We start from the raw sequence: 72,089 nt of genomic DNA on the forward strand, positions 1-72,089 counted from the left end.
ATTTCAAGGTTTTGGTGTTCTTCGTTTCTATTGTCTACGTTATGTTTGCCTTTCGTTTTTATAGTGCTTTAGTGTTTGATTATTGAATTGAATCAACAGTTTTTGAACAAGACAAATGGTTTTTTTTATGAATTACATTTGTATGTTTGGGTGTTTGTTTGTGTTTTTACGACTAGTATGTATTAGGTACAAAATTAGTATTTGGATGTGATGTAAGTATAAAAAATTGACTTAGATAGTAAGAAATAACAGAAATTTTAGAAAAAGAATTCGCTGTTATGATCTTTGTAAAAAGTACTTTATTATGTTGTTGTCATTTTGATTTGTCGTCTTCTTCTCGAGACAACCCGTGCCATATGGCACAGACATTTCTATGAGACACCATACATATTACAACATATTTGCTTAACTTTTAAACTAATATAGTCAACTCGCACGCCATGGTTACAAAACATCTTGTAATTCCATCTAAACCTTAAACAACTATAACCATTAGCCGACAAGAACGGTCTCAAATTCATGTTCAATGGCTTGCTAGTTTTATGTGAAAATGTTACTCATATTAGAGTTGGACCAACACAGAGTATGGCCATGAAAGTCTTGTATAAGTGATTCTTTGATACTGAAAGAAGACATCACTGACTCGGTGCAGCTAACTCATTAGTGGACTCCTCAATTCTTATTGGTCAAGTTAAAAACATAATCGGTTTTGCATTTTGACCTTGTCATGAATTCAAACACTTTTCAAGCAACAATAACAAAAACCATGAAGAAATTTACTATGTAATATAATTTGAACTTCACTTTCAAATTTGTTCAAACACTTTTCTAAGAAAATATTAGATCAGAGATAAAAGGAGAAAACAATTTAACTAACTAACAAACATAGATCAAAGGATAAATGGGAATGGTTTACCTTTCAGAAGGCAGCGGAACAAATAGAGAATGTTGATAGTTGCAGCCAACCTGAAATGTAAAAGAAGAATTACCACGAATTCCTTCAATCGGGGAAGAAGAAGAGTGGTGTCCATGTTTGAAATATATAACCATTGATGTTTACGACTCTTCAAAGTCAAGGTACACATGTATACTAACAGGAACTTCAACTTTACGTAACATATTTGCTCAACTTTAAAGAACACATACATATACTCTTCTCTAGGCACCATTATAGCGTCTGCCAATGGTAAAGTTAGTTCCAAATATGAACCTCTCTCAGTAGTTACGAAGTAATTAGACATAAATTTTTTGGCACTTAAGAGTATACACTTTTACTTCTATTTATATTAGATTGTTGTAGTCTTAATGAAATAGATAACTGAACAGTGAGCTAAACAGTTCCAAGACAACCATCACTTGTTCAAATGTTCAAATGTTCAAATGAGAATCGAAATCCAACCCCTAAAGTGATTTAGATTTCAGAAGACATTTTTGTGGAGTTTAGATTTGGTAAAATCAACCTTAAATCCGGCCGACAAGATAAGAATGAATTCATAGTAGTTGACCTCAATCTAGGTATTAGATTTTTTAAGAATGAAGCAATTAGGTTTCAGAAGGTAGCAGATAAACCATGCACGATTGATGTGAATACAACATTAAATATGGATGGGAAAATAAAATTATAATAACAAGTTAGCATACAATTGTAAGGAATAAAGCCCTTACCTGTGCCATTTTAACTTACATTCGATAGTTCAAAACCCAGACAATCAATCAAACATGTTCGATTTGTATTGAAGCAGGACCACAAGATGTTTGTGTGAAGCCATGAAAGAGATTTCGGGTTTGAGATTGATTAAGCTTCATTTTGAAGCCAAGAAAGAGATTGATTGAGAAGGAAGATGAGAGGATGAGATGATGAGAGAACGAAGGAATTCTTTGACAGGTAGACAAAAGGAGTTTTCGTAGTTGAAAAGGTTTTGGGCTATCATGAGATAGAGAAAATGACACGTCGGTTTGGAGACGAAAGGTTTTTGCCGTTTTGGATACAACTGAGTCGTTCATCTCACTTAATGGTCCAGATGATCTCACTCAACGGTTTAGATTAATTCTAGAGTGGGTCAGAGCTTCATTTATATTGTCCCAGTCAGCCTTATTTATTTTGTATTAGTCAGCTTTAACCCTGTTCTGTTTTGTTATATAGATGATTTTGGTGAGAATCCAAATTAATTGTTCACATTTAATATTGGTGGGTGATTTGGGAAAATAAAAAAATTATCCGGGTACAAAATTTTGGGAGGAAACAATATTTTTCTATTTCCTCCAAACAATACCCACTTTTATTGTATTCTTTTTTCTTCTTCCTCCATTTTCCCCTTCCACCACCATAACTCGGGCAACCATTAACTCCAACGACACCACCAACACTAACTCCGACGACCATTAACTCTTTTTCTCTCTCTTTTCTCTTTTCTCCTGTCTCTTTTTCCCTATTAGCATATATATAATAGGGAATTGAGATGAAGTTGATGTGCCAAACAAGCCCTTTCTCCTGAAATTTCATCGGGTAGTTCTTCAATGGATTTCTCTGGTTATTCTTCTTATTTTGTTCATCTATTATCTTTTCCAAGTCTCAACGTAGATATTCAATGATGAAGTTTTAGTGTAAAACAAAAAAAAAATTTGTAGACATGAACAGTTCGACGTTTTGCCTAACTGAAACTTTCTGCCGACACTGTAGTTCCATGGCTGAATTCATTTCCAGAAGAAGATTCATCCTCCCATTATTTACACCGAACTCTCCAATTTCTTAAATAATATGTAACTTTTGCTCAGACCCATCCCAGATTCTTGACAAGGACAAAGAATCAAACCATCAACAATCAGTTCAATCGAAAATCATCTTTCTCCCTTTATTTCAACCAGAAGTTTTAAAGAAGATGATTTTAAAATTGAGCTTGTTGATTCTGAGATTTGGAATGTTTCATCAAGTTTAGCTTAAGCGTGAAAAGATACAGACAAAACAACATCAAAAGCAAGGTCTTTCATTTATGAACCAGTTGTATAAATTTCAATTATTCTTCAACTAATAATGAAAATGATTAACCCTCCTCTTTCTTCCCCTATTTCTACTCTCAATTTTATATATGGTCGATTACTAATAAGGGGCGTTTGGTGAATTTTTTGTTTTTCCACCGTCTTCCCCGGAAACTGAAGGATTTATCCGTTCGGTCTGAAGGAGATGTCCTTCCGAAGGAGTGTCCTTCGACCAAGGTGGCAATGCGATCAATATGTCAGTTAGGATAACGATGACCACACGTGAAGATCATCCAGTCTGGTCCAATTAGGGGTCGTAATGCTTTGCTAGAAGCCAGCTACGATCGTCGGATCAAGAAGTTGATTCGCGGCTAACATAGACCGGATCCTACAACGGGTTACACATAAGAGTGGTAGCTTGATCGGAGAGAATTGACTAGACGGGAACTGGCTAAAGTTGGATGGGATCCAACTGGAAAGGCCGAAAGGGTCCGAATGGAGATTCGGGACAAGATAGAAAAAGGGCACATAAGGCCGGCCATGAGATGGCCGACCAGAGTAAGTGGGCCGGCCATATAAGGCCCATGGTGGGCAGCCCTGGCCGGCCACACTTAAGGGATCATCAAAATATCCCAAAAGGGTATTTTGGTAATTATGTTTTCTGTGACCCGAAAATAGAAAACCTAATCTGAATGAGATTCTAATTAGGGTTTGTCTATATATTGGGTCAGTTGAGAACAGAAAAGGTGTGGATTTTTCTCTAGTGAAAAATATACAGCTCTCTCTCTCTGAATATACAACTATTGGAGAGAGAGGAATATAGAGAAAAAGCTCTCGTTCTATCAATCTAGTCAAGAAGAAGAGTTCTTCTCAACCTTCTAGTAAGTCCTAGTAGTCTGAAAGGAAGGGAGATCAAGTCTATTCACTCGGTGTCTCAAGTAGAGGAGCTACAATTGGAGCTCTCGATCTTTGCATGCGATTGGAATGGTTCGACGGAAAAACGCGTTAAGGTATTTATCCCTCTTCTAGTTCATTGATTAGTTTATGCATATGATCCTGGACAATCTAGTGTTAAACATATGATGTTTGAGATTCCGCTTAGAACACTAGATAGTGTATAGGATACACAAAACCCTACAATGGCATCACGAGCCGGTTGCATGAAACTATCTCTGACTAGTCGAATTAGATTCGAGCTTGATTGATTAGATGATTATATGTTTAAATAGGGATTTAGACATGAAATTGATTAGTTTAAATTGGATTTAGACTTAATCGGATAGAAAATTGAAAGAGTTTCAATGGGAGAACTTTAAAATTTTCAGTTTTTGAAAAGAGTTTTCAGAAGAAAGTTTTAAAGTGGATGGTTTTTTTAAAAGAGTTTTCAAAATTGTTGGTTTTTGGATGAAGATTCATCAAAACAGCAGCAAAAAGTGGGAAGAATACGAAAATTGGATGGGAAGATGGTGTTGTCCAGGAGCCGGACTGACCAGGACGCGTCCCAGGACGCGTCTGGCCAGTCGCGGACGCTCAGGAAGCGTCCCAGTCCTTCCCGGACTGGGAATCCGAGAGCGTCTCGGATAGGACGCGTCCGAGTTTTTCTCGGACAGGAAGACGCGTCCGAGAGCGTCTCGGACTGGGATCCCGGGAGATCCGAGTCTGGCACTTGAGGGCGCGTCTTCATGACGCGACCACAGAGAAGTCCGGACGCATCTCGGATTGAGAATCCGGACGCGACCGGGACTGTCCCTTCCAGAACGCGTCTGAGACGTGTCTGGTGAAACCAGGAACCGTCTCGGACTGGGAGTCCGAGATGGATAGGCTTGGACAGAGCGTCTAGGACGCGTCTGTGGGGCTGGGAAGCGTCTGGCCTAGGGCCAGGACGCGTCCACCCGAGGGACTTGGCACGGTTTGGAACGTGCCAATCCGGGTCCGACCTTGGCTCGGACCTTGACCATGACTTGACTAGGTCTAGTCAAAGGGTTCCTTGACCAAGTTTGACTTAAGTCTTTGGAGTTAAACTCGGGTCTTTTGGGCCTTGACTTAAGTGGGAGGTTTCTATTTTCTTTTTCCAACTTTGACCATATTTTTTTCCGAAAGCGACCCGGGCCAACCAAAGCCTGAATCGGAGTTTTTCCAAAACGATTTCATAATCTTTTAGGATAAAACCGAAACGAGCCATTAGTTAGACTTAAGGCACGTTAGACATAGAGATGTCGGTAGTATCTCCCGAATAGCTATCTAGAACATAGCAAACCTAGATTCGACCTAATGAAGCGAATCTCATACATACTTGGGTGTTTTATGAGTGTCATATTATTATGTATGTATGTATGTGAATGCGGGTTCTAGTATGGCCATAGAATTGTTCTATCTTGTTTTTAAGCACGGATGGGTGTCCGATCGATGTATTTAATTTAATTTCAAGTTTTATACGATCTGCGAATCGTTGAGTTTTGTAATTAGAGTTAAGGGTCCAAAAGAGTCCATGAAAGAGCCAAAGGATGAGATCGTGGTTCGAGTGGGAGAATTCAATGGATGTTCGAGGATGGAGATCCAGGTGAACGGAGGCTAAACAAGCAAAGAACCTAAGAAGATTAGATTTTTTAGGTTAAGGGTCATACTAGGATCATGTCTGCTTGATTTATTTTCTCGCGCGCATTTACTTATTTACGTTTTACGTGGTGTATGATTATGCTAGAGTTCACAGTAATGCATGCAAACAAAAACGTAAGAGTCCCCAAAAAGAATTTTGAGTAATGCCTACCCAGATTAAGACACCTGTTGCGCCCTTGTTCATCGATGGTGGGTCATGCCAAAGCAGGGTGCCATCTTTTACCTCGGGGCAATACGGGTAGACCTATGAAGAGGTCTACATGTCTAAATGGTTATTCTCAACGAGTCAGCAAAAGGGTTTTGGATTTCGAGGCAAAAGGATGAATTGAACACATAAGTGTTATTCATCAACCAAGAGTCATATGAGATATGATCAGTAAGGAGTTACTCACCCAGGAGGGTGAAGTTAAGGGCAGTGCCAAAGTACGCTTAACTTCACAGGAATGGGTCTTGGAATCGTATTATTCAAAGGGGGGCGCTTTTCATTGAATAATATGGCAAAAACTGTTTTTGCAATGATAATAAGTTTTAGGATTTTGTTTTATTTTCTTTTAAAAGTAGAGGATATATGACTATTAGAAAATAGTTTTCCAACCTTCGTTCATTCCTTCAGAAGGAATTAAACGAAAATTATTTTCATGATTGGAAAGGAATCCGAGAAACGTTCTCGAATTCGAAAGAAAGAAAACGTCCGAGAATATCTCATTCCTAATGTTCATTGGTTTTTCAGACGACTGAGGATATGATTATCCAAAGTCTTTTGTGAACATCCATAAAATTCTTCTCTCACGTAGAGATTAATGATATGGATGCATACACAACCATTCGACAACTAAAGGAAGAGTTCCACTAGAAGTCGTGAATGGAGAGGACGGTGCCTCTAAGAAAGTCGTCTTGAAAAGAACATTGAGGAAGATTGAATCTAAGAAGCTAGTTCTTAAGATTCAGATACCGAAAGAATATAAGAAGAGTTCTTATGATTCAAAAGGTTAAAGGGTCGATGTAAAAGTTTGGCTAGGCCATTCAAGGAAACTACCCCGAGTACCTGGAAGAGAAAAGAAAAGGAATTATGAATTCCGATTCTTATATCTTTGTTAATTAAGTTAATCTAGCAAGTATTGTAGATTCCCTTCGTGGAAATAACATACTTGACTGAAAGAAGAAAGGATCCAAGAGGGAGCAGAAGCAAAGAGTTGCTAAGGATGCTGAAAGGGATCAAAGTCTTCTTTTAGACGCTAATCTAGGTAGAACTTCATAAGCGTTATTATGTTCTTCTAGAAACATCAGATGTTTTAAAATAGTGCTAAATTAACGAAAGGTTCTTAGAGAACCAAGAGCATTAACAATGATACGATAGGCAATGATTAAAGGATTCAGAGAGGTCAACTCATGTTTTGTCATTGGTCAAATTGACATAAAACACATGAAGAAGATCCAATGGTATGGATTTCTAAGTCTAATGGTTTTGAATCATACGACACATGTGAATTTTGTTCAACGTGGCCATTTGACAAAGTCACCTTTTAGAAAGGGAGAAATGGCTAGTAAACTAATAGTCTTTGTACATACAGATGTACGTAAAACTATTGGTACACTAACTAGAGTTAACTTGAATCCACTTGACGAAAATATAAGTCATTCGATTGGATCGAGATGATAAATATTTGAAGTCAGAAATTTGATAACCATCAAAAAGAAGTTGAGAAATATTTTCTCACCTTACTCCACAAACACATCATATGGATGATGAGTCTAGTGGGAGTAATCGAACATGTGAGACATGAGTCGATCAATGATGGGTTTAGGCCAAGCTTCCGAACACTTTCTATGATATATTCTCAAACACGATCGTTCTTCCTAGCTAACCATATTCCGTCAAAAAGCTGAAAAGACACCATAAGAGTATGGGTTTGGAAGGGTTCCAAAAGTGGTCTTTTCTGAAGGAATATAGATATGAAACGTAAATGGTTTCCGAGAACCAAGTTTGCATATCAAGAAAGAATATTTATGGGATAAATGAATATTGGGGATTCTTCCACAAGCAATCAGAGAACAAGGAGGTTGTTGCTCGTGATGGTGTCTTCCTTGAAATAAGAGTTATTTCAAGAAGACAAGTGGGAGAAATATTAGATATCGAAGAAATTCGATCTGAGCAACAAAACTGACAGTGATGTACAATGTCAGAAGTCGCGAATCCTAACTATTCTGAGCCGATAGAAAAGGGAACAGAGGAAGAGATGGTAGATCTCGGAGATCCTCCCGCGCAGAGCGAATGTGATTTGCAGGAGAACTTTCAAGGAGTTGAGAGTGTCTCAAAGTTGCTCACACCCCTTATAGACCTTGAAAGCTCATAAATCTGTCTCAGAGGATGGAGATCCGGCTGAAGAAGAAAATGAGTTTGCTACACAGAAGCAGTGACGGAATCACTCCGAAACATGGCTTGGAGCCATATGATCAGAATGGAATCCATGTCTGAAATCAAGTTTGGAACTTGGTCTATTTTTCTTAAAGGAAGGGTTCCTGTTAAGTCCAAATAGGTTTTTCAAAGTGAAAAACAGACAAGGATGGAAACATTGGTGTTTCCCAGAGCATGACTAAAGATCTAGGAGTTGAAATCTTTGATTCAGCAAAGAATACAAGAGTTGTTTTCTTTGGGAATGAAGAGAAATCTTGAATTTAAGAAGTTCAAGAAGGTTAGTGGGAGTGACCCAGTTTTCTTTGGTCCGGTATGTAGAAGACATACTAGAGATTGAGAACAACATTATGATGTTGAAAACGCTTTAGAACTGACTCAATAAAAGGACCACATAAAGGTGAAATGCTTTTGGGCACTAAAGATCTATGAAGATGGATCGAGAAGTTGATAAGACTTGTTCAAGAAAAAGTCTTGAAAAGTCCAATGTGAAACACTCAAACGGAGTATTTCTACCCAAGTCTCATGGCACACAGCTTAGCAAGATTTAGAATCTGAAGGATTCTGATGAGCAAGCACGCATGAGAAAGATGGTTATGCAAAAGGCATAAGATCGGTCATGTGGGACATGATTAGCATTCGCCTCGACGTCGCAAAGTACTTGGAGTATTTATGGTCGTCACCAATCAAATCCAGATGAGTTGATCTGGATCACACAATGTACTTGAGAAGAACTTGTGAGGTCTCGGTATGAAAATAAAAGGTTGAAAAGTCATATGTTGCAGACTTCCAGAATAAGATGACAATCTTGACTTGGAAGAACAGTAAGCTGGAAGGGTTCCAGGCAGAGACTGTTGCAAACTTTACAAATAAAAGAAAGTAGTTAAAACTTGGGAAGTTTTAATTCGGTATGGCAATACTGAAGATTATCATCGGATGATAACAAGCAAAATCCATATAGATTTGATCTATTAACTAAACTGTCACCCTCGACTAAGTATGGTGGTAATACTAAGGTCTTGGGCATTAAGCTTTCCTGAAAAGCTTAGACTGGTAAACTTGAGGGTGTAAGGAGTTACACGGGAAGGCTCAAGATTTACAAACTCTTATTATCAGAAATAAGTTAGTTATTTCTGTCGTTAAATCATGGTTTAGTGTTTAATGACATTCCAAAATAATGAGGAATTCCAGGTAGGTTTATCAGATACGTGATCTGGTAAATAGAACCCTACTAAGTGAACATGGAATAGATTCATTATTGAGTCCCTAGTCCAGGTCATTGCATGGACAACAATGACTCAAGAAGACTAGCATGGGAATTGACTGATAGCGCAGTTCCATGGGCTATAGGAATATGGTATTTAAGTCAATTACATGGGTGTATGATTGGGGAATCTACACTGGATAACCCAAAGATGAGAGTTTTTCAAGGAGTTGAAAAACGTCACAAACTCTCATAGGCAAAATTGGAGAGATTCCGTAAATATGAGTGCTCCACTCATCTTATGTAAGGAATGTCGAACTTTGGTACCGTCAAACGCCGCGCCGTAAAAGAAGGTTATAAAGACGGCATACTGGGGGAGACAGGATAGACATGAAGTTAAGTGGGAGTACAAGACTGGATGATGTCCTCCTATTAAGTTAGGAATAAGTATCTCCGGGCCACTTGAGGAGAACCAACTGGAAAATGTGTGGCCGCACTCAAATGGATTAAGAGTTAATCATTTGAATTGACAGTTGTTCTCCAGATCAAGAAAGTCTGAACGGTGTGACGTATCAGATGAGATACTAAGCGACATGGGAATCGAGCATTGCACTTGTTCTAAGTACAAGTGGGAGACTGAAGGATTTATCCGTTCGGTCTGAAGGAGATGTCCTTCCGAAGGAGTGTCCTTCGACCAAGGTGGCAATGCGATCAATTTGTCAGTTAGGATAACGATGACCATACGTGAAGATCATTCAGTCCGGTCCAATTAGGGGTCGTAATGCTTTGCTAGAAGCCAACTACGATCGTCGGATCAAGAAGTTGATTCGCGGCTAACATAGACCGGATCCTACAACGGGTTACACATAAGAGTGGTAGCTTGATCGGAGAGAATTGACTAGACAGGAACTGGCTAAAGTTGGATGGGATCCAACTGGAAAGGCCAAAAGGGTCCGAATGGAGATTCGGGACAAGATAGAAAAAGGGCTCATAAGGCCGGCCATGAGATGGCCGACCAGAGTAAGTGAGCCGGCCATATAAGGCCCATGGTGGGCAGCCCTGACCGGCCACACTTAAGGGATCATCAAAATACCCCAAAAGGGTATTTTGGTAGTTATCTTTTCTGTGACCCGAAAATAGAAAACCTAATCTGAATGGGATTCTAATTAGGGTTTGTCTATATATTGGGTCAGTTGAGAACAAAAAAGGTGTGGATTTTTCTCTAGTGAAAAATATACAGCTCTCTCTCTCTCTGAATATACAGCTATTGGATAGAGAGAAATATAGAGAAAAAGCTCCTGTTCTATCAATCTAGTCAAGAGGAAGAGTTCTTCTCAACCTTCTAGTAAGTCCTAGCAGTCTGAAAGGAAGGGAGATCAAGTCTATTCACTCGGTGTCTCAAGTAGAGGAGCTACAATTGGAGCTCTCGATCTTTGCATGCGATTGGAATGGTTCGAGGGAAAAACGCGTTAAGGTATTTATCCCTCTTCTAGTTCATTGATTAGTTTATGCATATGATCCTGGGCAATCTAGTGTTAAATATATGATGTTTGAGATTCCGCTTAGAACACTAGATAGTGTATAGGATACACAAAACCCTACAAAAACTTTTTTTGTTTCCCCAAAACATCGACCTTAGTACTTTGATCAACTTTTGTTGTCAATTAAGCCAAGTAACTTATGCATTCTATTTTATAAGAAACTAGGCATTAATGTGTTTTTCATGTTTATGTTTTTTGTTTATTCTTTCGCTTATAGACCTCGTCTTAAGATAACATCTAGTCGTTTTTGTGTAAACCGGAGTATGAGTTTATGAAAATCTAAATGTGCAGGGAAAAAACAAAAAAGGGATAATGTCCCAACCGCGTCAGAGAGAAAAAGAATAGCAGAGATAAGGTCGAAGAGCAATGTTGACCGAGTAATGAATCCTATGAGTAGAGAAATTATCCCAACTCGGACTGAACCAATGTCAGATGAAGACACTGATCACAATAATGATAGAGCAAAGTCCGAAAAAGGATATCCAGTAGAGAGGTCGTTGTTACATATATAATGAATCGGATATGGGATGGATCATTAAGTCGTTGACCTTTTAAATTTGGTTTTTTATTATTAAATCATAATTGTAATCAAGTGGTTAATTTTTTTTTCTTTTACTTGCAGATCACCAAGAGAGTATTAATGGTTAAAGCGCCAGTTAAATGGTTGGACAAGTGGGACTTGAGAGCAGAGTGTAGTGATGCACAAAAAATGGTTAGGAATTCAGACTTGATTCCTTTCATCGAATCCGTCCATCGTAAGATTGATGAAGTCCTTATCTCTGCATTTCTTGGAGATTTTACCCAAAGACGAACACTTTTCATCTCTCATTTGGAGAGATGATGATTACTCTTGAAGATGTGAAACACATCACAGGTTTGCCTATTGAAGGACTAGTTGTAACTGACACGTATAGTGGTAACTTGAAGCTCGAAGTAGTTCTTAACTTGTTGAACGACACGCTCGGACTCGCCCCAACACATGCAAAGTCAGCATTATCTGGGGGGGGGGGGGGGGAACTAAAATAAGTGAAACTTGAGCTTCTTCTTATGAAGTTTAGTAGGTCAAAAGATACTGATCCTAGAGTGAAGAAAGAGCGATGTGCTCGGGCTTACCTTCTATATGTCATTGGGTGTTGCATGTGCCTTAATAAAAGCGGCAACCGTATCGATGTACAGTACCTAAGCTGCATGCACGACATAAATAACGTTGGGAAGTATAGTTGAGGATGATCTTGCTTACCATTTTTGTTGCACAAGTTATCTCAGGCTACTAGACAAGCCTGCAAACAGATTTCAGGATGTGTCCACATTCTCATGGTAGGTTAGTATTTATAAATTTGCTTCTATTAGTATTAAAGTTACGGATCAATAACATTTTTTTATACGTGTATAGGTTTAGATATAGGAGCCCTTCGCACCATTAGTAGACAGATACAGGAACTTGGGTGGCAGAGTTGTCGCAGTACAATGATGTAAAAGAGAGACTTAAGAATCTGAGAGAATTCCTTGACGACACAAGGGTCACCCAGCTAACTAAAATTTTCACTTACTTATGACACACTAACTTATTGAAGATCATAATACGATCGTTCTTTTAAATATTTGTAGGTCGTGTGGGACCCGTATGTCACTTCAAGTAATTACTAACCGAGTGAGAGATTGGTATACTACATATGTATGATTATTTGCTTTGATATGGGTTCTATCTTATACTCACAACATGTATTGCCTCAACTAGGCTACCGTCAGATTATACCGAAGACACCTCACGTACACGATGTAGATCGGTCAACCTTGACCCTGAATCACTATATTCCTCACTATTGTTAGTCAGTTTTATGGGATTGGAATAATACGGGATGTCACACGTTAAGTATTGATCTTCGTATTCCGACAGGTTTCCCTTACGAGACTATTGAAGGTTATGATCAGTGGTTTGCATGCAATTCACATCATGTGGTTTCAAACCCAAGTCCAAGAACAACACGTGTATTTGTCGATCCTACAACAAACCTAATGAACTACAAATCATTATATCAAAGGATGGTAAAAGTTTGACATCTTCTATCACTAAGATCGATGATATTGAAGGAGAAGTTCAGGGAAAAAGGAACAAAATTCAGTCAATGGCGGAGGAGGAAGAAGGAAGTAATTTTCCTTCATCAAATCTAAATCCTAGTCGAGATATGAAACATCAATGTCTGACCAAATTTTATGATTCATATGACATTCCGGGAGACGACATCCTTGTTTCGAATCATAAAATTTTACCGCATCAATTATGTCTCACATCACCTCCGTACTCTTATACACCACCACCATACTCACCACCATATTCACCATCACCTCCATCTTCTTATTATACACCACCACCGTACTATTATTATTCACAACCTCTTATTTCCATTAACCATGAAGAAGTAATAAAAGAAGAAAAAGAAGAGTTTGAACAAGTTGACGAAGTTGATTACAAAGAAGTTGTAGTTAAAGAAGAAGAAGAACAAGAAGTTGAAAAAGATGATTCCAACTATAAAGAAGTACTAACAGAGGATGATTCCATTGATATTAAACATGAAGATCACAACGAAGTTGAAACTGAAGAAGATGAAGATGAATATTCCCCAACAATAGAAGAAGATAATTTTGATTTTATTTGGGATCCAGGAGCTTTGAGAGTTTCGACTCCCCATGATCAAACAAACCTTCATTCATTATCATGGGAGAAACCTATTTCGTATTCAAATTATAGTAGTACCCCATGGTCTTCCAATAAACGATCACAACTTGATAATGTTACCACTTTTAGGAGGTTTAAAGGCAAAATTTCACAAGATAACAGGTATTGGGGAGCTCAACTATATGCAGATAATCAACTAATTTGGCTTGAGACGTTAGCAGATAATGAAGAATTTCGCTATGATCCTTCATCGAGTGATCATAACACAAAGATTGGAGATCATCCCACTTGCGATGTTGACTTTGAATTAGCTTTTGTATTTCATATTTACCCTACTGAAATCTTCTCCGGTAGACAGTTTAAATTCAATCAAATTCATCATGAAAGCAATCTATCAACATCATCGTCGTCTGAAGATTACTGGATGAAGACGAAACGTTTCCTGCTCAAAGATCTGATTACTAACACTGATGCCAATGATAGTTATGTTTTGTTATCTTCTCCATCAACAATTTCTTCATCACAGTATATTAATAAGAAGTCAATTGTAAATTCAGTGGAGAGGAGGGAAAAATCAACTGAAACTATTACAAAGATGCCTACATACAAATTAATTGGCAGCAAATCATCATCATCTTCAATGGCTTCATCACATGAAAGTCTTTACTTGAGAAACAGGGGATTAATGAAAGGAGGTGGATGGAGCTTCACCTTACCACACGGGAGGTCAAACATGGGAATATTAATTGGTGTCTCTAACGTGTTCGAGAAAATGCTCCTTAGAAAAATCAATGGGATACTTGCTACATTAACAGAAAAGAGTAATGTGAAGAAAAATAAATGTATCTCACCACCAGTTCACTTTTTAGCTTCCGGTGAACACGAAATCGTGATATATTGGAAGATGATTTTGGAGGTCCGATTTTTCAAAGAGGATATTTTGGTATGTGCAATCTTCTTCATCCCACTAAAAGATGACGGTCGATGTCACAATTTGTTGGATGTTTCTTCACTACTGTGGATTTTACGAATCTTGTCGTGTCAAGGAGTCCGGATTATATTGGGTTCGTTAGTCCATCATTGTCTTCTACCGATTGTCTGCAAATTTCGTTCGAAGTGGGAATTACGGATCGCCATGGAGGAATTCAGAGTATACGGGTGGCTCACATTGTTTCCTTCATCGAAACGGTTCGGGACGAACCTTCTGGGGAACAGGGTGATGATGCAGGCGCATAACACGTGGGCCCACGTCCACGCGTGCCCACATCCCATTCGGCCATAATAATAGTCTTAATTAGTATAGGATTAGGAAGTTACTTTAAATTGATATTTCTTTATTTTGAAGTTTCTATGTTTTGAGTATTTTATTATTTAGGAATCCTAGTTTGAGTCTATCTAGGAAAGTTTGTTATCCTATAAAAGGAGGTCTAGTCTATTATGTTATTCAGATTAAAGAGAAAAACCATTGAAGTTAATTAAGTTTTAGTTTATTTATCGTTTTCTTTACAGTTCTTCGTTTATTTTATTGTTCTTATTTTAATTCCGCTGCGTCTACATCAGTTAGCTAACAACTTTTCAGCCTACCGTGTTGTCCCCCAGCTCTACTTGTGGAGGTGGTGGTCCACCACCCTTTGGTGCAACGGTTGGACACCACTCTTAAGTCCATGAGGTCGTGAGATCGAGTCTCGGTGGAAGCAGTTTGCCATCAAGATTTATCATATGTAATTTAGGCTATAAATAATGTAATAATTTGTCGGGCTCTAGGCCTCTTTCATTCTTGGTTTAAATTAGACAGCTATCGTGCTTATTACATCTTCATGATGCATCAATGCCGTGTAACGACTAACGTATATCGTAGTCGAATTCTAAAAAAAAATGCACAAAGCGTTTCTTGTACGGTGTTAACCAAGTAATTTGACAATATGCTACCAACCCCTCCTGAGACTTTACTCCACTTATTTACAAACCTATCACATCTATCTGTAAAAGTTTCCTCTGTATCCGACCATGCTATCATTTGTCATCATCGAAAAACTCATCCACAATCTTATTAAGCTCGTCAGTTTTATCATCGTCATTTTTATCATCACAAATTATTAAGCTCGTACAATTTCAATTACACACATCAAAGCTTGTTCTATGTCAGCAATAATAAAGGAAGGAAGATAATCAACTTTATACAACTGCCTGAGACATTCTAAACCCATATGTAATGTTCTGTAATTTCCTTACACATAAAAGCACATGCTATTGCGAACGATTTTCGTGTTGAAGTTGTGGAGACGACCTGAAATAGAGGGTGCTTATACTGATTTGTCTTGTACGTGCAGTCAATAATCAATATCTGAGGGAAACATTAAGCAAGATTTATGCACTTTGGATGCCTGAAAAAAAAAGATCTTTCACCTGATAGAGTTCTCCTCACATCTATACTTCACGAGATAGTGTTACTCAATTGACAACTTCATAAATTGTTGCCATGTAACCACCCTTCACCAGTAAGATCATGCGCTAGCGGGTGGTTGTGATGTCTGTTTAATACTTCAACACTCCACTTGTCGTGTCCCAAATATTTTACTCTGATAGAAAAAGGGCAATCACACTTTGAAGAACTTGTGCGTCTCTTTTTGGCGGGGTCTGTGTTGGACTTGAAATTCTTCTCCTTGTGACTTGCATATGTATCACCCGAAAACACCTTAACAAACTGAATGACCATTTGCCTTCATTGATTTTGTTTCTTCCGGATCTTTTAACTAGGACGAAGAGATTTTGCTGCCCCTACTCCATGCACCACCTAAAAATTGACTCTCTTGCCTCGCAAAAATGTAAAATTAAAGATTTGTTTATCAGTTAGTACAATGTATAAAAAAAGTATACGATGCGTAAGTAAGAAAAGCACACCCTCTCAGTCGTAAAGAGTTCACTTAAGTCAGGAAATTCAACTCTTAAATGTATGACCTCGTCTCCAAGCGATGATGTTTGTGAGTTAAATTGGGTGCTCTATAAGAACGTTGTAAAGAACATACAAGTAAGATTGGGAAATATAAAAAAATCCAGATTTGAAATGTGTTTTGAAAATTTCGTGGCAGAAACAAGAGATCTTCATATATTTTCGTGGTAAAATCCCATAAAAGTAATAAATTTTCGTGGATTTTCAACGAAATTCTGGTAATCGTCTCTTTCACTTCGAATTTTGCTCATGAAATCGTTTTCAATTCTTCCAAACTACCCAAATACAAAATAAAATAGTAAAAGTGAGGGTTTTGCCGCATCAATATCATTAATTTCAACTACATAAACGCCTGGAAGAACTTCTTTGGGTGGAGATTGAGGGGTTTTATCTGCCTCATCCATCTAGGGTTTGATAAATAAGATAGCGAAGTGGTGAAAATTGTAGTTTATTTGTAGTTGTCTTAAAGGAATAAGAATAAAACTAACAAGAAGAAGAAGAAGGTGATGATGAATATGAATGAAAGTTAATTTTTTATTTTTAACTATTGTATTCGTTAATGGTCATCAGATTAATTAGTGTTAATATTCAAGTCCTTATAGAGTTGTTCCCTTATTAAACCAAAGTCAACTAAGTCAAACATAGTTGACTTGCACCAGGCCTAAAATAGTTGTCCATATAAGTGAATTGGTTGTCCACTTATTGGCCATCAGTTCTGAAAGAAAATTTGCTATCAGCTACACTAGATTCACTTATCGCTTTAACTGCAACTTCCTTATATTCACTTGTCTCTTTAACTGCAACTTCCTTAGATCCCTTGCACACCAATAATCCATTAACTAAACATGGAAATATTTGTGTTTTTGTCTGAGTTTGACTCGTATTAGTTGTTTCAGTCAGCCACGAACGATTAGGATTCACTAAGGTTGTGTTTATTTTTTAAAACTTTCATATTTGAAATTTAAATTAGGTCCCATTTCTGATGTTCATTTTTCTTTTTTAGAATAGCTGAAAATTTGGCTAATGGTCTGGAGATTCGAATGGCTGAACAAAAGCCATTTTTCAAACTCCCCAACAAGTTTGAAAACTAAATGACACCATCTTAAATTTGAGGAATGGCGATTTATAATCGTGTGGAACAAAAGTGCTTCTCTATTCCTTCTCACTTCTCTACCGCCACCACTCCACCACCATCACCGCCCACCAGATCCACCACCGACCAACATCACCACTATCGCCTTCTCTCCCTCTCTCACTTGCGCAAATGTCTTTGTTCGAGCCCTTGCCGGACATTGCAAGAGATTCTTTGTTCCCGAGGTTTGCATTCAATTAACACAGAGTGAGAAAATTAACATTAATACTATCTGAAGTTTCAGAAGAGTAATCCAACTCCTCCAACACCAACTTGATCTTGGATTACCTTTGGGTATGATACACTTGATTACCAAATAACAAATTAGTTTCTCTTCAATATTTTCACAAATTTGGCTTCCATTGCCCTAACAATGTCACCTAACTAGGGATCAGTCATGATTTCCTTAAAAATCAGACAAATATCAAGCAAATGGTCTAGCACATGATTTGAAGTAACACAAGACACGACAAAAGAAGTTAATTGCATCATAAAAAGTCTTAAGGAACATCCAATCTTATTCATTCAGCACACAAAGACATGATCTATCCAAAAATAATTTGGTTTTAGCATTTCGATAAAGCATGACCGCCTTAAGCATCAAATAGGTGGAACTCCACCGGTGTTTAACGTCAAGTTAAAGCTTCTTACGACCCAATCCAATTGAAATGCGTAATGCTCCATATTGTTCATATCGGACATCCAAAACCATAATGTATTCAATATTGCTTTTTAAATGACAAAACATGTCCTTGAATTGTTGAACTCTTAACCCACCTTGCACCACAAGATTCAAAATATGACAACAACAACAACGAACATGAAAGACTGAAGAGAAAGATTCGGTAGCAAACATTTCAACTTAGAAATACTAAGAGTGTTGGCACTAACTTTAACAAATGAAAAACAACACTTTGTGAGAAATCTCCCACTCGAAACTTTATAAAGAAATCAACCGAGTAATGTGTTCACCATTATGAGTTTTATCCAACAAACAATATGTAGTAATCATTTTGTGAAGAGCCTAATTAGTATCTATAAAGTGGGATGTTAAGTCATTTTCTTTTTTTACATAACTCAAATTTTGATTAGATTTCCACACATTAGATGTTAAGGAGATCTTGTCGGGGCTAACAACAAATTCTAAAAAATTAATCAATCGATTTATGAGTATACCACAATAACTTTTTGTAAGCAGGATGAAGACTGTAAGTTGATGGTGCTTGTCGGTCCGATTCAGCCCGGATCAGACCCGTTTAGGAAGGTCGGGTCGCACAGATGAGGGGCCAAGCCAAAAGTTTTATCTTATGTTGGGCTTCGATCAGAGCCCAACGGGTCAGTTTAGCCCGGTTTGGATTGGACATAGCCCGACCTGTTTTTCTAAATTCTTATTATGGACTTATGTCCTATAAATTATATCTATATAACAAATGACATAGGTTTTGTGTCATGTCATAACTACCATGTATAAATCTTGGGCGTTTAAATATCTTGAGTAAATTTTGACCTTCTTTTTTAAAAGGTCTTATATAATATTTAAATATCAAATAACTACCCAGTTCCTATAAAGTCTCTAACTATTTTTCTCTCTCTTATCTTAAAATAATTCACATGATTCTTTCTCTTTTTCATCTTCTCTCTCTTGAAATAATCCAATATTATCTCCAAACTTAATTTAATTATAATTATCATTTTTAGTGTATTTTTATTATTCTCTCATAACATACTTATAGAAAAAACCGTGCCCTATGGGCACGGGCTATACCCTAGTTCCGTACAATATAAATAATATTCCTTATAATATCTTTTCTTTTATATTTGTTATCTTTTACTTTTAAGTAAGTTCCATATGGTATAAATAATATTCCATGAGATCTTTTCTTTTATATTTGTCATCTTTTAGGTAAGTTTCATATGGTATAAATCATAGGGTTTTATTTTCCCAATGGCCCCTTAGTTCATGACCATCCCCCTCTCGTAGCCCCTTAGTTTATCGAAAATACCCATATGACCCCCTTTTTGTCGTTAACGTCCATTGACCGTTAAAGTCGGATTTTTTTCTTCCCAAGTTGCCTTCTTTTAATTGTTTTTCTCTCTAAAAACTCTTTGTTGTTCATCTTCCCCAAATTATTTCTCCCTCTACAAAATTTATCTCTCTCATCAACCCAAATATCCACCATCAAAACTCTTTCTCGCTCTCTCATCAAAACACCTCAGTAGTTTTTGTTGTAGAGAGATAAAGAGAATCCCAAAATCATCATCAACATTCCTCATCAGATAAAGAATCCCATAATTATCAGCACCATCATCAGATTTCATCACCATCATCAGATTTCATCATCATCGTCATCATCAGAAATTCATCATCAACAAAAAAATTAGGGATTGAATCCCAAAATCATCATCAACATTCATCATCAGATAAAGAGAATCCTAAAATCATCAGCACCATCAGCAGATTTCATCATCATCATCATCAGAAATTCATTATAAAAAAAGTATTGATTGAATCCCAAAATCATCAACAAAATCAGATAAATTATCACAATCATCAACATCCACAAAATCATCAAAATCTTGACAAAGTTCAAGTAATCGAACCTAGATAAAAATCCAACAACAAAGCTAATGGAACACAGATCCGGAAAGATCCAAACAAAGTTCAAGTAATCAACATCAATAAGATAAGATTTAAGATCATCAATAACTCGAGTTTTCTTATTTGTACCAGAAGATTGGTCTTTCACTTTCCATGAAGGATTGAATAAAATCCTAAATCCATCTTCAAAGATAAAACTGTTGCTGAACTTGGATGTGGAAATGGTAACCATTGAAGGTTTATGGTATTGATATAAACACTAAGCAATTAAACCAGTTTTAACAATTATCAGGACGAGGTTCATGATGATGATGACGAGGACTAACAATTAAAGTAATTAAACCAGCAAGGAAATCAAGAAACACGTAAAGTACCAACTGTCCAAACAAAGATCTTACGACTAACAATTATACAAACAAGATCTACATATTTTTTTTCTTCTTTTGTTCACCTGGACCTAATAACCAACTTTGTTGAGTTTCATCAAATGGTCTTGATAAAGATGCTTTATCAAAATCTTGTACATTTCTACTTCAATCATCCTTTGTTGTTGAATCTGTTGCATTTATCTCTAATGGACCTCCCCAATCTCTTCCATACATTTTTGAAACCCCCTTTTCTTTACTCTCTCTACTTTTTTTTCAGCGATTTATTTTCTACAGAGAGAAAGTAATGAGTTTGATGTAATTAATCTTGTTTTCTTTACTTCTTCTTGTTTGATTTCTTTGTGATATGATGAGTGCAAACTAATAAACTTGTAGAGACAGAGAAATAGATATCTAGAGAGAAAGTGTTTTATTGGTGATGGTGGAGGTGGGAGGAAGTAGTGGCAGCTAAAGTTGCTAAAAGAAATTTCTAGAGAAGAGTACGAAGATGGAGATGAAGATTGTGGTTTTGTAGAAAAAATAGTTTTAGAGACAGAAAAAGAAAAAAAAGATTTTGAGGAAACTATAAGAGAGCAAACTTGATAGACAAGATAATTGAAAGAAACTAGTGAGAGAAAGAAAGTAAAGTGAGAAATAATGGTGGTGAGAGTTTTTAGAGAAAGAGGGAAAAAAAAAGTTGAATATGTTAGGGAATTGAAAGAGGGATAATGTTGGGAGAAAAAATACTAAGTTAACGAACTTTTGACGTTAACGACAAAAAGGGGGTCATCTGGGTATTTTCGATAACGCGGGAAGCTGGTCATAAACTAAGGAGCCATTTGGAAAATAACCCTTATATTCCATAAATTATACTCTTCTCTTAAAGGGTGCTTCTAAAAGCATCGGGCCAAAAGACTGTTAGCATCCGGAAATTTTATTGACTCGGGTCAATAGCCATTGACTCGTATTCTCTATAAGCACCTGTTCACCCTCTCTTCCTTTCTCTCCTCTCTCTCTACGTCTTCATGTACTAATCACCAAAAATCAAACAAGAAGCAGGATAGAAAACAGGATTAACTGTTTACATCAAACTCATCACTTTCCCTCTAGAAAATAAATCACTGAAAAAAATATATACAAGAGAGAGTAAAGAAAAAGGGAGGTCTTTCTCTTGATCCATGTCTCGTGGTTTGGGTTTAAACAACCCCAAAAGTAAAGACTACCCAAATTCTAAATCTTGTAGCAATCTTACCTCATTAATCCAAAAAAATTATGGTTTCTGAAATTCAACAGAAAGTAATAATATAAAATTTATGGAACACATAAATTTTCATACCCGTTTCAATAATCAAAGCGACATAAGAATTCTTATGTTTCTTAAAAGCATTAAGACTAAGATAACCAGCAATAAGAATTCTTATGTTTCTTAAAACCATTAAAGCTAAGATAACCAACAATTATAAGCAAAAATCTAGAACCTAAACCACTAGCCAAAGAAGCTATGCTTTCGTTTCTAGGGTTTCTGTTGACCCTTGTCCGGTTTTAACCAGATTCCGGTCTGGTGTCTCCGACGAAGGGGTTTCTCCCCTTCGCCGGAATTGTATGGAGAGAGGTGAGAGAGAGAGAGACAGGGTATGTTCCTGTTAGAGAGATAGAGTAGAGAGGAATTTTTTTTTAAAAGAGAGGGGAAAAACAAGTTAGGTTTGAAGAAGGTAATGGATAGGGTTAGAGTTAACAAAGAAAACACGGGTGCCTACATAGTTGGTTGGTGCTAATAGAGAAAAGAGCAGTTGGATCTGGTGCTAACAGAGATGGATGCTGACAGCCTTTTGGCCCGGTGCCTTTAGAAGCACCCTCTCTTAAATCTCAGTGCAGACCTAGTTATATTTGAGTCAGGGTAGAGCTTAAGGCGCCAGTTTTGGCCTTGAGTGACAGATTCCTTCGGATTCAACCTCCCTATTGACTTGAAGCGGGATGAGCTACCAGGCTTTTGGTCTTCTCTTGACTCATTAACCTTAGTCAATTGATGACCATTTTTTGGATCATCAACTATCAGTAATACAAAATTCTAAGAAATTATCCTCTACAAACTTCCAAAAAATGGTCCATCATAATAATTAACTTTATCGTATTATCACGAGCATGATAAAGCTATATCTTAACGACGCAAGAATACCATAATGCATCGAAGATGTAATGGACTATTTTGAATCCACCTTGTGTTTTTCAGAAAAAATTGCAGTTTGCCTGATGAAATAGTTGGTGTCATTCTTAGGCTTGGGTTCCTTACATTCACCACAAATGTTACAATAGACTACTTGCTTAGTTCTCTCAGCATTCTCATGATCAAGGACTTCAACAAAGGCTTACATTTCCCGAAATTCTGGAGACATCTTCCTCTTGTTACAATTCTGATCACCCTTCACAACTTCAACTGGTTGTTCACCAACTATTGGGTGAGGGGGACCACCAACAAGAGGATGAACTACATGCAAAGGTTAAACATTTAGGATCAAATCATTCACAATTCATGCTACATTAATGTTCAATGATGTAAATCATCATGATCTCAAAAATCCCAAAACTCTAATAAGTTGTTGCCATGTAATAGAAGCCATCATGTTTACTTTGAGATTCCAATTCCATCATAATAAGACATCATATACAAGACCTTCATTTGCCATTGCATATGTAGACTCCGAATGCACTCAGATACAAATGGTGTTGCAGAAATAATGTCTTCTATTACTTTAGTATTATCAGAATATGTAAAAGTTAGGATTGATATTGAGGTCAATTTGGACAGGAATGTACTTAATATCTATAAAATATGGGCAAACCACCATAAGTTATTGACAGAAGATTACAATATTACTGAAGTGAGAAATAGATCTGTAAACAGAGACTAAAGAAGAGAACAAATCCGTACCAGATTTAAGAAACTAGAATTATTAAAGGAACATATCTTCAAAAGCTAGAATAACAGAGACAACAAATCATTAGTTCTCAAGAAAATGGTGTAACATTTTTTAAATAAGTAACAAATTTAAGAAATTAGAGAAAAATAAATAAATATATCTTCAGAACTAGGACTAGAAAAAACATTAGTTTCAATAAAAAAGTGAAATATTTTCGAAATATCTAACAGATCTAAGAAACTAAAAGCAGAAAATAAACAGATCTGTAAAAATTAGAACGAGAGAAGATAAAATCTCACCAAATCTATCTAATATGGCTTCATGAAAGAGAAGTGAGTGGCCCACCAGAAATATAGACAACAAACCATTAGGACTTCAAGAAAAATGTGCAATATTTTTGAAATATCTAACAGATCTAAGAAACAAGGAGCAGAAAAAACAAATCTGTAAAAACGAGAACAATATAGACAGAAAACCGCTCGTGTTCAAGGAAATAGTGTGATATTTCAAAAAATGTAACTGATCTTAACCGAAGTAGAAAAAAGTGGAACTAGATTAACGACAAACCATTAGGTTTTCACGAAAGGGGTGCAATATTTTCAAAATATCTAACAAACCTAAAAAACCAGAAGTATAAGAAAAGCAAATATGTAAAAACTAGAACAAAAGAGACAAAAAAACAATTCGTTTTCAAGAAAATAATGTAATATTTTCTTAATATCTAATAGATTTAAGAAACTAAAGGGTAATGTGTTATTAGATCAATGATCTTTTCTTTGGGAAACAGAGGTGAAAGATCTACCGAAACTATTGTTTAACCCCACATTATACTCACTTATAATAGATTACAAGTTTGTAAGAAAAGATAATACTGAAGTTCAACCGAAGAAGAGTTGTTGTCGCAATAATAAACTAGAAGGCAGAAGTGAAGGGATGAGGGTTAATAATAAATTCAACACTTAAATAGAAAACTCTCACGATAATGTAACAGTTGGAAATAGTGACCCCTCAATGGACGACAATGCCTTTTAGATCAATGGGACTTTGACTCATCTAAAAGGTCGTCCAAAGAGTCAGGTAGGGTTATCGAGATATAAATAACGGGCATACATTACAGATAGTCTCTCTAGTGGGTTCATCAAGCATCCATTGGATCTGCTCGGGTGGTATCGAGTGTGGACGAGACCTCGGGTAAGGGTTTAAAACCGAGCCCGCCCACAAAAGCTCGTCAAGGCGGTTGTTGTTGCTCACAACCGGTTGTGGACGCCATGGTAGGTCTTGGGCTCGGGTGCTTGTGGGCGGATTCGGATCCACGGGCTTCTTTCCCACCCCTAGCCTGGTCTGCTCTTAGCCTCTTATTGGGGCTACATATATTTTGGTAGTACGTGTAGTACAATATCGCCCTTTCTGTTTTAAGGGTTTCGCCGCTTCCGCTACTAAAACCCTGGCATACTCTCTTTAAATTCTCATCTTCTAACCCTAGTTGTTCTCATTCAGTCTCTCTCTCTCTCACTCCAAATCAACTTTACCATCTTCGCAGCTCTTCCTTCTCTCTCTCTCAATGGAGTTCTGGGGTAATCCTTCGTCTTCTATTCTTCTAAGTATTTTCTAGGGTTTTAGTACGTCACTCGTTTCCTGTTAAGGTTTTATGTTTGTAATATGATATCGTCCTTTAGATTATTTGTTTGCTTGAAACTTGGTTCTTTTGGTTGATTAAACTGTATATATATATTCCTATTAAGTTTGATATCTGTTCTGAATGTGTTGATTCGTCTAATAACCTCCTCAATCATACGGACGTTAGGGTATGAAAGTGTCAATTTCGGGACTAGGGTTTAGGTTTGATTTTCTTTTTACTGTTTCTGTTTACCTGAAGTTTGGATTTCAGATAATGTTATGATAATTTTATTAGGATCTCCCATTCAAACAAGAAGAACACTGCTTACTGTTTGATTCTGGTTTTATGTGCTTCTTTTTACTTCCTTTTTGTAAACCCTAGGTATGTTCTTGTTTCTTATTCCAAACCTGGGAATATATATTTATTCTTAAATTTCTATTATATTTAGGTGTTGAAGTAAAAGCTGGTCAGCCTCTTAAGGTTGAAATTGATGATAGGATCTTGCATCTTTCTCAGGTTATATTCTAGATCTTAACTACACTTTTGGTTTTCCAAACTTTAGATAAAATGTGAAATAATGTTTTATTAATATTGTCATACAGGCAACACTTGGTGAGGCAAAGAATGCGAAAGGAAATGAATCGATTCCCATCTTTTTGAACATTGCTGGTCAGAAGCTTGTCATTGGGACACTTTCTCAGGATAAATCTCACATTTCTTATGACTTGGTTTTCGAGAAAGATTTTGAACTTTCTCACAACTGGAAAAATGGGAGTGTCTATTTCTGTGGATACAAATCTGCCCCTGAAGTAGACTCAGAAGAAGGTATTAAATACTTTGTCTGCATTCTTTATGTTTAAATGATATGATAAGTAGTTGATCTTTAGTAACCTGCCTTAATCGAAGGTCAAGTTGCATATTATTGATTCATGTTTAACTGTTTGTGTTTCCAGAGTCTGAGAGTTCAGATGATGAGGAGGGTCTTCCTGTTATTGCCAATAAGGAAAATGGTAAGGTTGTTGTATTTTATTACTTGGACTAACATATAGTAGTTGTATTAACGTTTTAAATTACTAATTCCTGTTTGACTACTCTACTTAGGGAAACCAGAAGTCACTGCTAATGCTGGAAAAGCTGCTTCTTCTGAAGCTAAGGCTAAGGTGAAAATTGTGGAACCAAGCAAGGATGACAAGTCCAAGAATGATGATAGCGATGAAGATGACAGTGATGATTCTGAAGATGGCTTGGGTGAAGATGACTCCAGTGATGAGGTTTTTATCCTTTTATTTTATCTTGTTGTTATTTTAATGAGGCAAGTCATCTTGATAAGTATGAAATTGTTATATCTTCCATCGACAAAGAAGATCTGTATAGCAGCCTATAACTGCATATGTCCTATATAATTTGAAATCCTGAGATGCTAACAGTAGAGGTGATTGCTCAGGAAGGTTCATTCTTTAAATGGAGTGACCTCGTGATATGTTTTTGCCAAATCTGGTTAACGGAGTTATGATTTTTCTACCCCTTACAGTATCTGTCTTTTTAAAGGATATCTCTTTCGGGATGTTATTTCTTTATGAAATGTGGACTACCCATGAACTTGTCATGATCTGTCCCAAATTTCTCCGATCACAATGAACTATTTTTTTGTGTTTATAGATTTGGTGTTGATCTGGGTTATTCTACAGGAGATGGGTGATGCCTCAGATGATAGTGATGAAGAAGATGATGCTGATAGTTCTGATGAGGAAGATGAGGAGACTCCAAAGAAGGTATGCTAGTGGTATCTGAAAGTTCATTTTATTCTCACCATACGGCACACCACTAATGGTATCTATATGATTTATTCACTTGTTGAAGCCTGAGCAGAGCAAGAAGAGAGCTGCTGATTCTGCCACTAAGACACCTGTGGAGAAGAAGGCTAAACTAGTTACTCCTCAGAAAACTGGTAATCCCTTACTTCGTGTTTATTTGTTGCTAGTTTCGCTTGTTTTTGTTAGTTTTTGTTGCTTATTACTTGAATCATTTCCTAGGTGGAGATGGCAAGAAAGGTAGCGGTGGCCATACAGCAACTCCCCACCCAGCAAAGAAAGCTGCTGCGAAGACTCCTGCCAGTGACAAATCTAAGCAAAGCCCAAAATCTGCTGCTTCAGTTACATGTGGTTCATGCAGCAAGTACGTTGAAACCTTTTCGCCTCAATTTTTCTGCTAATCACTAGTTAGCTGATGGGTACTAGTTTCAGTTATTGTTTCTCATGGTTCTAAACCATTTGCCTTGCAGGACCTTCAACTCGGACAAAGCCCTAGAGTCTCATTCTAAGGCAAAACACAGTGCTGCTAAATGAGGGAAGGAGAAAGGTGGTCGGGGTCTATAGAAGTTCAGATGCTCGAGTTTTACTTTTTGGGTGGTTTTGCGGGTAATTAACTAGAGAAGGAGAAAATGGAGGATGTCTAAAGATTATTACTATGAGAAGCTATGACTTCTGTTAGTGTGCACTTAAGATAGATTGGAATGATACATTTTGGATTAAAGACACAATTGTGTTGATGAGTTTTGGTTAGTTATGTTATTTTCTTGGGTTTTAGTAATTTGAACTTGCTATTAGGTATAAAAATATCAAATACTATATCTTGTCTTTGTGAGTTTCTTTGTGTTACATATTCAAATTGAATCTTCTGCTGTTGTGATAACACAATAGCCAATGCTAGAGCAATGCTTGATCCAACTTCTAAGGCATGCTCTGACGGATTTCTGCATAGAAACATTCTGAGAAGTGAGAAACCATGGTGTTGAGAAAAACTTAAAATCTCAACCATTCGTACTAGACTAGTCTAACCATTTGTTGTATGAAATAACTATCCAGTCTGAATGATTGAGTTATGTCTTGGACCGTCTAGTCGGACTTCTCCACTTTGTCCTTTATTTAATCTAATCATTTGTTAAGATAATTATGTTCGATTATAATTTATTTTGGTTTATCATTGTTCTTTATTTCCACAGTAAGAAATATTAGAGGACTCGAGACAATAATTCATGAGATCAGTATGTATAATGAGACTAACAATCTTAGGAGCTTTCCATAAGTTTAGGTTACTGATTCCGTGTATTTCCTGTGATCAGAAAGAAAGATAGTAATGGTGTCAAACTATGAATCCATCCGAGTCACACCAAAAGATGTTTCATTTAATAATATCAGGACTTGTCAAATATTTACCAGATGCAAAACATATCTGAGCGAGAATGGATGTCTAACATGTGTCTATAATAGATGCATGGAACCATAGTGACTTTCTGTGTAAGAACTATATTCTGAATGATTTAGATGATAGTCTTTACAATGTGTATTATGTTATTGAGACATCAAAGTAACTGTGGGAAACCTTAGCCAACAAGTATAGAGCCGAGACTGCAGGTATGAAAAATTCATTGTAGGTAGATCCTTCGACTTCAAAATAATGATTCGAAGCCAGTAATGGTGCAAGTTAAAAAATTTCAGATTATCGTACAATAAATAAAGGCTAAAAATGTTGTAACAAACGAAGCCTTCCCAGTCAGAGCAATGATAAAAAACTGCACCGAAGAGGACAATAGACTTGCAAAAAAAAAAACCAGAGAAACCTTCTTATGAGAAACCACAGTTAATGCAATTGAAGGTAGACTGAAACGGAAGCAGAAATGTTCGAACCAAGAAACAGGTTAGCCGGCAAAATCAAAGTTTAAAGCTGATAGTATTAATTGCCGTAAGAAAGGGACACCTTTGCCAAGTATTGCTGCTCTAAAAATGGGCAGGTAAATAAAAATAAAAAAGTAAGGCAGCAAGCCTCGCTAGTAGAATACGAAGTTTGTATGCTACGATGACTGGAATTGAAGAGTTGATTGAAGATATGCAAAATATGAACATTTGTTCAATAATCTCTGAAGTTAACCTAGTGAGCAACCCGAAAGAATGCTGGGTTGACACTGAGCCCACCCGCCACATATGTGCATACAGGTGGATGTTCTCTACTTATCATAAGGTTGAAGACGGTGAATCTCTATATTTGGGGAATTCTTCAACATCCAAGGTGGAGGGCAAAGGGAAGATTATTTTCAAATTTACTTCAGGAAAAGAGGCAACTCTAAATAAAGTCCGTCACACTCTCGAAATAAGGAAGAACTTTTTTTTTTTTGTTGAAAGAAATAAGGAAGAACTTAGTCTCCGAATCCATGCATAGCAAGAATGGTGTTAAGATAGTTTTTTAATATGATAACTTCGTACTGTCTAAACATGGAATGTAAGTGGGAAATTGATATATGAGTGGTGGGCACTTTAAATTAAATGTAGTAATAATAATGGCTAAGAATATTAATAAAATTAATTCTTCCGCTTATATTATTGATTCACATTGTATTTGACATGAACGATTAGGACACATCAATTATAACATTTTAAGAAAATTGACGAACATGGGCAAAATTAATAAGTCAGAGTTATCTAAAACTCAATTCCAATCAATAGAAAAGAATACAAAACTATTACATTTAATTCACACTGATATTTGCAACATAAAGTAGGTTTAGACAAGAGGAGGGACGAAAAAAAATACTTACTTTCATTGACCATATACCAGCTATTGTTACGCTTATTTATTAAAAAGCAAAGACGAAACAGTAGCAAAAATTTGAAGTATCCAAAACTGAAATTGAAGTTCAACTACACAAGAAAATTAAAATGTTGATAAGTGATCGAGGTGGAGAGTACGAATCTCTGCATGTTGAAATTTGCGTCAAAAATAGCATAATTCATCAAACAACAACACCTTACACACCACAACAAAATGGTATAGAAGAGCGGAAAAATCGAACCTTAAAGGAAACGATGAATGCTATATTAATATTTATGGTTTACCCAAAGCTTGAGGTAAGCTATTTTTCTGCAAATTATTTACTAAACAAACTTTCGCACAAGAAAACATGAAATTTACCATATGAATCGTGGAAAGGCAGAAAATTTTCCTTTAAATTCACAAAAGCGTGAGGGTGCCTAGTGAAGGTTATGGTGCTACTTCCAAAACGTGTCCAGGTTGGGCCAAAAACAGTAGATTGTATTTTTATTGGGCATGCAATAAATAGTAGTGCATATAGATTTTTGGTGTGTAAAACTGTAATACCAGACATTCACGTAAACACAGTCGTAGAGTAAAGGGATGTCGAATTCATTGAATCAATTTCTCTATATAAAACAAAAGTATATGAAAATCACTAAAGAGAAAACGTGATGAAAAGGAAAAGAGGAAATATGTTGAAAAATCTAATGAAGACAGACACCAAGAACTTAGAGAACCTCAAAGAGGAAAAAGGGCAAGAGTGTGTAAAGACTTTGGACCTGATTTCTAACTTATATGTTAAGAAAATCATCCACAAATTTACTTAGAATCCATGGCTACTCTAGAAGCCCCCTTTTGGAAAAAATCGTGAATAGTGAAATCGAGTCTATATTGGTTAACCACAATGAGGAGTTAGTGGAACTCCCACGAGGATGCAAACCTCTGAGATGCAAATGGATTTTCAAAAATAACATGAAAACAAATGGCTCGATAGATAAGTACAAGGCTAGATTTTTCGGAAAGGGATTCAGACAACGAGAAGGATTAGATTATTTCGACGCTTAGCTTTGGCCGCGGCTTTGGGGAATAAAGAATAATCTCCGGGGAATAAATTCTCTAGGGAATCCATGTTTTTTTATTCATTCTCGGGGGCATATTTTATTTTAGTCTAAAAACTCTCTTGATCAAACATTAACCCCTAATATTCAACTTCTTTATCACCTTCACCACCACTAACTTCCTACCACCATTCCGACCACCATTGCCACCTCTTCTCTTTCCTCTCTAACCCACTTTACCCTCTCTCTCTTGTTGCTTTTGTTCACTCCCTCTCGCTCTCACTATTGATCTCTCTCTATCTATCTCTCTCTCTTCTCCTGTTTTTTTTTTCATCTCTTCTCCTCTCTAACCTCTAACAACTCCTTATATCAAGATTTGCAATGAGACTAAAAAAGCTTAAAGAGAACCGAAATTTCCGTGCTTAGTGTAAGTAGTGTAAAACATAACAGTTTTCCTAGTTATCCTGTTTTTATCATACTTAACCATGTTTATATAAACAAAATCCAAAAATGGAAATCAAACACAGGAGTTTAACATTATCTGAGTATTCACCAGTGGCGTGGCCGAGAATTTGGGGGCCCGGTGCGAAACTGCAGTATGGGGCCCTCCGTTCTATAATCGATAAATCGAATAAATCCACAAGTAAAAATTGAAAATAAATTTTTAAACATTTTAATTAAACGAAAAATCGGATTTTAGATAAATTCAAACTACAAAGCAAACATAGCAAAAAATTGATAGAAAAACAAAATTAACAAATTATCTATCCAACAAGACAATAAACATAGAATCGTAGTTACAAGATAAAAAAAAAATATGCAATATTTGTAATCTATCTTCTAACTTCTAAGTTCTAACCCACAATATGGCAAATTAACAATTAAAAGTGCTTTCAAGTATTAAACAAACAATGAATCAAATATACAAAATAAAAAATAAGTGAGGGATTACGGGAGTACCTTTGCGATGGAAGACTTATGATTCACTACTTTGTCAATTCTAAAGAAATAAGAAAATTGTCTTGACTTGATCACTTGAAATTGAAATTTAGGAAAAAGAAAATCAATAAAATATGGATATGAGATGATCTACTTTACTTGAGTTCTCTGATGAGATGAGATAAAAAAAAGATAAGGAAAGAACAAACATGGAAGATATATAAATAGTACACCACATTTAATGGGATGTAACTAGTTTGAGAGAATTAATAAAGAAGTAAGTTAGAAAGATAGAAAGAGTCAAAGAAAAGGAATGTCCAACGGTCATTAGATAAAAAAAGGACAAAAGTGAGAGAGAGAGAAAAACATTTAATAATGAGGTAAAGAAAAAGTTAGAAAGTTACACAATTAAAGTCCTAACCAGTATAAAGCTGCTGCTAGATGTACATTCCCAATGAGGATAGTAACTTTTTTTTTGGAATACTTAGCATTACCTATTGGGTATAAAGGGGCCCCTGGGTAAAGTGGGGCCCGGTGCGACCGCACCGGATGCACCCCTTTACCCACGCCCCTGGTATTCACTTAGACTAAGGTTACCTTTTCCTTCAAACAGGATGGCTGGCATGTACATCACCGACTAGTTTGAGAGTTTGAGCTGACTGTGGCATAGCCTTCATAGCCTCCTGGTAACATATAGAGCATCTTTAGTTTTAGAGAGGGCTAAATAAGAATGAACCAGACGTCCAGACCTGCAATCAATATGAGGCAGAACTATTCAAAAGATCCCCCATATATCTATAGATATATAGTGAGAGAGAGAGATAGAGGGAGAGAGCGAGATGGAGATAGAGAGAGAGAGGATAGACGAAGATTAGGAGGCAATGTTTGATCATGTCAATTTTTGAACTAAAAAAGAAAATATGTCCATGAATCAATATTTATTGACAAAATCTTTATTCCTCGGAGAATTTCTTTTATTCCCCAAAGCCGCGGCCTTAGCTTTTTATTACTCGAATTACCTCGATTCGGGTGTTGCTAGCCATGACTCCCATACATAATCTGGAAATACACCAGATGGATGTAAAACTAGCCTTCATGAATGGACACTTAAAGGAAGAGATCTATATGACTCAATCTAAAGGGTTTGTTCCTTCCAAAAAAAAAAAAACCTAAAGGGTTTGTTTTACCCAACTACGAATATTGAACGGGTTCAAAATAAATGAATGTGACAAATGTGTCTATATTAAGACCTCTGTCAAAGGATGTGTTATCATATGTTTTATGTAGATGATATGGGAAATAATTTGGATATCATTAAGGCTACAAAAAAAAAATACTAGCTCTCTAATTTCGATGTGAGAGACTGAGGTAAAGCAGAAGTCATTTTTTGAATTAAAATTTCTAGAAATCCCAATGGGATAACTTTATCTCAATTTCTCTAGGTTGAGAAAATCTTAGAAAAATTTAATAAAAATTGTAAGTACACCGATAGGCCCAAGTATACAATTGGTAAAAAATACAAGTCAATGAATAAAACAACTGGAATACTCAAGGATTATCTGAAGTCTAATGTACTTAATGAATTGTACTAGACCAGACATAGCATACGCGATTAAAAAAATTAAGTAGGTACACAGGAAATCAACATATGTTGTTATGGTACGAGTACTAAGGTATCCGAGAGAGACAAAAGGATATGAGCTCAATTACTCTTTATATCCAGAGGTATTAGAAGGATATTGCGATGCAAATTGGATCTCAAATACAGATGATACTAAATCAACTAGTGTATATGTATTCACATTAGGTGGGGTCATCGTATCTTAGAAATCCTCGAAGTAGACGTGCATAGTCGATCGACAATGGTCTCAAAGTTCATTGCTCTAGATAACGAAGCGAAAGAGGCAGAGTGGTTGTGACACTTCCTAAAGGATATAACTATTGTTTCGTCAACTCATCGTAATAGAAAATCAACTCGTATCAATCAATCGAACTTGTTGAATAAATAATGATAACTATATTAATGTGTTAATCATACAAATAACGAAAAAAAAATTCACTAATTCAAATTAGCATCATGTACGACATAAACAAACATACGACCATGTTTGCTAAAACGTAATAAATCAAAGTATCTTGGCCCTATCTCTTGAGCAGATCCAGAAGTCGATTTATGAATAGTTCCTCTAATTCTATTAATTTTTCTAGAACATGCTTATCTTGAATATCATTTAAAAAAGTTTCTAGTATGGGCCAAACCAGTGCCTACAATGAAAATAGAATGTGACAAAAGAACATCTATTGCAAAGACACATAGTCAAATGTATAACGGTAAGTCTCGACATATTCGTCGCAGACATCATTCGTAAAGCAACTACTTTGAGAAGTTATAACTGTAGATTATGTCAAGTCGAAGGATAACATAGGGGATTCGTTTATAAATGGGCTACCTAAAGAGATAGTGGTTGCTTCATCAAGGGGATTAAAGGAAATGAGGGAAGTCAAAACAGAAACCCAACCTAACTGAATGAAAATCTCAAGATCTAGGTTCAATGGGAAACTGAAGTTATATACTAACTCGACAGTAACATTGAAAGGGATTTATCTCTTCCTCATTCCTAGGATGAATCATTGTACCCTGCAAAGAGTAAGGATAAGCATTGTGCTTTTAGTCAATCCTAAGAATTAGACATATTTCTAACGGGGTATAGCAGGATACCTTTCGAAGGATTACCTATATGTGTGTGAACGGTGGCGGATTCTGGATTAATGTTTAGGGGAGGCTAAAGTGAAAAAAAGAAGACAATTTTGTAAAGAGTTCAACGATAACTTTAAATCTTCAATACTATATGTTGCATTTTTAACTTAGAAACAAATATTTATAATATTTTTTTTATTTTTTATTTTTTTTATTGAGAAATAATATTTTTACTTAGAAAATCATATTTTTGTCCTTGATAACTTGTAATCTATTTAAACAATGAGTTTCCCAAGTGAGACGTTTTTCATAGTTTTACATCAATTTTAAATTAAGCAATGAGTTTCCTGAGTGAGCTTAGCTAGAATTCACGATTTACAATCGTAAATTTGGCGATAATACGAATCATTAGCTCAACCAAATCATTCAATATGATATTTACATATAATGACAAATACTTTGAACGCAAAACTTTGAAAAATATGCCAACGAGACTATGATAACAATACCTAAACTTTTATGACACACCTGAACCTACTCCCTCCATCTCAAATTAAGAGTCCACTATTCCTTTTTTAGATGTCTCAAATTAAGAGTCCCATTCCTTATATATCACATAAAATCACTTACTTTTCCATAAATACCCTTTCTTATACGTTTTCAATATATGGTGCATTAATTAAGTTAATTAAGACATTTGATTATTTCCAATACAAAAACTTGTTTTTCCAATGAACAAATCCATTATTTTGGATTGATCAAGTGAGAAATTAATATGGTTACATGTATTTCTAGAAAAATGGTAATCTTTGAATTACTTCAAGAAAAGTTATCAAATAAATAAGGGCAAACATGGAAGAAGAGAAAATATGAAATAAGTCGGATTCCCAATATGGGACTTAATTTGGGACAGAGGGAGTATTAAATTTTGAGATTAAAACTTTTGGCTACAAAAACCAATGAAAAAAAACAAGGTTAAAAAGGTCTTAGAAAAGAAAACATTGATAAAAAATACAGCTAAGGATTTCGAACCCATGATATATGGGAGCAAACCAAATTCATAACTCCAGCTCTTTGCAACTGAGCTACATCCAATCTTGTGATTAGCTTAGGAACGTCACAACTCTTATTGTTACACGGAGGGGATGTGAGCTAGTTCTAAATTCCTTTCAACTTTTGTGGGGTTTGAGGGGAGGCTATAGCCTACCCTCACCCCCACATAAATCCGTCACTGTGTGAATTGATGTCGGTTATGTGGTAAGATCGTAATGGTCGACTTCTCTAAAGCACACACAAAACCTGAGAATGTTCAAGACTGAAATGAACACAACCGAGAACTTAAGTAAGTAAGAAATTGACTGTGTGGTAGTTATTGCACAGGTTTATAGATCATATGATTCAGCTCCAGACGAAATAACGTTCATTGAAGTCCCTTTAAATCCAAGAACTATTCACGTGGGAAGATTTAAAGCCAAAAGTTATCTTTCCCGTTGCAGTGAACTTCCGCATATAAACTTTGTCAGGATCGGCCTAATAAACCTTAAGTATATCTGGATAATCTTCAAAAGAAAGAAAGAAAGAAACAAAGTTAATATCCATTCATGTGGGAGGATTGTTGGAATCTGACCCAAAAACGCCGAAGACGTTTTTTTCATATCATCGAAACAACTCGAGACATGCAGCGTTGAATTCGTGTCTGAGGGCTTGGATTTCGACAAAAGATTGCATAAAACAAATTCCATATGCATGAGATATTAACATTTAAAGTTTGAGTTATAAAGCGGGAGATATGAACTAGTTAAAGTTAGTCCCACATCTAGTACTTAAACAAAACCAATAAACCCTTATAAACTTTAAATAAAAACTTAAGAATGAAGAAAACAAGAACAAGAATGACAACCTCACTGTTTGATCAAAGAACCTGAGGAACTCATGTTTACCAATCGAAAGTTCTTGAAGGTTGTCAGGTTAACCATATTGCGAACAAAAACTATGGGGTTGAATCGACACCCTCAAAAACTTTCGGGGAGGACGCCCCGAAAGTTCATAAGGCATCTGGATGAAACCTGTCTGACAAATCTTAAAAAGTAAAAAGTTAGAGCGAGAAAGATACAAGTTATAGAGAGAGAAGTTAGAGAGGGGGGGAGAAGTAAGCGAGACAGAGAGTGCGAGAGTGAAAGAGAGATGGGGTGCAGAAAACCTATCAAAACTATGTACCAAGAAGGGACGACAATGGGTACCCGGTTACCCGAGAACCGAATCAGACCGAATCTTAATGGGTCGGTTTTGGATCTATATTTTAGACCCATTAGCCAAATTGGGTCCTAAAGGGATATACCCGATTGGACCCGAGTAGGAAGCGGGTCCTAATCAGGTATATCCGTCGGATATGCGGCGGATAACGGGTACCCGAAATAATATAAAAGAAAATAATTATATATTCGGTGGTACCCAAGGTAATCTTCTATTGAGTTACCGGAACCGTCAAGAACCGAAACCGTTGCAGTTAATAGGTTCCGGTTCTGGGTAGTTAGATATCTGAACAGGAACCGACCTGTTGACACCCCTACTGCCAAGAGTGTGTGTGGGTCAAATAAAATCAATCTGAGTGAACCAAAATCCGGCAGCTAAGGGTCATAATACCCGAGCACGTACAGCAACATTTCTTGTTAAAGTGAAAGGAAGGTAAGTTGGACAACAGAGCTGGTTTGCCCGAGTGGTTAAGGGGGAAGACTTAAGATCTTCTGCACATAAGTGCGCATGGGTTCGAACCCCATAGCCAGCATTTTGATTTTTCCTTTTTCTCTTCATTGTTAATATTTTGCTAAAAGCTTCAATTTGTCAACTTTTGTCTTATGAACTGTTATGATATCTCTTACTCCCAAACTGTTAGTAGTTCAGTTTTGAATTGGATTAGATATTGATAGATACGAAAGTATAACCTTAGAGTGGTCCTTTTGTCGAGCGAGTCTCCTATTAAACTCGTAATCTATAAGGTTCTAATCCAACTATGTAGCCTCTACAAACCCTCTGAAGAAACGAATCAACGACCTATTAGGCTATAACAACAATCCATGTCTTACTTTTTTTCTGTTGAAAATGTTTTATTTCCTTGAATTTCTCTCAAATGAGCAAAAAAACAATATGATTACAAATTAGATTTACAACAATTGAATAATAATTGGAGCTCATCAAAAACCAATTTCAAAATTTAATACATATTCTCTTTTCTATGTTGTTGCCATCACCTCACAAAGTTTTTGCAATGGCAGGATCATCATCAACAGTCCATTCGGAAACTCCTTTCTCTGCCAATTCGTGGCAGAGAAGTTCGGCTTCCTGCAACCTACCCTCTTTTCTCAGACCCTGAATGAATACACTACAAGTATAAATGTGAGGAATGAAACCTTCATCTAACATTTCTCTAAACCAAACAGAAGCTCCTGCAAAATCCTCCAACTTGCAGTGACCTTCAACTAATGAACTATAAGTAAAAGCATTAGGACTTAGCTCTTTTGCTTTCATATCTTCAAATGACTTGTTAGCTTCATCTATCCTCCCTTCCCTTAAGTGCCCCATGATTAAGCTATTATAAGTTGTGCTGTCGGGAGTAATCCCCTTATCCAACATTTCTTGGTAAAGATCAAATGATTTCTGCACGTTTCCGTATTTTGCATAACAACGAATAATTGCATTATACACGAGTCTATCAAGAGCAAGATTTTGTTCTAACATTTCTTGATACAACTTCTCTACTTCTTGAACGGTTCCTTCACCACCAAGACCACTAATAAGAGAATGATAAGTAATCAAGGTAGGTTTAAGACCCGATTCTTTCATCTTTTTGTACAGCTCTAAAGCTTTTTGGGGGTTTCCAAATTGGCAATACCCGTAAATTAAAGAGTTATATGTAATCACATCAAGTTTTGCACCATTCCTCGCAATGTCGTTTGCTAATTCTTCTGCTTGTGATACATTTCCTTCTTTGCACAATCCATTTATCAGAGAGTTATATGTCACAAGAGTAGGTTTTATCTTCTTTTCCTCCATTTCACTAAACAATCTAAATGCATCTTTCAGTTTACCCCCTTTACAATAACCATCGATAAGCATGTTATAAATTTGAGCACTCAAAGGAATATCTCTACTTGCCATATCACTAAGAAGAAGTTCAGCTTCGAGAACCTTACCTCTTTTGGAGAAACAATTTATTAGAGAACCATAACTCGATGTATTGGGTTTCAGCCCTTTCTTTTCCATTTCTTCAAGAATCTGAAAACATCTATCGAACTGATCATTCCCTCCATACCCATCTATCAAAATGTTATAAGTTTCGATATTTGGAGGAATTCCCTTCGACTCCATCTCCTCCACTAAGTCTTCTGCTTCAGACATCTGCTTCATATCACAATACCTCTTAATTAAGGAATTGAAAGTAATGCAATTTGCCTTCAATCCAAGGGATTCCATTAGTTCAATTGTAGAGAGAGCAGCTTTTACATCACCAGCTCGACAATACCCATCAACAACAGTGTTATATATCACTCCTGTTGGAACAAATCCATTATCCCTTAGTTTCTTCAAGATTACCTCAGCCTCTTTCATCTTTCCCCCCTTACATAGACCATTTATTAGAATGCTACAAGTATAGTCATTGAGCTGAACTCCATCTCCCATCATTCTGTCAAATGAAGACAATAAATCATCATAATTAGCAGACCTCGAAAGCCCATCGAAAAGAGAGCTATAAGTGAATGCATCTGGAACAAGCCCGTGATCTATCATTTCCCCGAACAACTCTTTCGCTTGCTCAATTCGTTGAGCTCGAAAAAGCCCACTTAACAAAGAATTGAAGGTAATCATATTTGGAAGAAAACCATCAGATTTCATCAAATCTCGAATCTTAAAAGCCTTATCCAAATTACCCACCTTTATATATCCATCTATCAGTGTATTATATGTAATTTGATTTGGTCTAATTCTTTGTTTAAGCATTTTCTCAAACAAGTCTCCTGCATCTTCCATCCTTTTCTCCTTACAAAACCCAGAAAGAACCACATTATATGTAAATGAATCAGGTCTCCATTTTCTTCTCTCTTCCATAAATTCTAGAGCTTTTTTCAAATTCCCCAATTTAACAGCTGATTGTACCGCTTTATTATAAGCAAATTTATCAGGATGAATACCAAGGTCAACAATTTCAGAAAATAAATCTAGGGTTTCCTTGTACTTACCAAGTGAAACTAGGGTTCCTAATAATTGATCCAAACGAACAATAGAAGGTGCAATTCTATATTTTTTCATTAACAAGAAAATTTCAGTAGCTTCATTAGGCAATTTCAATTCAACACATACTGAGAAAAGAAGATTCGAGAAAGATTGTTTTAAAGCTGGACAAGAAAGAGAAAATAGACGTAATAGTTCAGAAGGAGAATTAGGGTTTCGGGTTTTAGATAGAAGGAAAGATTTAACTAGGGTTTGGGCAGATTCAGAACGACCTTCCTGTAGAAAAATTCGAAGCTTTCTTACTTGCTCATTAAGGGATTGTTCTTCTTTGATTTCACTTACTTCAATGTTAGTTGTCACTTCTCCTTCTTCTTCTTCTTCTTCTTCTTCACGTTGTTGGAACTTCTCATTTAGAGATTGAGAGCAGAGGAATCTATGGAGAGGAACTTGAGCGTGAGTATGAGGGTTTCGGACGTTTGAAGTAAACAATCGGAGAAGTTGTTTAGCCATTTTCTCAATTTTCCGGTAGTTGTCGTCGGCGGCGACGAGTTAAACCCCAACTGTTTTAATTCATAACTTCAACTCAGGTTGAAGAAATATCGTACTTACAATTTTCTATGCAGAAAGTTTGGACTGATTTAAATGGGCTGTATGAGAAGCTAACCCATTTAAATTTTGGGCTGACTACTGGATCCAACTGAAAGCCCAATATTACCAAATCTGCTAAACAAGTCATTTGAGAGGTAAGTCCATTGGGGCACAATTGGGCCGCCTGGTGTTCAATGGTTACATCTATCACATTTCAAAAGAACAAAATCGATGCATATTCGAAGGTATGACCACACTGATGTCCATATTAATCAGAGCGGTAAAGGAAACCGTTATAATGAAGATGAACTCTGTTTCGAAACGAGTGGAAGATACAAAAGAGAATAGCCCCGAATAATGGATGGTTGGAACTTGGACATTATTTATGTTGTTACGTGTTTCTAACTAAACAAAATGCTTGTCATTGTGTGCAGAAGGGCGAAGACGTTCGTAAGTTGGAAACCTGTCGGTATGGATATTGCTGATGTCAAAAAATGGTCTTCCGTTATATGAACATGAAACAGGGAGTTGATGCATGACAACCTCCGTTATGGTGAATATTCTGTTAAGTCAAGTTAGATTATGCCGAGTGTTTCTGCCTCCAGTTCTGATTCTCTGCTTCTTTGCTCATAATCCTCGCTCTTTGCACCTGTTCCTAACTCCTTGCTCCTGCTCCTTACTCCTTGCTCCTGCCCACTGCTCATGTTCGTCTGTTCCCAAAGGGGGAAAAACCGGCAAAGGGTTCGAAAATCGCTCTGACGCTCAAGACAGTCAGGGTGTTTGCAGTAAAAGAATGAATATTGATTGACCCTTTTGGGGTGAGTTGTGAGAACTCAGAGTTTCTTGTGATCTTTTAGGGTTTAGAGATCGTGTCCTTTGAAGGACGAGTTGGGGGCCTTTTATAGGCTTAAGAGGCGGCGGTGATTGCCGTGGAGGGAAGTTTTCCCTTTGTGTTTATCTCGTATTCAGGATAGATGAAAGTTCCTAAATTTAAGGATCTTTCATAGATATCCTGCGGATGTGATAGATCTTTGGGGAGAAATTTCCTTCTTTGGACGCGTGAAGTCCAAACTTGCTTATACACTTAGAGATCTGTAACCGACTGAGATCTCTGTGGAGATTCTGGGATTAAGTCGGTAGGTTGCTGGTGCGCTTTGCCTTCCTAGTTCTGGGCGTAGGGCATCGACCGAACCTACGTGGACCCTCCTCATTCATTTAGAAACCGCAGGGCTGATCCGTTCATACCAAAGGCGTTACAGGGATGGTTTCCTCTAGCCGACCTTCTAGTTAGGGAAGTTCGTGACGGATCGTCAAGGGTTCAACTGACATGTTACCTTAAGCCGGGTTAACCTGATGGACTTCAGGTCTGATCTTGACTCTTCCGACGTTAGTCAACGTCTGGACATTTTATGCATCATCAGGTATTATGATCATTTTTTATCGGAACGTGTCGGGTTGTTAGTAAATCTATCTTTGATTGTTTATTAATTCGACTATTGCGCGGGCGAAACCAGTTAAGATAACTCGATGGGTGATACCATCATCAATATCACCATTGGCAAGAACGAATGTAGGTAATGAAAGTGTTTTGTGAGAAAAGACAAACACACAATTCAGGGAAAGGGAAAGCGAGAGAGAGTTTGGAGTTCAGGGAGAGGGAGAGTTCAGAGTTCAGAAAAAAAGAGAGAAAATGAAAATTAGGTGGCAATGTTTGATCAAGTCAATTTTTGGATTAAAAGAAGAATGTGCCCTTTAAATCAATATTTATTGACTAATTATTTATGCCCCAAAATTTTTTCTTTCGTTCTCCAAGCCAAGTCGGTGCGGTGCCCAGTGCATGCAGGGCGCGCACTGGCACCCCACCAAAGTGGCCCCAAAATCTTGTAATTGCCATTCCATTTTCAATTTAGAAAAAAAAAAAGAAGTTTGAAAAAGTCAAACACAAAAAAGAACGTTAGGGTATATTTAGATAAGAAGGCGCCCACTCTCCAAGTATGACGCATTGCTCATTTGCTCTTTCTCTCTTTACTTTCTTCTCTCTTTATTATTACTTTTTCTCTCTAGTTACTTTTTGGGGTACCTTTTTTTTAACTTCTATTTTTATCCTCTCATTTCCTTACCTGGAAATCATGAGTCATCTTTTTCCTAAATACTAAAAAATGGCTTATTCTCTCCTTTTGTTTACCAGAAAATAAGGACTCATCTCTTTGGTAGATACTAAAAAAGGGCTTAGTCCCTTAATGAACAATATTTTGATTTTCTTTTTTTATAAATTTGTGGATACAATAATTTTTTCATTATCTTATTTAAGTCGTTCTTACAAATTACTACAGGTGTATTGGTAATGTGTTCTTTATGAGTGCATCTACAAATTTATATTGAAGTGCAAATAATTGCATCAGTATCACCATACTAAATTTTTTCAATTGTCTAAGTCAAATTATTTTGAATCCGTTATCATTTTGTATGTAATTTTTTTATATTTTGATTATACGAAGGGCCCAAATTAATTTTTTGCACTGAGTCCCTAAATTCACAGACACGGCCATGTCCAAGCCGTGGCCTTTTCTTTAGATTTTTCTTTCAAATCAATCTGGAATACGACATAATTCTTGCGGAGACGGTGAGGACCATTCCTTGGTGTGGGTTCAATTTTACGAATTTAGTGGTCAATTTTGGCTTGCTCTTTTGCAAAAAAAAAAAAGAGTTCCTGCTTGGTTTTATAAAGGGAGTTAATTTAGTAATTTTAATTCTAGCCCCTTCGTTTCTTTTTCTGGCTATTTTACTTTTGAGGCATTGTCAAATGTGTTTTTCTTTACTTTTTTCCTAATTTTAATTCCATCTCCTTTCTGAAAGTTTAGTTTCTCCCCCTTTGTTCTTCGTTCTTCATCCTCTCGTCCCAACGACCAACACCACCACAAACACTATCACAACTACAAAAACTTCTTTTTATATTCCAAACCACCAACTGCTCGAATAAACAATTACTAACCGAAATCAAACAAGAAAGCAAACATTGTAAAATAAAATAAAATAAAAACGAACAAGCTTAATTAGATAATAGTGTTGTCAAATTCACAGTTTCACTTCTATCGGAAATACCCCGCCTCCTCGGCCGCCGCCGCCTGTATCAATAGCATATTCCGGTGCGGGAGCAGGAGTTCATGATTTGACAAGGGATTGTAACATCTTGGCCTCATTAGTGGAACTACCCCCAGAAGTGAAAACAAGAACAAGTAAATTAAGAGCAGCCATGGGCCAGATCAGGAACTGGATGATGCTGTTTGGTCCAACTGCAGTGGAAGTAGCCCAATAGAAGGCTATAACAATCAAACAAAACCCAAGTTTCTCAAACATTTTGCCAGCCATGGAGTTTCTAAATTTAAGCAAAATTGCACCCAAATATAACCAAAGAGACATCAATGTTACCAAACTAACAGTAGAGCTCCATTGTTATCCTCCTTGTTTTCTCAACCCAATTTATCAACCAAATACTCTTCTGTTTTTAATCTGTTTCTTCTTTTTTGTTTGAGTGTGAATTTATAATGGTACTCTATGTGTGATTAATTAATGATGTAGACATTTCCTTCCAAACGCGTTTTCTTCGAAAGTTCCATAAGTTGCAACGCCGCCTTTCAACAAAAAAATAAAAAATAAAGTTGCAAGTCGCAGGGTTGACCAAGAAACTTCAATAAGCGGCAACGTTAAAGGGTTGATCAAGACGTGAGATTTGAGAACCTCCCTATCAATCTAGTCCAAAATTCCAAATTACCCTTCATTTCTTTTAAATACATGATTATATGAGTAGAATAGACATCATATATATATAATAGTATAAAAGTTTTTCTTTTGTTAGAAGTAGTAAGATTCGAACTTTGGTCTCTCTAAGAGAGAAATGTATATGTGATCACACACCCAAATGAGTTTTACTCATAATGCAGAGACTTTAGTGAAGATAAAATACCAATAGAATTGATATAGGAAAAATAGGAAGTGGGTGAAGTGAAATTATTGAAACCAAAATTGTTGTCGATACTGAATCTTGAAAAGTTCAGACCATTAATGTAAAATAGAGTTTTGATCAAGATCCATAACTGTGCAACGCATTTTCCACTTTTAAGGTGTATCTGGACCCTAATTGATGTACGGTGTGATGAAACGAAAAACTCAAGATATGTTCTTTTATAGAACGTAGGCTAAAATAAGAAAAACTGATAAATTCTCATATATAGATAAATTGATGTATGGTTTAGTTACGTCACAAAGAAGAAATATATTCGTAATTGCTGTGAAACTGCTTAGAGGACATTCATCATCCAAAAGACTCTAAAAAGTATGTTAAAATTCATCCACTGATCCACTTTTATTTCTATCCTTAAATAAATTAATAAATGATGGATTTCCAAATACAACGAAATTTTGATTTGTCACTTAGGAATTGGAAAATAAGAAAAGGAATGAGAATAGATCATTTAGAGATTAAAAAAAACCTAATGATACCTCAAGTTATGAAATTGGTTGATAATGGGCATAATTGGAAAATAAGAAAAGGAATGAGAATAGATCATCTCAATATTTTACATAAATGAATTCTTTTTTGGAAATAATATTACATGTTGTAATTGATTGAAAACCTAACCCAACTTTACCCTTTTCTATGACCCCAAAGGCCAAGCGCGAGTCCTTGTCTCCATTACGACACCATCTAATCTTGGGACCACAATTTCTATGGCGTACCACATATTTTGCGTGCTTGGATAGTGTTTTTAACATACGACAGACTTAGGTGTGATCTTTTCAACAAAAAAAAAAGACTTAAAGGTGTGATCTTATTCTTGTGACTTTGAAACTTTTGGCATAGATTATAATCAATAATAGTTATTTATTTCATTATTTTAAGTCCTTATTCAAAGAAGATTATAGATAAATCATTTAGCAATCCGACCTACTCTTTACGTGTAAATCCCTAAGTCCTTATTAAAACAGCTCAGTCGGTTATCCAGGGGATAAGTCTGACCGTCTATTTTTATTGGGATTTTCATAAAGATCACATCTAATGGTTGTTATAAAATCCCTTTTCGTGTAAATCCCTTCAAAATAGAAGGGTAATAGTATAAAACGACCAAAAGTGGTTAGGATATCCCTACATAACTATCCACGTATTTCTCTCCCTCACCATTTAACTTCACACGTATTTCTCTCCCATTTAACTTCCTTCCCGCGTATTTCTCTCCCTCACCATTTTCAGTCAGATTTACAACTGTTGGTTAATATCTCTCCCTATTTATTCTCCATTATCTTCTTTATTCTCTTTCCAAGAACGTTCTAATTTAAATTTATTTATTTTCTCAGGCGTTAGCCAAGAGGGATCTTCCCCGTCCGTAGGACGGGGAGGAAACCTAGTAATCACTAATAACAAAACGTACTCTCAACCTAACAAAACGTATTTCCAACAAATGGTGCCTTTGCAGACCACAAAAAGGGGAGTCTTATTAATTAGTCTTTTATTTCTTTCTTAAATGTCTTATTTTAACTCGTAGAAATACAAAAAAATTTACTCTATATGCTTACCAAAATCCCAATTTACGGTGTTTATCTTATCTATTACGTTCGATCAACTCAAAACTAATTAGTAACGAGTAGAAAACGCCAACTGTTAGATTCTTGGTTATGAGAGTACATTTGGTACGTACAATGTGAGACCGTTCCCACTCTCTACCTTACATTTGACATTTTTTAAGTATAATAAAGTTTAAGATCTTTAGGGTTTTCTCATTTGTGATCTTTAGGATCTTTTTATTTTGTGATTTTGAGGATCTTTTCATTTTGTTCTTGTAATGTTGTACTCCTTTAGCTTCATGTTGTACTTCACTTTTGTAAGTGTCATGTTGTAATTTACTTTTCTAAATCTCATGTTGTGTTCAAAGTAGTCAAAAGTCTCAAAACCATGTAATGTACTGGATTGAATTCCTACATATGAATGAAATTTCTGGTTTAACTCAAAAAAAAAAAATCAATATACTATACATTACCAACTAATCGAATCCTTCCTACTAGATCGACCTGTTCCATGCCTTCAATATATATTGATTCTTCTCATATAAATAAACATCTCATATATGTATATGGCTAGACATATAGATTGATTTACATGGAAGCTTTCTGAGCTTTGTTATCTTCATCAAATGATACATGTTAAAATACCAGATATTGGCTTCGCTCAGTGGCAGCCTGGGACCAAAGCGGTCGCTTTGGACCCCAACGTAGTTAAAGACCTCAAATTTCAAATTTTGTATGATATTTTCGAAATAATAATTATGTTTCAAATAGATTTAAATAAAGTTGTGGCTTAGTGGATAAGAGCATGAGTTTATGTAAGAAGTTAAGAGTTTGACCCCTCTTTGAACCATTATTAGGAATTTATTTGTTTTTTCCAATATGCGCTATATTAGGGCCCCAAATTTTAGTTTCGCTTGGGGTCCCCAAATGCTTGGGCCGCCCTGACTTGGCCTATCATAGTAGAAGAAAAGGGTTTATCAGAGCTCTTTCATGTTGGCATGTTGCTAGTAGGCTATGGACTTGAAATTCCAATACGAAAAACTGACGGGGAGTGCCGCAATGACAAAATCCTCGACTTAATGACTCACTTTCACTAAAGAACAAAGTTATTTCAAAGTTTGACTTTAATCTAGACCGTTTTGTAACCCGTGTGACACTGTAAGGATTTTGTCAAAAATCCTTTGTACATTTAGCATTTCTCGGAACTGTATGGTTAACTTCAGCGAACTCAGAATCACTTGAGGAGATAATTTTGCTGCAAAATCAAATAAAAGTTGAGGTATTGGGCCATTGGTCCAAAAAGGGGACCAAAATGAAAATCCCACCCAAAGTTGCCTAAAAATGAAAGGGAGGTCCAATGTGTCAGTTTGGGGGTCAAAATTACGTAAAGGGCCCTTAGAAAATAAAGTATTTACCGTTCATGCCATCGAAAATTACAAAATTGCCATTGAAAATTACAAAATTGCCATCGAAATTTCTCGGGAAACGATTTTTTTTTCTGAAAAATAATTTGACAACCCGTCCATCAGAATGTGTACTGTTCAGAAATTTACGGAACTGCCACCGAAAAATTCCCATGAAACGAAATTTTTTTCGGGAAATTATTTTATTTACTGGAAATTTTTTTCTGTACTAGACATTTTTGCTGGGCGGGAATTTGAAATTTCGTAAAAAAATTTGTAAATTTGGGCGGGAATTTGAAATTTCGTTTGAAAATTTCAAAACTTCGAAAAAAAGATTTTGTGACTGGGAAATTATTTTATTTACTGGAAATTTTTTCTGTACTAGACACTTTTGCTGGGCGGGAATTTAAAATTTTCAAAAAAATTTGAAAATTTGGCCGGGAATTTGAAATTTCGTTTGAAAATTTCAAAAAAATTTCAAAATTTCGAAAAAAATATTTCGTTTAAAAATTTCAAAAAAATTTGAAAATTGGAATTTTTTGTGTACGGGAAATTATTTTATTTACCGAGAAGAGATAGTTTGCTGGGCGTGAATTTGAAATTTATTTTCAAAAAATTTTGAAACTTTGAATTTTTCGTGTACTGGTAAATTATTTTATTTACCAGACATTTTTTTTTTCAGGAAAACGTCAGCATGTCCCGTCCAAGGGCAAGAGGGGAATAAAAAAAAAACTGACATTTGGACCTGCAACTAATTTTTGGGCAAGAGTGGATTTTTTTTTGGTTTATCCGTAAAAGTTTTACAATAAGTCTAGACTACCGGTTAAAGATGAACCGCCAGCCGAACCTTGCAGCCTACATGGAGAAAAAGACAAATCTTTTTTGTCAAGTCTCTTACACTTGTTGTGTACTTGAGAGGGAGAAAATTATAGTATTTTAAATTATTTTTCTCTCTCCTAACGTGGACGACGGGAAAAGATGTCGTTAGTCAAACTTTTCTCCCTCGTCTTTTTCCCTCATCCACCTTAGGAGAGAGAATTACTTTCCTAATTACACAGCAAGTGCAAGAGACTTAATAAGGAAGGTTTGTCTTTTTTCTCCATGTAGGCAGCACGGTTCAGCTGGCGGTTCCTCTTAGACGGACTGTCTAGACTTATTGAAAGTTTTACCATCTAATTCTTGACCAATTCAAGGAAAGTTGCCGCCCAAGTTCATTTGAATGACATTTTTCAGTTCATCACCCCATGTATTTGGCATCTATACACGAGTCATTAAGATGAGACACTGATTCCAAAGTGGAAATATATGGCGCATAAATGCACAAAACATCCTTTCACTAATCTTCTCTCGTTGTACCTATGAACCGAACAAATCAAATTGTCGAAAACGTAATTGACCCAAAACTTTTTTTTCAAACATAAAAACCTGTAAATAAGAATATATACATTGTTGTCTTTACTTTATATATGAAGGTTATAATTGTAATTGTACTCATGTATCCTTTCTATAAATACAATAGTTCTGCCCTCTTTAGGGCATTTTGCCTTCCACATTTTACATGGTATCAGAGCCATCTCCAAATCTCTAAGTGTATTCCCTCCTTCCCTAGTTTTCAGTGCCAACCTTCTTCTTATTCTTCTCCTCATCAATGGTTGATTCGGTTGAACAACAGTCTACTCCTCCCACCATTTCTACCTCAAATTTCTCAACCAGTTCGATTCCTACTCTACCCAACCTCACAAACATCTCTAATCTTATTTCTATTCGTCTTGATAACTCAAACTATCTTCTCTGGCGCAACTAACTTCTTCCCGTCCTCCATTCTTAAGACCTCTTCAAGTTTGTTAATGGCACCTTCCCACCTCTTACTGAGTTTATACCTTCTTCAGCTGAGAGTTCCTCTGATCTTATTCCAAATCCAGATTATGTTTATTGGTATCGTGTTGATCAAATGCTCTTCTCTTAGATTAATGCTACCCTCACTGAACCTATCCTTAATCAAGTCTTAGGCCTTTCTTCTTCTCGTGTTGTTTGGGAATCCCTTTAAAACACATTTTCTTCCATTAACTCTACTCGTCTCATGAATCTCAAGCTTCAGGTTCAAACCACCAAGAAAGGCTTTCTCACTGTCTCTAAATATCTTCTTCGTCTCAAAACTATCTCTGATTCTCTTGCTGCCATTGGTCATCCAGTGGTTGATGATGAGATGGTACTTATAACTCTCTCTGGTCTTGGTCCTTCTTGTGAAAGTTTTGTAACTTACATTACCACTCGTCTTACTCCTCCCACCTCCTCTGAGCTTCACTCTCATCTTCTCACCCATGAATATCGCCTTCAGCTTCTTCTACCTCCCTCCCCTCAACCTGCTGCCCTTTTCACTCAAACACCTCCTCCTCGATTTTCTACTCCTACTCAACGAGGAGGTCGTGGTTCTTATTCTAACAGAAATAGAGGGGGTCATAGAGGTTTTTCTCGTGATTCTTACTCAAACAGAGGAGGTTTTCAGCGTTCTTTTTCTAACTCTTTTCTTGGTCCTCCCCCTGAATGCCAAATCATCATATGTCAATATTATGGTCGTCAAGGCCATTCAGCCAGACAATGCTTCAATCTTCTTCGTCAACAAGATCTCACTCAATCCTTTGTTGCTTTAGGCATTGATTCTATTTATTCTTATCCCAACTGGTAAGTTGATTCTGGAGCCATATCTCATACTGCTTCATATAATGTTTCAATTACTTTTCGATCTAATGCTCCAGGCCCTGATCAAGTCATGGTGGGTAATGGACACACTGCTTCAGTCTCTGGTGTTGATAACTTTCCTCTCAACTCTAAAATCACTCTTAAAAATGTCTTGATTGTCTCTACCTTTAAAAAGAATTTAATCTCAATCTCTAAACTGCTTCATGACTTTAACTGTTTCGTTATTTTTCATCGCCATGGTTTCTTTATTCAGGAACTTCCCACCGGGAAGATACTCCTCGAAGGAACGATTGAAGATGGCTTATTCTAGTTGTCTCCAGCCTCTGCTCCTCCACTAACTCTGTTTGCTTAGTCTTTGTCTCCTGGTGTTCGTACTTCTGCAGATACATGGCACTCTCACCTTGGTCACCCAAATCTGCAAGTTTTAAATTCCTTAGTTAGTAATGAAATGTTACCATTAACAAAGTCTTTAATGACTAAACCAAAATGTGTTAGTTGCATTACTGGTAAACATCATCAATTTCCATTTGTTAATGTTAATCATTCCTCATCTTCTCCTAATGAGTTAATTCATTTTGGTTTGTGGGGACCAAACCCTGTTTCATCTGCTTCTGGTTTTTGTTTTGTTTTGTTCTGCTTCTTGCTGATGATTATTCTAGATTCACATTGCTTTATTTCCTGAAGCACAAATCGTAGACATTCATTTTCGAGATTTTAAAGTAATGGTTGAAAAACAGTTTTTTAAACCTATAAAATGATTTCAAACAGATGGAGGTGGAGAATTTATAAGTAAATCACTCTCTGATTTCCTTCTTCAAAATGGTATTATTCATCGAAAATCCTGTCCTCATACTGCGGGGTTTTGTACGTCTCTAAGAATACTAATCATCTAACTAACATTGTAAGCGGAATCTCAAACACGTATGTTTAACGCTAGCTAAACAGGATCATATGCATGAACTAATAATCAGGGCCGGCCCAAGTATTTTGGAGGCCCCAAGCGAAGTTAAAATGGGGGCCCTATGTAAGACAAGTTAGAAAAAAAAATTAAGTTTTAATAATGTTTATAGGTGGATTTGAACCCTTAACCTATTGCATGCATCCTAAACCCTTACCAATTGAACTACAACTTCTTTCTTGTTAAAAGTTTGGTAAGAATATAAATATTATTTGGAAGCTGACATACAAAATATCGAATCGAGAGGCCCTTCAACAAGTTGGGGCCCAAAGCGGCCGCTTTGGTCGCTTTGGGCCCGGGTCGCCCCTGCTAATAATAAACTAGAAACTGAAAGTAGAATACCTGGATTCGCTTTCTCACGAACTAGATTCCAATGACTTTATCTCGAAGAAGATGAGAGCTCCAATTGTCGCTCATCTACTTGAGACACCCGAGTAAATAACTTGATCTCCCTTCTTTGTTGTCTGCTAGAACTCCATTGAAGGTTGTGAAGAAGAACCAATCTTCTTTTGACTAATTAGATAAATTGTGAGCTTTTTCTCTAAAACCCTCTCTCTCCACTTAGCTGTATATTGTAAGAGAAAAGCTGTTTCTCTTGAGAAAATTCCAACCCTTTTTCTGAACTCTAGTGACCCTTATATAGAGAAACCTTAATAGGAGGCTCACTCAAATTAGGTTTCAATAGGAGTCCCATAAAAGATAAACTCATCAGAACTCTTTCTGACTGGAAATTAGGTGATGAGACATGAAAATGTCCCATCTGAATCTCTTAACTCAGGTTAGTTAGTCCAGTTCGAGCTGTTACTCTAATGATTTGTTTGATTTTCTTTTCCAGGTGTCTTTTACGGAGTTTGGTGCCAAAAATTGCAAATATCGGGAGAAAGACACACTTGAGGGCATTTCGGTCTTTTAGAGATGAGAGTGTTCTGGAAATGTTAGTGCTCGGTTGAAAAGTAGACTCCAAGACAAACCCAATGGCGAAGACGGAAGTCAAATCGGAGTCCGGATGCGAAAATTAGGACGGGTCAAAGTTTGGTTCAACCTCCGTTAACCAAGCCAACCAGAGGACACGTGGCATGTAATGTGACGGTGTGGGAAAAATTGTCGGTATATTGGTGGGTTGCGCAGGATGACATTCGGGATTTATTTTGAATATGATTCGGTGCTTCGGTCGCCCATTCTTCATTACTCCCCTTTCACATCCGACGAATGCTATAACTCACGTGAAAATCGGACGTCTGCTGCTTGTTTAAGGACACATGGCGTTATACTTTAAGGGCGTTGTAGCACCTTCCTATGATCCTCAATTTACCGGATCATCCCTTATTGATAACTTCCAGCTACTAACTGGTGGGGCCATGCTACACCATATCCTCAATAATCTTGCCAGGCAACTTCACGTGATTAGGTAGTTTCCTTTTCACTCTCTCTTTCTTTTTACAATTAGGAAGATAATATATTTTAGAGAGAGAGAGAAAGGAAACATCACATAAACAGCAAGGCGATTTGGTTTCTCTCTTCTTTTCCCCAATTCTGAAACCCTAAGTACAAATCCAGGCTGAAAATTAACAATCCAAGAACTAAAGTCCACAGAAATTGAACCGGGAATTCCTGTTAACCTATAAGCAGCTATACACTTATTGAATCTAGTAAAGGAAGATCAAATTATCACCTAGGTCTTAACTCATCGAGGTATTCATCACAAGTGTACGGTTTAGTAAGAAGAAGCTTCGATTTGCCTAGGGAAGGAGCAACTAGAAAGGAAAAAAGTAATTATAACCAGATTTAAAATCAGGTAAGAATCTATTAACTTTAATTTTTCCTTTATTATCTTTTAACATGTGTCAAATATAATCTGAGGGGATTGGACTGCTTCGCCTTCTTCTAACCTTGCATGTAACGAACCTCGGGCATTAATCCGTCTGGTTGTCTCTCATCGGTTGAGCTTCCCAAGCCTAAGAGTTTTAATTCTTTCTCTCCTTCCCGAGAAGAATTATTGGAATTATGCTGTTTTGGATTTTGTTTCCGACCTTATTTGGGTTCCCTAGGTCTTTTCTAGGAAGTAACCTCGATTCCACCTTTTATATCTCTTGGGTTACTTCAACCACTTACATCTACTCCCTCCATTATAAGCAGAAGCTTTTTCATCTTCTTCCTCTTAGTATACATGTCGTCTCATTCTTCTGAGTTTAACGTCGACAACTTAACGACGAATATGGGGTTACAGCTTAACCTATCGGATTATGGGAATCTGACTATCACTTACCCTAAGCCGGCGGAGAATAAGGAATTACAGGAGATTTCGAGAGGATTTGTAGCCAGACTTTGTTGTCATTACAACTATGGCATAGGATTTATCAGACGCAATCTCTCCTATCAATCTAAATTCTACAGGGAGTGTAAGATAGATCCTCTCAGTATGGGACATAATTACTTCACTATTCAACCAAGAAGCAGCATAGTTATGAACGAGATTAACCAAGGACGTCATTGGATCATTAGAGGCCTTTTGGTAGTAATGCAAGAAGTGGATTTCCCTCTCTCTGGTGAGTTGCCTGAGTTAATGCAAGAACCAATGTGGTGCAGTTTTTCAAGGCTTCCTTCATCGGTCCAAAATCAGCATGACTTGGATATTATCTTCTCATGCATGGGGTATATCATGCAAGTGCAGCCAAAGAATTTTAGCATGGTGACAAAAACTCATACATAAGGATTCAATTTATGTATGATGTTCGTACTCCTCTCTTAGCTACTCTGAATTCAATCTTCACAGACAGAGGTAAACCTGTGAACTTCAGCTACGCAAGATTCCCTAAAGCGATTTGTCATGTGTGCCGTATCATAGAACACCCTCCTACCCCTTGTATTCGAGCTAACTCCCAGCCTAGGTTTTCTGCCATGGATACTTCTCAACCGCAGCCTCACTCTCAGCAAAATTGGGCTTTATCTGTTCCTCATCCTACAGCTATTCCTATCTCTCCAATACCACCTCATGAGTTGTTTCAATATAGAGGTAAAAGAAAGGAGGGTCAAGCGCTCATAGATGTCAAAATTGAGGAAGGGGATTACAGAAATAATGCCGAAAAACATCATAGAGAGTGGTTCAAGGGTGATAGCTCTTCAGGTGGTGGTCCTTCAGGTGCTCTCAGCAAGTCGTATAGAACTTCTAGTAATTCTTCTGATTCTGTGAGTCTCTCTCGATTATCCCGTCTAGCTGGTACTGTCCTCCTCCCGAGTCGATTGATAGTCAGGAGGAGAGGAGGAGGCATATCTTTGCAGACTCTTTGTTGGTGTCCCCAGGTCAGGATCAAGTGGCAAGGGAAGAGGGTGAAGATGAACAGTCCAATCCTCAGACTTAATCTAGTTTATTTGGTCTTAATTATCTAGTGGTGTTAGTGTTTAGTCGTAATTTTATGTTCATGTATTAGTGTCAGTCAGGTTTATCTTGTTGATGTTTATTTTGGTGATGTGATGATAGAGATCTTTTGTATTTTGGATAGGAGTTGACTGACTATTGTTGATAGTCGAGTTACTTCAGGGTCGTCTCTGTCGTAGTTGATAGTAAGTTTTAGATAGTCTCCCATGCAAGTTTGTTGTTACTGGTTTAGCTGTTATTGGTTATATCTTGTAAGTCTAAATGTTATCAGTTTAATGCATGGATATAATAGTTTATCTTAATTGTTAATCTTAATCTTCTTGTTCTTGGTTGTTAGATCTATTTAGGTTATTTTAGTAGTCTTTAGTAGCAGTCTGTGATTATATTGTCTTTGTAGTTTGATCTGTTAGTAGGTTTTATTAGGATTTGTTTTGGTGTTCTCCTTGTTTTGCCTCTCTTTCTCCCGGCTCCTGTTTCTCTCGGTGCTTTTAGTAGAGGAGGCCTTTATGGTGTGTCCCTTGATGGGCCCTAGGATGGATAGTCCAACAATCTTAAGTTGGAATGTTAGGGGGGCTTCTTCTCTTAGCACCAAGAAATACTTAAACAAATTGACTTATAAATATAAGCCTGACGTTATTTTCTTATCGGAGACCAAAAACAGATCTACCAAGATGAATAAAATTTTTCCTATTAACAAGAGCTATGCTAGCCATTTTGTTGAACCCATCAAGAAAGCGGGAGGCTTAGCTATTTACTGGAAGCACCACCTTAATGTTCGGATCATCTACTCGGATAACAATATGATTCATATTGAGATGCAGACTAACCTCAACTAGAATCCTCTTAAGATCACGGGTTTTTATGGTTCTCCGTATAACAAGAAGAAGATCCATCCTTGGAAGACTCTTAGACAAATTAATCAGGATAAAGATACCCCTTGGATTATGATAGGTGATCTTAACTGTATTCTAGACCCCACTGAGAAGTTAGGTGGCTCCCAAGGATCCAATTCTACTAATACTAGAATTAATGAGATTATTAGTGATCTTGGGCTTACGGATGTGGGCTTCCAAGGCAACCCTTATACGTGGAGTAATAAGCAATATGGCGAGAATCTAATTCAAGAAAGACTAGATCGAGCCCTAGCGAATCTAACTTGGCTCTAGCATTTCAAATCCCAGGGAGTCATCCACCTTGAAGCGGTTGGGTCTGACCACATGCCGATTCTGTTAGCTGATATAGATGGTAATCACAGCAAACCCAAGACTTTCAAATTCATTAGGACTTGGATGACACACCCCGAATGTTTCGATTTTATAGCAGATAACTGGAAACACATTAAGAATAACCAAATTACAGAGAATATACAGTGCAACTTAAAGAAACTCAGCAACAAACTCACGATTTGGAATAAAAAGGTCTACGGCAATATAGATAATAAGATCAATTATATCATTAAACAGCTGCAAACCACAAATTCCAAAGAGGATAATAACAAGCTCAATTTAGCGTTAGAGGAGCTTTATCAGCATCAAGAGAGTATTTGGAAAGAAAAATCAAGAAATAACTTCATTACTTTAGGAGACAAGAATACCAAATATTTCCACTCCCAGGCTATTCAACGAAGCAGAACTAATTCTATTAGAGCAATTAAAGACAAGAATGGAGACTGGAAAGAAGATATTAAGGATATTCATGATACGTTCACGTCGCATCTCCTTGACATTAATACTACGATCAATCCTAGAGAATATGAGGATACCCTTAACTTATTCTACCCCACTATCACTCAGATCCAAAATAAAGATCTTACCAAGATTCCTAACATAGAAGAGATTAACTGGGCTATGCAGAGTCTGAAGAAAGAAGCTGCGCCTGGACCAGACGGTTACCCTCCTTACTTCTTTCAATCTAATTGGGAGACTATTAACGAGGATATTTATGATTTAGTTCAGCACTTCTTTAAAACAACCTATTTACCCCCAGGTATCAATCACACTCATATTTGCTTAATCCCCAAAACCCATACTCCCCAAACACCTGCTGATTTTCGGCCCATTAGTCTGTTGAACACTACTTATAAAGTCATCACCAAGATCCTTGCTGAAAGATTTAAACATACTTTAACTGATATTATTTCTCCTTTTCAAGCAGCATATGTTCCTGGTAGACAGATTACAGATAACATTATTATGGGTCAAGAAATTATCCATTCCTTCAAGAAGATGAAAGGTCCTACGGGCTATTTTGGGCTTAAATTGGATATGTCCAAAGCTTTCGACAGAATAGAATGGAAATTCCTTATGGACATTATGCGTAATCTTGGATACGATGATCATTGGATCCAGATGATTAGGGCCTGTATTACTAATTCATCGATGTCAGTCCTGATTAATGGTCGTCCCGGACCGGTCTTTTACCCTTCCAGAGGTATCAGACAAGGAGATCCGTTATCCCCGTTTCTTTTCACTCTTGCCATGGAGGGTCTTAGTCGTAAGCTTATGAGGAATAGTAGTCCGGAAAGATTTGAAGGTTTCAAAGCCACTCATAATAACTTTGAGATTTCCCATCTTCTTTTTGCAGATGACTGTATCATTTTTGGGAAAAACAATATTGATAATATCCACATACTCAAAAAGATCCTCCAAGATTTCAGTGATACCTCGGGTCAGATGATCAACTATGCAAAATCCAATATCTTCTACTCTAAGAATTCACATCCTAAGTTCAAAAGGCTAATTATGCGGACTCTTAAAGTGAAATATGCTTCTACTTCAGAGAAATATCTAGGAGCCCAATTGTTCATTGGGGCACATAAAACTAAAGTGTTCAAAGAGTTACTCGACCAGATTCAGAAGAAGCTTAATAAATGGAATCACTCGTTTCTTTCGCAAGCAGGTCGTACTGTGGTAATTTCAGCCATAGCCGCGGCCGTACCCCGATACCAGATGCAGTGCTTCGCAATACCTAAAGGTATTTGCAAAAGCATCAAGGCCGTCCAACGGAAATTCTGGTGGGGTAAGTCTAATGGTATATGCACTAAAGCCTGGGACACTATCTGTACCCCTAGGAAATTGGGAGGACTAGGTCTCCACTTACCGGATTTAGATAACACTGCTCTTCTTTCTAAGATGGCTTGGCGGCTCAAATCAAATCCAGAAGCTATGTGGGTTAAAATGCTGAAATCCAAGTACTACCCGCACTCCAACATCCCTGGTCCAGCTAAGGCTCATTAATCTTGGATATGGAAAACGATCCGTAAACATCTAGAGATGATTGAAGATCTTACCACGTGGGAAGTTCAGTCGGGGACAGATATTAATATTTGGACTGATAACTGGATTCCAGAAATCAACGGTACCATTCAGAACAACAATCAGTCCAATCTTATTAAAGTAGCTCAACTGATCACCAATGATAGGTGGAATAATGATATGCTGAGGGACAACTTTGACGATAATACTCAGAATCTTATTAGAACTATACCGATTAATAGTAGAGGCAGAGACCGGCCCAAATGGAAACTCACCAAATCTGGTAAATTTACGGTAGCCTCCATGTATCAACGCCTTAGTGTCAATAATAGCAATCATAATACTAGCAACCTTAACTGGAACTTTATCTGGTCTATTTCGGCTATTCCGCGTATCAAGTTATTTATCTGGAAAATTTGCTCCAAAGCCCTTCCAGTTAGAGAAAGGATAGGAAAATATATTAATAATATCACCAATTGCCCGAATTGCAATCTCTCTGAATCTATTGAACATGCACTGTTTCATTGTACGTTAGCGAAGAATATTTGGTTCTATTATAATATCATCACTGAAAACATCACTTCTATTTCAGACTGGATCTTCTCGTGGGAAGATAATGTTAATCTTAGTTACACTAATAATAACATTCACTTTTCTACCATTTTATGGATTATTTGGAAAGTGAGGTGTGACCACTGCTTCCAACATGAGATTACAGATCTCACTTATATTATCAGAATGATAGAAAATTTCCCCAAAAGCAAAACTAATCAAAAAAGTAGTAAAAAAAGATTAGCTGTTAATTGGCAACCTCCTCCACAAAATTTTATCAAGGTGAACGTTGATGCATCCTATACAAATCTTAATTCTAATGTGGGTGTTAGCTTTATTGTTCACAATGCAGATTCCAAATTCATCGAAGCACAGGCTAAAACTACGAGAGCGAGGAACAGTGAAAAGGGCGAAGCCCTAGCAATTTTATTTGGGCTCGAATGGGCCATATAGAAAAATCATAAAAATATAATAGTGGAAAATGATAATGTCAATCTCATAAAACATCTTCATAACATAAAACACTCTATACATTGGCAATCTCTTATTCATGTGCAGAAAATCCAAGAAAAAATTAAAGAATTTGAAGAGGTGAAATTCAACTACATCCAGAGATCGGGAAACTCAAGTGCAGATAAACTGGCAAAATGGTCAAGAAAGAAGAATGCAAATAGAATATGGAAAAATGTACCTTATATGTTAGTTTCAAAATACTGTAATAACTTTATAGTTTAATATATGAGAATATTTCAACAAAAAAAAAAAAACTTCTCTTTCCCTCTTTCTCTCATATATTATAGTAAAGAAATCTAGAGAGGTAGGATTTGATTCAAACTAAGTTGGAAAGAGGAAGTGAAGGAAAAAATTGAGCAAGGTTGATTCGGCTGTATATATTCAAAGAGATTGAAGAAGAATATCTTCTCTCTCTATAATCTTAACAGAGATGGAGATTGAGAAATATTTTCTCAATATAATGGAGATCGATTGAGAGAGAAGAAATTGAATATTCGATTGAGGATCGAGAGATATCGGAGATGGAATTTCATAGGAGATCAGAGATTGAAATATTTCGAGAGAGAAATTTTACAGTGGACAGGATTCTTGATAGTGATAATGGTGGTTGAATATCTTAGAAATCAGAGAAAGTTTCTGAAGTTGAAAGAGAGTTGAAGATATTTCTTTTCATCTATAAAACAGAGGTTGGAACAACTAGAATTTTATCTCGGTTTTGGGGGTTATCATCTCGAGCTCAACCTAAATAAAAATCAGAGAGAGAGAAAACACCATTATCATATACTTCTTTTCTTTATTGTTTTTTTTAGTAAGAGAAAGGGATAACAGAGAGAGAGAAGTTAAAGAACAGAGAGAGAGAAACAAAGAGATAGAGAGATTTGTAGAGAGAGAGAGGCAGAGAATTAATTAAAACCGTTTATTTCATCTTCATATTTCTTGTATCTCTCTGTAATTGTTTAGTTCTTAGTTATAGGAGAGAGAGAGAGGGTTTAGAAGAAAGTGAAAAAACAGTAGAGAGAGAGAGAGAAATCAATTGAGGAAGATGAGAAAATTGAATTGAAAATAATTTTCCCACAGAGAAATCGTTTCCGAGAAGATGAGAAAATCGATTTCCCTAAGGGTCTGTTTGTCTGTAAAACAGTAAAATCAGAAGGAAAACTGCTCCTTAGGGTGCGTTTGGCTGCCAGACAGGAAATCAGCAAGAAAAGTTATGATTTTTCTTCCATTTTCTCTCTTACTTTTCATATTTGTTTAAATCTCGATCATAATTAGCTAATAATCTCTCCTTAGGATTTTATAAAGAAACTAATTCTTGATCTTTTAGATATATTCTTGATTGATTAATTCTTTTGATCGAACGATAAAGTTTAATTTGTTAAATCGGTTATCTTTTCACTATTTATACTTTTCGATTTGATGCATCGTGCTTATGTTAAATCATTTGACGGTTCATACTTATTAATTGATAAATAGTAGTTTAGAAATATATTTTTCAAAAGAAGACAAATACCATTTTATGATCTAAAAACCGATTTTATCGAAAACATCTCCCGGAATTAGGATAGTTCATTATTCGAAATTCTGAGTTATAAAAAAAGAAAATTAACCATTTTAAGTATTTGTTTCTAAAAGTGATTTTATGTGGTGGAATCCTAAACCCTATACTCCTCTACCCCATTTGAGTTCCTTGTATCATTTGTAATTATTTTCTTTCCGTAATTTTACTTTAATATTTTATTCATTTCAAAATCAAAACTAAAACATTTAAAAAATCTTATTACTTCCTAGTTTTAGAATAGATTTCACTTAGTCTCTGAGGAACGAACCGGTCTTACCGGAATTTATTACAACTTGACACCCGTGCACTTGCGGGTGTAGACCTATTTAGGAAACTTTTTAGGCCTATCATTAGGGTTTCTTCTAATTTAGTGTGGCCGGGCACTTAAGCACATTAATGGGCTTGGCCTGGCCGGCCCATTCCCACCCTATGGCTGGTCCTCATCAATCCCTTACCGAGCTTGGTCAGGACACCCTAAAGTGGATTTTCAACTTTTTCGTGTTTCTCTTTCGAGCCCGATTCTTTCTATCTTTTGGCACTATCAGACTGGATCTTATCCATCTATAGGCGAGCTCCCACTAGTCAACTGTCTCCGATCAAGCTACCACTCTTTGGTGTAACCCGTTGTAGGATCCAGTCTATGTTAGCCGCGGATTACCGAAGTAACCCGACGATCGTAAGCGACTTCTAGCTAAGCATTACGACCCTAATTGGATAAGACTAGATGATCTTCCGGATAAAGTCATCGTTATCCTAACTGACAAATTGAACGCATTGCCACCTTGGTCGAAGGACACTCCTTCGGAAGGACATCTCCTTCAGACTGCAAGGATATATCCTTCAGTCTCCCACTTGTACTTAGAACAAGTGCAATGCTCGATTCCCATGTGCTTCGTATCTAATCTGATACGTCATACCTTTCAGATTTTCTTGATCTGGAGAACAATTGTCAAACCAAATGATTAACTATTAATCCATTTGAGTGCGACCGCACATTTTCAGTTGCTTCTCCTCAAGTGACCCGGAGATACTAATCCTAACCTAGTTAGGTGGACTGATGTGGCGTTAAAATACCACATTTGGATTACTTAACTTCGATGAGTTAGTTCTTTTCGTGTTTTATTTCTAATTATTTATATGTTTTTCTTGGTAGGTAGGTATTTGGAGTTTGACTCTTAATTCGGAATAAAACAGAGCGTTTGTCACATTTTCATCTCATGTGGGAACCGTAAGGAAAATAGCACCAGGGGTATTTTGGTCATTTTGGTGAAATCAGAGGTTCAATGGAAAGTGGAGTCAATGGTGAGTCCGGCGGTGAAGACGGAAGTCGAATCGGTGGTCGGACGGAAAAGTTATGGAAGAATGAAGCGGATGGTCATTTTGGTCATTTCTGCAAATTAGAAGTAGAGACAAACTTACAGGCACTCCCTTGATTTCTAAATGACAAGCCCAGAAGCTTAAAAGAGAAGGGACAAATAGAAGTTTTATGAGCACCCCTAGTTTGGCCCAAGTCAAAGAAGTTGGACCAACTCAAGTGACCTAGTTTTAGTCTTTGGGCCATTAAGAAAAGGTGGGGGTCTTTAGAAAAGAGAAAAGAAAATCAGACTTGGGGGGTTTATGATAACAAAAGCTAGGGTTTTAGAGTTTCTTCTCCATTAGCAAAGAGGCTGAGGGGAGAGAGAAAGAAGCCGGCCAGCAACTCGGTCGGCACGGCAGAGAGAGCAGACACCAGCAGCAACTCGGAGAACCAGAGAGCACCATTAACACACCAGCTCGGGTTCTCCATTGGAGTAGCTCGGGAACAGCAGCAGCCACGGGAAGACGGGAACAGCAGCAGCCACGGGAAGAGCTCGGGACTCCATTACAGGTGCTCGGCTGCAACAATCAATTAGCTGCTAGCTCAGGGCTTTCCTTCTCGGGTCGGGATTCCAAGTGAGCAGCAGCTCAAGCTCCGGTACAACAACAGCTCGGGTATTCACGGGACAACAACAATTCTACCTTCTTTCTTGCCGGAAATACCAGATCTGACCGGATTAGTTTGGGTGATTCCGGCCATTATTTTGGCCGGAAAGTTTAGGGTTTTTACTGTCCATTCCATTGATTTGATGCTCTTTGTGTTTGATTGAGTTTTTTAGTTAATATATCTAGAGAGAGAAAGCTTAAGTGAAGCTTTCATGGTGGATTTTTCTTAAGGAAGAAGATGATACTGGCTGATAAGGGGAGGTCAAGTTCTGCTGAGAGGACACCCATTGTATACTGTTAAGAGGACCCCTGCATTCTGTTACAGGGAGATCGACAGCACTTCAACACATATATTTCCCGTCGATCTTAGTCTCGCGCCTCATCGGAATAATGAGATTCTCACCTTAACTCGTGTCTTTCTTTATTTTCTTCCCATTTATTATTTGTATCGCCATGTCTAGCTAGCTTTTGTAGTCGGATACTTGTGAAACATGTTTTGATGTGACAAAAGAGTTTTATTGCTTTTAATGATAAAATCTTCCGGGTTTTTAGACCGTTCATGGACTGGAACCTGAGTTAAACCAAGAGTTCGTTGACTAATTTAAGTAAATGGGTGAAGTTAACTAACTTTTCATGCTTACAGATCATTAGTACTAGTCACTATCGACTTTGTGGATCGAAGTATCCTCCTCACTTTATTCTTGCTCGACCCTTTTTCCCGAATCTGTCTCATCTCTCCTTATATAGTTTAGTTTACTTTTCGTTGTTTCTTATAAATCAATCCAAAAAACCAAATTATCACCTTTTATTTTAGTCTAAGATAGTGAGTGACACCTAGACCGGTGGCTAGACTCTCTCGATATCCGAATTACCTCTCTATCCTTGAGGATCGATCCCGGTCTTACCGGGTTATTACTTGACGCCCGTATACTTGCGGGTGGAGACCTATTTAGGGTAACCTTTTAGGCCCATCATGGACATAATCCAATCTTGTACTCCCACTTAACTTCATGTCTATCGTGTCATTCCCGATAATCCGCTTTTATAACCTCTTTTTACGACACAGCGTTTGGCGGTACCAAAGTTTGACACTCCTTACATAAGATGAGTGGAGCACTCATGTTTAAGGAACCTCTCCAATCTTGTCTATGAGAGTTCATGACGTTTTTAATAACTTAAAGAACTCTCATTTTGGGTTATCCAGTGTATATTCTCAATCATACACCCATGTAATTTACTGGAATTCCCAATTCGTATAGCCCATGAAACTGCGTTATCAGTCAAACTAGTCTTCATAAGTCATTGTTGTTCATGCAATGACCTGGACTAGGGACTTTAATAATGAATCTATTCCAAGTTCACTTAGTAGGGTTTCATTTACCAGATCACGTATCTGATAATCCTACTTGGAATGCTTCATTATTTTTGGACTGTCGGTTAAATACTAAACCACGATTTAACGACGAAATAATTAACTTATTTCTGATAATAAGAGTTTGTAAATTTGAACCTTCCCGTGTAACTCCTTACACCCTCAAGTTTACCAGTCTAAGCTTTTCAGGAAAGCTTAATGCCTATGACCCTAGTATGGCTTGCATACTTAGTCTAAGGTGACAGTTTAGTTAGTAGATCTAATCTATGTGGATTTTGCTAGTTATCATCATGTTGATAATCTTTAATATTTCAATAATAAATTAGGCTTCTCAAGCTTTGACTATTTTATTTGTAAAGTCTGCAACAGTCTTCGCCTGGAACCCTTCCAGCTTACTGTTCTTCCATGTCAAGATTGTCGTCTTATTTTGGAAGTTTGCAACATATGACTTTTCAACCTTTTATTTCCTACCGAGAATTTATCACAAGTTCTTTTCAAGAACTTTGTGCAATCCAGATCAGCTTATATGATTTTAATTGGTGACGACTATAGATACTCAAAGTATTTTGAGACGTCTACGCGAATGCTTATCATGTCCAACATGACCGATCTTATGCCTTGAGCATAACCATCTTTATCATGCGTGTTTGCTCATCAGAATCCTTCAGATGTTGAATCTTGCTAAGTTGTGTGCATGAGACTTGGGTAAAAATACTCTACTTGAGTCTTTCACATTTAGACTTTTCAAGACCTTTTCTTGAACGAGTCTTATCGTCTTCTCGATCTATCTCCATAGATCTTTGATGCCTAAAAGCATTTCACCTATGTGTGGTTCTTTTATTGAGTCAGTTCTAAACTGTTTCCAACATCAGAATGTTGTTCTCAATCTCTAGTATGTCGTCTACATACCGGACCAAAGAAAATTGGGTCACTCCTACTAACCTTCTTGAACTTCCTGAATTCAAGAGTTCTCTTCATTCCCAAATAAATCAACTCTTGATTACTTTGCTGAATCGAAGATTCCTACTCCTACTTGCCCGCTTTAATCTACAGACAGATTTCTAAAGCTTGCATTCTTCACCAGTTTTTAGAATGTGTCATGTACACAGTCTTTTGCTAGTGATTGATCAATATGGTCTTAAGCCCCGTGACATGAGAGATGGTCTTTTCATGCTCTACACCATGAAATCTGTGACCTTTTTCCTTAGTCTCGCTCTGCGAAACACCAACGTTTCCATCCTTGTCTGTTTTCCACTATGAAAAACCTATTTGTACTTGATAGGAACTATTGCTTTAAGCAAATAGATCAAGTTCCAAAAGTTGATTTTAGACATGGATTCTATTCTGATCTTATGGCTCTAAGTCACATTTCGGAGTGATTTTGTCATAGTTTCTGTGTAGGTAGGTCACTTTCTTCTTCAACAGGATTTCAGTCCTCTGAGACAGATCTATGAGCCTTCAAGTCCTATAAGGGGTTTGAAAAACTTTGAGACGATCTCAACTCCTTGAGGTTCTCCTGCGAATCTAATTCGACTTATGCGGGAGGATCTTCGAGATCTCCTATCTCTACCTCTCATTCCATATCTATCGGCTATGAATAGATAGGAACCACGATTTTTGACATTCATACATCACTGTCAGTTTGTTGCTCATATCGAATTTCTTCGATATCTTAAATTTCTTCCACTTGTCTTCTTGGAATTAACTCTTATTTCAAGCAAGACGCCATTATGAGCAACAACCACCTTGTTCTCTGATTGTTTGTGGAAGAATCCCCAATATTTCTTTATCTCATAAAGAAATATTTTGTCTGATATGACAACTTAGTTCTCGGTAACCATTTACATCAGTTTCATATCTCTAGACCTTGAGAAAAGACCTCTTTGGAACCATTCCAGGGACGACATGTTCCAAATGTGTCGCGTCCCTCAGTCCAGACGCGTCCAAGCCCTAGGGAGGACGCGTCCTTATGTCCCAGATGCGTCCAAGACGCGTCTTGACCAAGATCGTGTCATTGGTCATCTCGGACTAGGAGCCCGAAATGCCTTAGACGCGTCTGGTCAGCAGCTCGAGGACGCGTCTCAAGCTTTAGACGCGTCTTGACTCGTGATCGCATCTCTAAGGCGCGACCTAGGTCAAGGTTGCATCTTCTCGGACTCTAAGTCCGATAAGACCGAAACCTATCCTAGTCCTAGACGGACTAGGATTCCTGGTTCAGGAAGGTTGGAACACCTAGTCCGGGTTGGCTAGGTTTCCGGCCCAAGAAGCATAGGACGCGACTAAGTCGCATTCTGGACGCGTCTGGGACGCGTCCCAGTCGTGTCCTGGACGCGACCAGGCCATTAAGGCCGACAATTTAGAAACTTTTAAATCTTTATCTTCTTCTTCCTTCTCACGTAGCTGTTGTTGTATACTCATGTTTTTTATGATTCAATCATAAAAAACAATGATTTTTAAAACTTCTTTTCAAAATCAAAATCCTAAAATCAAAGTTTCGAAACCCTTTTAAAAAAACTCAAAATCTAAGGTTTCTATGCTTTGAAACCCTTTCAAAACTATGTTTTGATTACGTATAAATCTAATTCAAACTAACCAAAACGTGTTCAGATCTCTATTCAAACTAATCTACCTAATAAATCGGTAACCAATATATGGACAATCAAATATATTATGTGGACAACAATTTTATATGGACAAAAGATAAAATCAGAAATCTTATGTGGACATTAATCTTTAGGGGGACATTACTCTAGCACATTCCACTCAAGTCCTCTGAAATTTAGACTTTTTATTTTAAGTTTTCCATAAACCCTAGGCGCCTTCTTCATCACCAACAACTAATTTGTAGAGAGAGAAGTTGTGGAAAGACTGTCTATTATGGCTAGACCAAAAAAAAAATCAACATCATCGACATAATAGCAAAGCTTCTGATTCACTTCGACATTTAGTAATTACTCCATTAATCACTATTTGTATGTGCTAAGAACAAAGTTGGGATGGGGAGATACCGGGTGAAGTTTGTTATATGAAACTGGAAATGAGAAAACCATTGTTAAATTGAAAGGAGAAAAATTGAGAACTATGAAAAATCAGAATAAAATGAACTAACGAAGTAGAAAATAATGATGAAGATAATTTTACCTTCATCTGGTATGAAGAATTTTATTTTAATGTAGAAGAAAGGTTTTTTTGTATGGAGAGAGAGGGGGTTTGGGGATTTTTAGAGAGAGAGACCTTGAGAGAGGATTGGAGATTGGAAAACCCCACCTTATTCACTTGAATCTAAACTTAGGTGATTGTAAAAGAGATGCTTCAATTCGCCATGAAGCTTTACAGAGACTGACATGGAGATCTGTGGAAGTCTTAATGGATTATCATTTGATGGATTTGATTATGAATCAATTTTAGGGCAGTGTTGTCACTTGTGAGAAACCTGTTGTGTGTATTCAAATTAATTTCAATTGGAATAGTTGGATCTCTATTGGTTAAAGAAGAAGAATAATTGCACTTTGTCGTTAAGTTGTAGTTCTCCAGTGAAGATGAACAAGTCGAACATGAACAAAGATGAAGAAGTCAAAGATGAACAATGACTGTTTTCTATTTTAATTGACTATCTTTTTGAGGTCCTCAAATTATTTAGTTTTTAATGTTAAAGGCCTTATAGAGTTGTCCCTCTAATAAATCGAAGTCAACAAGGTGAAGTATGGTTGACTTGTACCGGACCTAAAAATAGTTGTCCACATAAAATAATTAGTTGTCCATGTATTGGCCACCAATAAATCAAGTCTGAATCTAATTCGTTTTAGTCAAAACTAGTTACATGCAAACGGCTCGTGATGCCACTGTAGGATTTTGTACGTCTCTAAGACTACTAATCATCTAACTAACGTTGTAAGCGGAATCTCAAACATTGTATGTTTAACGCTAGATAACTAGGATCATATGCATGAACGAATAATGAACTAGAAACTGAAAGTAGAATACCTGGATTCGCTTTCCCGCGAACTAGATTCCAATGACTTTATCCCGAAGAAGATGAGAGCTCCAATTGTCGCTCATCTACTTGAGGCACCCGAGTAAATAACTTGATCTCCCTTCTTTGTTGTCTGCTAGAACTCCATTGAAGGTTGAGAAGAAGAACCATTCTTCTTTTGACTAATTAGATAGATTGAGAGTTTTTTCTCTAAAACCCTCTCTTGCCACTTAGCTGTATATTCTGAGAGAGAAGCTGCTTTCTCTTGAGAAAAATCCAACCCTTTTTCTGAACTCTAATGACCCTTATGTAAAGAAACCCTAATAAGAGTCTCACTCAAATTAGGTTTCAATAGGAGTCTCAGAAAAGATAAACCCATCAGAACTCTTTCTGACTGGAAATTAGGGTTTCCCCTAATTTAGTGTGACTGGCCACTTAAGCCCATTAATGGGTTTCGCCTAGCCGGCTCACTCCCACACTATGGTCGGTCTTAGTCAGGACACCTCATAAGTGGGTTTTCCACTTTTTCGGGCTTCTCTTTCGAGTCTGATTCTTTTAATCTTTTGGCACTATCAGACTGGATCATATCCATCTATAGGCAAGCTCCCACTAGTCAAATCTCTCTGATCAAGCTACCACTCTTTGGTGTAACCCGTTGTAGGATCCAGTCTATGTTAGCTACGGATTACTAAAGTAGCCCGACGATCGTAAGCGGCTTCTAGCTAAGCATTACGACCCTAATTGGACCGGACTAGATGATCTTCCGGATAAAGTCATTGTTATCCTAACTGACAAACTGAATGAATTGCCACAGGCATCTCCTTCAGATCGCAAGGATATATCCTTCACATACACCCCAACAAAATGGGGTGGCCGAGATAAAGATTCGCCACCTCGCTGAAACCTCTCTTTGCCTCCTTCATCAGGCCTCTGTTCCATCTTCTTTATGGCCTGAAACCTTTTCGACTGCCATTTAAACAATCAATCAACTTCCATCCTCTGTTTTTAGAAATATCTCTCCTTATCAAAATCTCACTGAAAAAAGACCAGATTATTCGTTACTTAGAGGTTTTGGTTGTTGATGTTTCCCTCTCCCCACCTCATACAGATCTTCAAAGCTTGATTCAAAAACTGAACCTTGCATATTTATTGGTTATAGTCCTGGTCACAAGGGCTATCGTTGCTTAGATGAATTTTCAAGTCGAGTTTACATCTCTCGCAATGTAATTTTCGATGAAACCATCTTTCCCTTTTCATCTCCCACGCAGAAATCCCCAATTTCATCGTCTTCTCTTCCTTCTCCCCTAACCCTAAATTGGACCGTTAAAACCCCTCCTTCAATTAACGACAAATATTTTCAAACGACTGTCCCACATCCATCTGTTCCCCTTGTAACACCTGTCCCACATACATCTCCTGTTGTTGTTCCACGTGTCTGTCCACCTCATCGAGGTCCTCTACCGTTATCTACTCTTGGTCGTCCCTCTAACAATGCACAGATACGTGTCCAGTCCTCTTCTTCTAATCTTCAACTCGTTGCTTCCAATCCTATCCATCCTCACCACTCATCCATTTCTTGTCCATCATTACCTCCATCTGTCCCTATGGTCCCACATGTGTCATCTGTTGTTCCCCACTCCTCTGACTTCTCTTCTTAACCCAATCCTAGTGCAATAGTACCATCTCTACCAGAAAACGCGTCCTCTGTTCCTTTCCACTCTTTCTCTACTGAAATTTCTTTACCACCACCTTCCTCTGATTCAGAAAAACCTGTTCCATCAGTTGGTTCTAGGCATCCCATAGTCACTCGCACTAGAGATGGTACCAGAAAGGAAAAGATTCTTTACACGACCAGTAATTCTAATTTTCCCTCTTCAATCGCCAACTCTTCGGCACTTGAAGAACCCTCTACATTTCTTCAAGCGTCGAAGCATGAGCATTGGCGAATAGCAATGGCTGGTGAGCTTAGAGCTCTTCATAAAAACAACACTTTGGACATTAGTCCCAAAATATCCTAATATGAATCTCGTTGATTGTAAGTGGGTTTTTCGTGTTAAACAACGTTCTGATGGCTCGATTGAAAGACAAAAGACATGTTTGGTATCTCGTGGGTTTACTCAGAAACAAGGTATCGATTAGGATGAGACCTTCAGTCATGTTGTTCGTCCGACCACTATACGCACGATTTTATCCTTCGCTGTTACTGGAAATTGGTTAATTCGACAACTGGATATCAAAAGTGCATTTCTTAATGGGGATTTAGAGGAAAAAGTTTTCATGACTCAACCGAAAGGATTCGAGGATTCAAAATTCCCTGATCATGTTTGCAAGTTGAACAAAGCCCTCTATGGCCTCAAGCATGCACCAAGGGCTTGGAATCATCTTTTAGCTCTTGCTTATTTCATTAAAGAATTATTCAATCCATCTCTGGCCCCTCAATGTTCTCCCATCGTACATCATCAGGTATCACAATCTTATTACTCTATGTGGATGATATTATTACTACGGGATCTTCCACTTGGGATTTGCAAACCCTAATTTTAAATTTAAAATCCCAATTTGACATGTCTGATTTAAGTTATTTCTTTGGCATGGAGGTTACTCGTGATAACTCCTCTCTTCTTCTCACACAACATAAGTATACTTTGGATTTATTAAAACGATTTGTTCTTTCTGATTCAAAACCTGTTGCTACTCCAGTCCTCACAGGTAAGAAACTGACAAAGTTTGATGGTGATCCATTAACGAATCCTCAAGAATTTCGAAGTCTTGTTGGGCCATTACAATATCTCACCCTCACAAGGCCAGATATTGCATATTATGTAAATCAAGTATCCAAGTTTATGCATCATCCTACAGCAGTCAATTGGATGGTTGTAAAACGTATCATTCGTTATTTCAAGGGTTCAATCACCACTGGTCTCCGGCTCTGGTCAGCCATTGATCTTCCATTGTTGGGTTTTTCTGATGCGGATTGGGTCGGGTCACCTGATGACCGAAGATCCACCACCGGCTCATGTATTTTTCTTGGTCCAAATCTTATTATGTGGACCTCCAAAACTCAACCCACTGTGGCCCGATCATCCACAGAGGCTGAGTATCGGGTTGTTGCCCACACAACTGCTGACATCATATGGCTACAGAATTTGTTATTTGAATTGGGTTACAAGTCCACGTCATCTCCAATTATCTACTGTGACAATATTACTACGACCTATTTGGTTGTAAACCCCAATTTGCACTCCAAAACTCGTCATGCTGCCATAATTTTCATTTCGTTAGGAACAAGTTACCAATGGGAAATTACGTGTTCATTACTTACCGGGTGAATCTCAAATAGCGGAACTTTTCACAAAGGGTTTATCCACTACAAGATTTACGTTTCAAGCTCTCTCTGGTACAACGTGGTTCGGCTTGAGGAGAGGTGTTAATAAGAATATATACTTTGTTGTCTTTACTTTATATATGAAGGATATAATTGTAACTGTACACATGTATCATTTCTATAAATACAATAGTTCTGCCCTCTTTAGGACATTTTGCCTTCACATCTTACAAAATTATATATAGAAGAATCATACTTTATCTGCTAGACTATGACTGTTTGTCATGTCTGGCCCCTTCTTGCTCGAACATAAACATAATCTTCCTTGGGCGGACCGGAAGCTTGAGAGTTATCTTTCCCATGCTTCTTAGCTTTACCAGTCCAAGTTGAGTTAAGGCAAAATGTAGCCTTATTCCTTTTATTTGGGCCAAGTCCCTTAGATGAAGAAGGTTCTCTATCAGCATTTACCGACATAGATGTCTCATTTTCTCTACCACAACCACCACTAGATTCAGCATTATCTAATTCAATGCTAGAAATACCATTTGCTTGTTTCGGTTCAGCGGACGTTCTTACCGAACCCCTGGATTTTACATCAATCTTCATTGGCTCCCATCAGTAGTCCCCCCCATCACTAGAAACTGAAACAACTTCAAATTCTCTCGTAGTTGACTCATTCACCTGATTTTGAGACCCTAGTACAGGTTTCGATCCATCAAAGAGAACATCAGAGGAACTTTGAACGGTAATGCTATGATAACAAAAGTTTTTGACAAAAAATCCTACTAGATGACGTGGCGAGATGGGTTGAAATTTTGACCACACCTGGGCCGTTGAGAATGAACGGCCTAGATTAAATAAGATGAACCCTTACCTCCCCATTTCTTTGATTCTTTTTTTCCCGTGTCCAGCAGTTTAGAGAGAGAGTGTGTCATTCTTCCTCTTCTTTTCTTCATTCAATCCAATAGGAATTTGGATACTACGGGAGCTTGCGTAATCAACGAAGAAGTAGACCAAGGATTTTTCTACTTGTATAATTTTTCTACTCATTGACGAGGTCTTATTAGAGATTTTGTGTTATTGAGTTTAGGATTTTTTTTAGGGTTTTTTGCTATGCATTTTATCATATTACAGTTTGTGCTACTGATTTAGGATATTTTTAGGGTTTTTTTCTATGGATTGAAACCTATTAGGGTTTTGTGCTATTGATTTTTTAGGATTTTTCTTTCTACTGATTTTAGGTTTAGGGTTTTATTTATCCTGCTTTTATAGTTTTTCTTATTACAAAGGTTTAAGTTGATTATTTTACAGTTGACTCAATGACTAATTTGAGCTGGTGAGTTGAATGCTTGTCATTTTAATATCTTGTAGTGATTTTTTTGCCGGTTTTTTTGCAGCTTTCCTTAAACATTGTGTGAGAATGAAATCTGAAAGCATTATGAATGAAATTGGAGGTGAAACTCAAGATGGCTTTTCCTC

At 37.0% G+C, this 72,089-nt stretch overlaps 2 protein-coding genes, 1 non-coding gene and 1 pseudogene across 4 annotated transcripts; 2 read left to right on the forward strand and 2 right to left on the reverse strand.

Annotated features, from left to right (window-relative positions):
• Positions 1–24,768: 24,768 nt before the first annotated feature.
• Positions 24,769–27,646, forward strand: LOC147558114 (histone deacetylase HDT1-like). Of its 2 annotated transcripts, none has more exons than XM_086659662.1 (9): positions 24,769–24,965; positions 25,458–25,525; positions 25,612–25,834; positions 25,963–26,019; positions 26,111–26,280; positions 26,698–26,781; positions 26,870–26,957; positions 27,043–27,184; positions 27,291–27,646. In XM_086659662.1, the coding sequence occupies exons 1-9, from the start codon at positions 24,953–24,955 to the stop codon at positions 27,352–27,354; spliced, it is 909 nt and encodes a 302-aa protein (XP_086515788.1). In that variant the 5' UTR covers positions 24,769–24,952; the 3' UTR covers positions 27,355–27,646. The 2 variants fall into 2 exon arrangements, with proteins under 2 accessions (XP_086515788.1, XP_086515789.1); XM_086659663.1 differs by having other exon boundaries at positions 24,789–24,965; positions 26,879–26,957.
• Positions 27,647–36,993: 9,347 nt separating this feature from the next.
• On the forward strand, positions 36,994–37,076 carry TRNAL-UAA (transfer RNA leucine (anticodon UAA)). Its single transcript has one exon. It is a non-coding gene; the product is annotated as a tRNA-Leu (tRNA).
• A 298-nt stretch (positions 37,077–37,374) lies between these two features.
• Positions 37,375–40,155, reverse strand: LOC147558116 (pentatricopeptide (PPR) repeat-containing protein). Its single transcript, XM_086659655.1, has one exon. The coding sequence runs from the start codon at positions 40,025–40,027 to the stop codon at positions 37,541–37,543; it is 2,487 nt and encodes an 828-aa protein (XP_086515781.1). The 5' UTR covers positions 40,028–40,155; the 3' UTR covers positions 37,375–37,540.
• A 30,705-nt stretch (positions 40,156–70,860) lies between these two features.
• The window catches only part of LOC147558117 (transcription factor bHLH49-like), a 10,373-nt pseudogene continuing 9,144 nt past the window's right edge, over positions 70,861–72,089 (reverse strand).

This window comes from Eschscholzia californica, unplaced genomic scaffold (genome assembly GCF_041429995.1).
Source record: "Eschscholzia californica isolate CP2 unplaced genomic scaffold, dmEscCali1.0.p SCAF_2, whole genome shotgun sequence".
In the NCBI taxonomy this organism is placed as follows: Eukaryota; Viridiplantae; Streptophyta; class Magnoliopsida; order Ranunculales; family Papaveraceae; genus Eschscholzia; species Eschscholzia californica.

What these genes read in the sequence shown, in the direction of transcription:
- LOC147558114 (XM_086659662.1), top strand. An exon ending in GGATCTTGCATCTTTCTCAG is followed by an intron (nt 25,526 to 25,611) that starts GTTATATTCTAG and finishes ATTGTCATACAG; the next exon opens with GCAACACTTGGTGAGGCAAA. An exon ending in TATTGCCAATAAGGAAAATG is followed by an intron (nt 26,020 to 26,110) that starts GTAAGGTTGTTG and finishes TACTCTACTTAG; the next exon opens with GGAAACCAGAAGTCACTGCT.
- LOC147558116 (XM_086659655.1), bottom strand. Translation starts at nt 40,027, where the DNA reads ATGGCTAAACAACTTCTCCGATTGTTTACTTCAAACGTCCGAAACCCT.